The 53,870-nt window shown below is 54.7% G+C and overlaps 1 protein-coding gene across 12 annotated transcripts; it reads right to left on the reverse strand.

Annotated features, from left to right (window-relative positions):
• Window positions 1-440: 440 nt before the first annotated feature.
• Pla2g6 (phospholipase A2 group VI) lies at window positions 441-49,830 on the reverse strand. 12 transcript variants are annotated; one of them, XM_046429419.2, is made up of 19 exons: window positions 49,731-49,785; window positions 40,454-40,499; window positions 40,117-40,370; window positions 23,097-23,312; window positions 22,145-22,328; window positions 20,228-20,415; window positions 17,308-17,404; window positions 16,088-16,270; window positions 12,444-12,552; window positions 11,340-11,504; window positions 10,589-10,705; window positions 9,725-9,803; window positions 8,561-8,724; window positions 6,776-6,926; window positions 3,770-3,906; window positions 3,280-3,434; window positions 1,774-1,941; window positions 1,303-1,376; window positions 441-1,162 (listed from the first exon to the last, which is right to left on the reverse strand). In XM_046429419.2, exons 3-19 carry the CDS (start codon window positions 40,323-40,325, stop codon window positions 1,018-1,020), a joined length of 2,541 nt encoding a protein of 846 aa, XP_046285375.1. In that variant the 5' UTR covers window positions 40,326-40,370; window positions 40,454-40,499; window positions 49,731-49,785; the 3' UTR covers window positions 441-1,017. The 12 variants fall into 12 exon arrangements, with proteins under 12 accessions (XP_046285375.1, XP_046285380.1, XP_046285376.1 ...); XM_046429424.2 differs by lacking the exon at window positions 49,731-49,785 and adding an exon at window positions 49,603-49,691; XM_046429420.2 differs by lacking the exon at window positions 49,731-49,785 and adding an exon at window positions 44,633-44,837.
• Window positions 49,831-53,870: the final 4,040 nt, after the last annotated feature.

Genomic DNA, 53,870 nt, shown 5'->3' on the forward strand with positions numbered 1-53,870 from the left:
GAGGCCAGCTCGCAGGTGAACCATCACTGTCCTCGGACCTTGTCTCTGCTCTGAGCCCCTCAGAGCTGCCCCTCGAGGGGCTGTGGCCGCTGAGGCACATCCTCTACTCCTCCAAAGGCCGTAGGGGAGGCGCAAACCCAGTCTCCAAGACCTGCTGCTCGCCGTCTCACCATCCCCAGGCCCCTGCCTTGCTCCATCTGCAGCGGCTCTCTGCCTTCCCTCACCGTGAGGACGAAGGCCCTGGGGCCTGCCTGGGGAAAGTGGGCCCAGAGCTGCCTCTGGACACCCCGTTGGCCTGTTCAGGGGAGGCCCTGAGGAGAGACTTGGTGTCCCTTACCCAGAGGGCCCAGAAAACAGGGCACAGGAAGAGGCCAGGCCAAGGCTGAGGGAGCGGGGTGGGGACAGGGCACCCACACCACAGGCTCACAACACAGGCGAACTTCAGTCCAAGCCATTTATTTCACAGTTTGGGGGCCCCTGAGCCCCTCACCACTCTCAAGCCACTTCCAAAGGGAAGATGTGAACTCACAGGGTAACCTTTGAAAGCTGGGAGGGCTCTCGGGGTGGGGCCAGAGGGTGGGGTGCCTGGTGTGTGCTGAGGGGCAAAGTCAAATGGGGCACGCGGCTCCTGGAGCCAGGGCTTCCCTGCTGACAGGGTGGGGGGCCCCATTTCTCCAGGACGGTGGGCTGCAGTTGCTGGGGACTGAGAGCCGCGCAGGCCCCTGGGAGGCCGGCTGGAGACACACTGGGCACCCTTAGTGTTAGCGGCTGGGCGCGGGGCCACGGGCCAAGTCGGGTGTCCTTCACAGTCGGGAAGCGGGCCGAGGGACCCTGGGCTTTCTGGGTCTGGAGTGACAAATGGTGGGGAAGGCGGTGGGGAGAGGCCTTCAGAACCAGCCTCAGGCAGGAAGGCGCAGGCTCCGAGCCCCAGTCCCTGGACGATGGAGCCGTGGGGCCCTGGCTCCGCGCCACGTGGTGGGTGGCTTCACCCAGCTTTGCAGAGGGGCCGGGAGGGGCTCAGGGCGAGAGCAGCAGCTGGACGAGCTTCTGGAACTGCTCCCGGTGCTCGTAGATGTAGACCTCGGTCTCCCAGAGCGCGTTGATCAGCACCGCGTCGCTGACCTCGTCCAGCATGATGTCCGTGCCCAGCTGGGGGTTCAGTCTGTACAGACAAGGAGGAGGTGTCACCGGGGGTGCCTGGCCTGGGAGGGGACAAGAGCTGGGACTGGGAGGGCTGTCTCCAGGGGTAGGAAAGCCCAGGCCGCCGGCTGGGGCGGGGTGGGCGGCCCGGCCTGGCCTCACCTGAAGTACTGAATGCCGACCATCTCGCACCAGGCCCGCGCCCGGTCCACAGCCCGCCCATCTGGATCTGTGCACTGGGGAGACAGCCTCGGTGAGAGCCTGAGCCTGGCCCTGGCAGCCCTGGAGCCCCCCAGACGTCCCTGGGCTCTAGCTGCCCATCAGCGAGTCCCTCCCCAGGCCTGTGACTGGCCTTGGTTTCCCATGTGGCTCAGCAGTCTGTTCAGGGTCACTGAGTGGCAGCGTGTGCAGCAGCTGGTGGACAGGCCTCCCTGTCCCGCCCCACAGCTCTTGTCCGTGTGTATTCTGGGCTTCCACACAGGGTTCTGGGGTGACAGGGACCCACAGCTAAAGGACACCTGAAAGAGCTGGCCAAAGAGGACCCACAAAGCCTGTCATTTCGCCCCTCGTGGAGGGGCTGACCTAGCTGGAAACCCCGAGGGAAGTGGGCCTGGGGGAGAGGCCCACACTCACACAGTCCACCACCATCTTGCCCAGCTCCTTGGCCCCAAAAACAGTCTTGGCTAGTTCCCAGGGGTTGCTGGGGCGGAAGACATCCACACAGGTCACAGGCACCTGTGGGGACCTCCCAGTCCCCAAAGAGACGACGATGGAGAGTTTCTTCACCTTGTTGGCCTGACCCTGTAAAGAGCAGGATGAGGGGAGTCAGAGGGGACGCTCACTGGACAGTCAGAGTGAGGCCCTAGGCCAGGGGCTGGGAGCACAGTGCACCTGGGGCTAAGCCACCGGTCCTGGGTGCCCTTGCAGGCAGGGTCTGGCCAGGGCTCAGCTATAGCCCCTCTGCTGGAAGGGCTGGTGTGGGCACCACCGTGGTCTACTGGAAAGCACCCTAGGTCCCTCCACGTCCACTGAGCACGCTCGGCCGGCCACGAACTGCCCCAGACCCAGGCTCCCCAGGGGAGGGCGGGAGGCCCCCTCCCTGTGGACTACAGGTGTCCACACCATTATCCCATAGTCCTCCAGCCCGTCTGTGGCGGGACGGCCACCCCACTTCACAAACGAGGATCCTCTGCGCAGTCTGGGCAGGAGGGAGGCCTTCCTGGGCCACGCAGTGGGATGCAGGGCTGAGGCGTGGACCCGGGGTCCTGCGGGGCCACCTCAAGTTTGCTCAACAACCTCTGTTGCCAATTTGCCAGGTGACAATGGGGTGAACCCTCCTGCTCTGGGCCCAGGCTCCTCATGCTGAATGGTATGTGACTTAGACTGGGTACATCTGAGTCCCCCCACGTCATCTGACTTCTTCAGCAGAAGCCCTGCCTGGTCCGCCCCAGAGGGCAGGTGCTCCCCACCCCAGGGCCGCACTGCCCAGGCTGCCCTTCAGACAACCACGACAGCAGGCGCCTCTGGCCACTCAGGCGCTGTTCCAAGGCCTCACAGGCCACCATGTGACCATCCCCGGTGGGCACCATCTTCACCCAGCTCAGCAGCTGGCGCCAAGCAGGGGCAGAGGCAGCCGAGCCCCCCGCTGCCCCACACTGCCTCCCCGGGGCACCAGGCCTCCCGCCCTGCCCCAGCTCCTCAGGGTGGGGCGGCTACTTGTCCTTCCGACACTATCACTGACTCTGCACCTCTCCATCCCCAAAAGCCTCGGGACAGGTCTTCTCAGGTGCGGAGCAGAGACGAGCCACCTGACAGCCCCACCTGCGCTCCATCAGCACCTGGGAGCCCAGAGGGTGTGACCCGAGGGTGTGCTCCTCAAGCGCAGGCCCACAGCCTGGGCTGGGCAAGTGGCGGGTCCACAGGACTCACGCTGCCGCCACTGACGGCAGACGGAGTTAGCAGATGGCAGGATCCTCACACAGGGCCGCCTGGACCCCAGGGTCCCTCTTACCACAGTGCTGCAGGCCAGAGCCCAGGTGGCCAGGATCAAGCGGGCACCACACAGCCCTCCAGGGCTGAGCAGGAGTGGGCCATCGTGGGCCATCGCCCAGCCTCCCCTGGGCCTGAGATGGCGCTCACCTTGCGGATCAGGTCCTGGTTGTACTCGTGGATCTCAGTCATGGCATCCAGGGTGGGGTTGTTGGCCAGCAGGCCGCCATCCAGGAAGCGACCATTGGGCCGGAAGTAGGTGGGGGCCGCCCCGCTGCTCCGGGCTGCTCGCCACACCAACTGGTCTGGGGACAGGGAGGAGGGTGGCCAAGAGACACAGGGATGGCAGAAGCTTATGCATTCCAGATCTCAGGGCGCGCGTGTATATGCGGGAGGGGGTGCAGAAAGAGGGGACCTGGGACTCTCAGTTACCCCAGGCCCTGGCCTCCTGGGGAAGGCAAGTGCCACCGAGGACCTCCTGGGCCTCCGCTAGCCTGCCAGGGCCTGCCAGCTCCCTGTGCCCGTCCTCAGCCAGGCAAGGCCAGGGCGATGGGGGGCTGCAGGGGTGCGGAGCCCGATGGCAAGCCTGTCACTCCCACTCCCACCCTGCGGCCGCGCGGATCCATGAGACGGCCTTAACCTGAGGGGTGAGTCGGGGGCTTCAGGTTGGCACTGGGGCTGAAGCGAGGCTCCCTGGAGGCCTCCGGAGCCTCGTAGTTCCGGAAGAGGTGGAGTTCGGCTGGCTGCCGGTCAGACAGCGTCCCGGTCAGCATCACCCTGGGGAGAAACACACAGGATGGGCATCCCCCCCCAGCTCTCCCGGCTGGCACTCACTCAGCTGCTGCCAGCTGCCCCCAGCCACCACCCTCCCCGCACAGATGTCCCCTGCACACTGCGGGCGGGCAGATCCACACACCTTGCTGAGGCCACCTGGGGTCAATCCTCAGGCCCAGTGACCTGCTTCTGTGAGTTTGTCCTAAGAATGTGCCACATGGGTGGCAGTGTCCATTATTAAAGCAAAACGTGCCCATCAGTGGGACAGTTCCAGATACTGCAGCTCATCCCCCAGGGGACAGGTGGGGCTGCAGAAGGAGCTGGGAGGCTTCATGTACGAGGGCGGGAGGCCAAGTCGCAGGACTGCATAGAGAAGGCTGGGGCCTCTCTGCAGGGTCAGAGGGCGAATCTGAAAGGCCCCATGGTGGCGCTTGGTAGCAGGGATCTGACTTTGGGGTGGGGATTACTTGGAAGCTGCAGCTCCAGGAAGGCAATGAGAGGAGAACTCACCGTCACCTCTGATGCCTGTCCTTTCCAAGAAACAGATGCCCTTAAGCCTGCTGGCACGGCCCCTCGAAAACTAACAGGTAAGCCAGGCACAGACACGCCTGTCGTCCCAGCGACTTGGGAGGCTGAGGCAGGAGGATAGTAAGTTTGAGGCCAACCTGGGTGACAGCAAGACTCTGCCTCAAAATAAAAATTTGGGGATGGGCTGGGAAGTAGCTCAGTGGCAGCGCACCTCTGGGTTCAATCCCCAGTGCTAAAAACAGAGAAAAAGAAAGGGAACCTGATATGTATCTAGATATCCTGGCTCTTGGATCTGAGACTCGCCCCCTGGAAGATCATCCCAAAGGAACAACCTCAACCAGGATGAGGGCTTCCTGTGACTGGAGCTCACAACAGTGGGACTGACAGGGAAAGCCCAGCAGGAAGGGCAAAGGGCGAGGAAGAGGGGACTGTTTTGCAACCGTTCAAAAGAGGCTCACAAAGGGAGCTCAGAGGAGCCCAGACATCTGTTATGCCATGAAAAAAACATAAAGGCAAGGGAACAAAAAACTGTACAGGAAAAAGATGCTAGTTTTCCATTCCCAGGAATACTGTGGGAAGATTAGGAAGAATCCTGCCAAAGAAAAAAAAACGTAAGTGCTGAAAACCACAGACTTTTTTGGTCCCGGGGATTGAACACAGGGGCCCTCGACGACTGAGCCACATCCCAGCCCTATTTTGTATTTTATTTAGAGACAGGGTCTCACTGAGTGGCTTAGCACCTCACTAAGTTGCTGAGGCTGGTTTTCAACTCAAGATCCTTCTGGAAATGGTGTGGCCAGGGCTCTCCCAGAACAAAGACAAGGGGAGTAACTACGTGTAGGAGGTCAACTCTGTTGCGACTCTACAGAACCCCAGTCAGAAGTGTGCTACCGTACGGGGGAGACAAAGGACTAGCACTACGGGAACAAGCCAGGGACATATAAGACAATGAACCTGCAGCGCTCGGCACTCAGGGCTCAGCCTTTGGATACAAATCTGCTGGGCCAGTGCCCGCACAAATAAATGCTGCTTCACGCTGAAAGCCCCATGTCCTGTCTCTCTGTGGGAGAAGCCTGCAACAAAGGACCACGGAGGAAGCAAACAGCTTTATTATGAAAGGAAATTCTCCCTATGCCTCCAGGCCTAGCTCACACTCTGCCTCCTCCAGGCAGGCCTCCCTGACTACCTCACCTCAGTCCACCTCCTTTCTCTTGCTCCTCCAGTCAGCTGACGGACCCTGTTTAACAGCCTGCTCTGTGGCAGGCACTGTGCTTGAATTGGGCTACAAAGAAAATCAAGGGAGCCATGTCCCTGCCTTCCAGAACTCCCAGCCTTGTGGCAACCTTACTGCAGGGTGGGGTGGGGTGTACACTGTGGACTGCAGAGCTTCTGGAACCTCTGCGGCAGGGCTGCCTTGCCTGGCTGCTGTTTTCCAGCTCGTCTCCCACCAGACCGCCAGTGCTCCCAGCCTCTCACCCCCCAGGTGCACCCTCCCTCTTCCCCCCACACAGAGGCTGCAGGGAAGAGGTCCCAAGTGTGCAGCTAGAGGGAACAGCCCCGGCGGGACATCAGACCAGTGTCAGGCAAGGAAAGGCGAAGGCGTGGCTGCTGCTTAGGCCCTATCCCCCACCAACCCAATGGTCACTGGAGGCTGGGTGAACTGAGGGAGGCTTCTGCAGGTGCAAAGGGCTGAGTCTGGAGGACAGTGGGACCCAGCTCTGTGCAGAAGCCAGAGGCAAATCCCTGCTGTGTGTCTTCTCCTTCCCTAGCCCGGCCTCAAGCTCAAGAAGGGGGTCCAGACCTGCCCGAGTCCCACCTCAGGCACCCTTTCCATCCAGCCCCAAGGGAAGGCCCGGATGCTGGGCTTGGTCCTGCAATGACCCTCTTGGGGTTAGGCCTCTCAAATGCTTCCTGGACACGTGACTCTCCTTTAAGCCCCGGCCTCACTATGAGCTCCAGTCTGAGGGCCTTAAAGCAAAGAGAGCACCGCGGCTGTCCACTTGACACCAGGCTTCTGAACACGGGAGCAAGCGCTATTTGAGTGTGACAAAGTGTCCAGCCACATGTTGTAAAGGCTGGGGCTCCTTTGGCCTGGGCAGCAAGAACTGTGCCTCCGTCCAGCTTAAGGGAGGCCCAGGCTCTTTCCAGACAGCCAGGCCCCTGGCCAGGTGCAGAGGTCAGGCCCCGCCTTTGCCCTGGGCTCTCTAAAGGAGAGCCCAGCCTCCTGCAGGGTCCCTCTGCCCCACAGGCCCAGGGCCCTCCAGGCGACTCCTCCCGAGGCCGCAGGGTCAGAGCTGCAGGCGGAGCAGGGCCCTCTACTAAGGCGCACGGTGGACAGGCTTACTTGGGCTTCTTGACATCGGTCATCTTGGTGTGCTCCCCAAACTCCCGCTTCAGGAACTCTTCCAGGGGCCCGGACTCATAGGGCCGCGAGCCCCGGAACACCTCGTCCTTCATGCGGAAGTACACGCCGCGCATGTAGGCCATGGATTTGCCTAGAAGAGGGAGGGGAGCGGTTGGGGGGACCAGGACTCCACAGAGCATCCCGCACACAGGCCGGCACTGGCAGGAGGCAGGGGAGGGAGGCGGTACATCTTCCATGGAACTGCACCTGAACTTCCGGACCCTTCCTGACATCTTCCCTCCCAAGTGGACCGAAAGCGCCCTCCACAGCCCCAAGGCTCTGGGCCTAGAAGTGTGTTCATAATTTTGCAGTATTTTCTTTAAAGAAAGGCCCTCAAAGTGTCCAAGTGTATAAAGGCCCAATCTGGCGGGGCTGCTCCCCGCAGGAGGTTCTCTAGATAGTGTCTCGGGCCCCTGTCGTAGCTGCGGGGCATCTGTAGACCCAGGCTGTGGGAGGACGGTCCCTGAAGAAGGTGGCCCTTCCCAGAGAGGCTGGGACTTCCACCAACTCTGCTGGCCCAGGTCTCATGAGGCAGCTGGGCTGGTCCTGAGAGGACTCTTCTCTCACAGGAGACCAGAAAGGGGGAGAGAGCTGGGCGGAGCCAGACACCAGACCTGCCTCTGCCCCAACTCACTGGGTGACCTGACCTGGTCCTCAGCTTCCCTGGCTGCCCACCTCATGGCTAGGGTGAGACTCGTCAAGACAAACTTCAACACCCCACAAAACTGCTGAGTGACGGAGTTCCCTGCACCCTGCCAAAGGAGCACCCTCCGGATGGAGCTCTTGGCAGCCTCCTGGGCAGGCAAAGCCCCTGCTCCTGCAGCACCCCGCACCTGCCAGCTTGGCCTCCTCACCTGGCCCAGCAGGTGCCCAGATGCCTGTACCCCCATCGACTGGGTTCCCCGAGATGGGAACTCGGCTCTGCATGCCCAGTGCCTGGCAGAGGCATGGCTCACAGGCCTCGATGGCCCCTACCCTGGGGTAGGGTCCTCCCCTATTGCCTCCAGGGCCTTGGGTCACCAGGATCTAGATTTGGAAAGTGGCCTGGAGGTGCTGACCAGAACCAGGCAAGGGAATGCCAGCCAGGGACGCGGAGGGTGACGCACAGCTGGCGGCAGCTGGGCCCTGACTGAGCCTCACGTGGCTTCAACAGCTCCACAGAGAAGCCACTCGAGTGGCGACGTGGGCTTATATGGTGGCCTGTCTAGTATGCCGAGCACCCTGTCACCTCTGCATGGCTCTGTGGAAGGAGACAGATTCATGGCCCGTGAGGCCTGGGACATAGTGGACATAATGGGCGTGTAGGGGACTGCTTTGGCCTGAGCAATACCAGAGATGAGCTCTGTGACCCTGGGCCACCCTGACACCTGGGACCTTAATTTCCAGGGCCCTCCAGGGCTCTGGCCTTCTGTGACTCCATGGCTCCTCATTCCTGACTGCCCACTCCAGCCACACGTGCAGGGGCGGTGAGGACCAGGGCGCTGCCTTGCAGGGGTGGAGGTGGCAGAGAAAGCTGCAGGACATGGCCTCCTACACTAGCCAAACCCTTGAGCTGAGCCCCCACCCGGCCTTGCTCCGTCCAGCCTGGGGCCGGCCCTACGGCCTGCAGACTCCCTCAGAGCCCACCACCACTTTTTTGCAAGGCTATGCCAATGCACTGGCCCCCGTGAGGACAGATAGGACCCACCCTGCCCGCCTGCCCCCTCTCTCGGGGGCTGTGCTCACTGTGCAGAATGGCCAGGGCCAGGATGCCCCCCGTGCTGGTCCCTGCCACCCAGTCAAAGAGGTCCTTGGTGGCCACGCCCGAGGCCCTCTCGATGGCGATGAGCAGCTGGATGATGACCAGGCCTTTCACGCCCCCTCCATCCAGGCAGAGCAGGTGGTCGTGGCTGCAGTGAGGACAGTGCTGGTCACGAGGGAACTGACTTCTGCATGGTCAGCGCGAGCCCCCAAGCACGGGCACCATGGCGCAGGCGGGGACAAAGCCAACGAGGCCTGCCACGGAGCCTCCCTGCGCAGGGCACACGGGGAAGGCCAGGATGCCGCGGGCCAGGCGCCATCCAGGACACGCACACCAGGGTGCCATGGAAACGGGTGATGTCCAAGGTTCACTGACATCTCAGGCAAGGGTGACAGAGCCACAAGATCTGGCTGCTGGCCTGGAAGCCGAGCTGCATCGGATGATAGGAGTGCTGTCCCTGTGGGCTGGGCAGCGGCTGTGCCAGAGAGCAGCAGAGGACCCAGGTCAGAAGGACCCTGGCGTGAGCCTCCATGCTGCACCTTGAGCAGGTCCCTTCCCCTCTCGCGGGCTCAGGCTCTGCATCTGCAAAGCGAGGTTCCCAATCCTCCCTAGGAAGGCCGCTAGAAGGAGGGGAAGGTCACCCCCAAAGAACAACCCGCCAACGTGTGCTAACAGAGGTGGGGAGTCCCGTGGGCTGGAAACCCACTGCCTGTCGCACGCCTAGACCTTCACTCTAGGCACCAGAGCCGGTCCCTTGGGGCAGGACTGGTCCCTCTGTGCCCTCACCCGGGCCTGGGCACACAGCTCAGGAAGCCACGACCATGCTGAGGAAGGGGACGAGGCAGCAGGTGGACACAGAGGGAAGCTGCTGCTGGGATCTCTCCAGAGGGGCCCCTGAGGCCCTCCCGCTCCTCAGACCACGGCAAGGTCAGGACCACACCGTGTTGGCCCTGGCACCCAGCTGCAGGACTACACTGTCCCCAGGACCCTGCACCACTGTCACTAAGGAGCCAATGAAGGCCCTGAGGACTCAGCCTCTGCCATGACTGCAGGAGCGGAAGAGCTGCCTCCCGGGGGCACAGGGGACAGCCTGGGCTGCAGGGGCACCAGGAGAGCTTCACCACGGTCCCCTGCCATGTTGCACTTACGTCCGCTTCTCATCCCTCATGGAGCTCAGGATAAAAGCCGGCTTCCGGGCCCGGGAGATGTGCATGAGGTCCTGCAGTTCTGCGAGGCATAGGGCAGGATGCGCTGGGGCCAGCAGGTCCCTGACCCTGTGCCCCACAGATCCCCAGAGCCAATCTGGAGCTATGCCCACCCACTGTGCTCCCGCCCACGTCTGAGCCCTGGCCCCAGAGCAGAGCTAAGCCAGGGGCCACAGGCCTGCCAAGGAGATGCCCCACTGCTCTGGGAAGGCTCCCCACCCAGTCCAGCTGCTCCCAGATTCTCCTCAGTGTCTTCCTCCTGAAACCCCAAAGCACGAACTCCCGACGTGCCCTGTTTCTCCATGCGTCAGCTCATGCTGCTGACAGCCACCTTGAGGCATAAGGATCATGCCCAACCTAAGCCAGTGCAGGCCCCAAAGAGGCTCCAGGAGGCTCCGTAACTACCCAAGGTCATTCAGCCAAAGGGCTGTGGAGGAGACTGCTTGGAGCTGAACTACATGAATGAAGGGAGACATCCCAGCAGCCTTTGGACTGCTTTGTGTCCTGGTCCCCAGTCGCCTCCAGGCTCAGGTCCACCCATCCAGTCTTCCTCTGTGCCCAAGCCCCCACCCCATGCTCACCCTCCTAACAAGCAGGACAGCCCCCAGTGGCTCTACCCAGCAGGACCATGCGACTGTGACCCTAAAGGCCACTGCAGGGAGGCCACTGGCAGCAAGGCAGGCAAGCTGCACCCAGGCAGGAGCTAGAAGCAGCCAAGGAAGCAGGAGACTGGGCGGGAGGCGGAAGCAGGCAGCTGGGGACGGGGCAGGGAGGGCGCTTGTCTGGGCTGGGAAGAGGAGACGGAACCAGAGCTATGGCCAGTGAGGGGCTTGGCTGGCTCCACGGCCTCGCTAGGCTCAGGCATTACCCATGTGCTGCCACAGCCCAGGCCCACTGTCCAGCCTGGCGTGGGTGACTGACTGCCTGCAAGATGGAAAGATACAGGGGGGGTGACTGGAGCTCTTGGGCGACACGTTGGGGACAGAGGCGGCCGCAGCTGTGTCCCTCCAGAGCCCAGGCCTGGCCAGCGGATCCTCTGCTCACCATCAATCTAGGTCCCTGAGTGGACTAGGTGACAGAAAGCCCGGAGCAGGGTCTGGTCTCGTCTAAGGCTATCTTTGAGGACACCTAGGGTGCACAGGGGCAAATGCTGGCTGCCTGGCCGCACTCAAAAGCATGTAGGTCACTGAAGGGGCCAGCAGGTGGCAGACCAGGCCTCGCACTGGACAGGTTCAAACAAGAAGGCCAGGGGTGTGCGCCTCTCTCAGCTCTCTGCGGGGACAAGGGAGGCCCTGAGAGTGCCCACTTCATGGGTGCCGTGAGCAATACCCAACCGGAGACCATGTCCATCCTCTCAGGGGCGATGGACTGTGGGACCTCAGCCAGGGGCACTCCAGCTCTCTGGGGCCCCTGGGTTGCCACCTGCTGTCGTTAGCTAAACCTCGCCTCATCCTCCCCTGCTGCCTTCAACGACTTCCACCCTGGGGCCCTGCTTCTTTCCAGTCGGGACTCTGGTCCAAGGGCCTGGGCACGCAGCAGAGGGGTGGGCGTGGCCTACCTAGGTTGTTTAGGCTGATCGGCGGGGGCTGGGCTCTTTCCGGGAAGATGAGGGGGTGAGAGGAAGCCGTGGAACCCTGCTCTGTGGGAACCTCTTGGAGGAGTGAGATGCGGTAGTTGGCCCCCACGGTTCTCAGCAGAGTCAAGAGCGCCTTCCTGGTGGCATCTTGTCATGGTTTGGCAGAGGATAGAGATAGTGTCAACATGCAAATAAGAGGCCCCTCCTTCCACACATGGACCCCTGTCCCATCTACCAGGTGACCCAGATGTGGGTGGGGCCACCCTGACAGGGTGTGCCCCTCTGTCTGTCTTGTCCAAAGCAGTCTCCTGGGGCCAGATAAGGCGCTGGGGCTGGCCATGGCACAAGGCAGGAGGAGGGCAGAGTCACCCTGCCTGATTATTTTGGGGAATCCCTTCTTTCCTCCCACTTCCAAGGGACCAGGGCTCCCACTTCCACAATCAGCAGCTCTCAAAAATGCCACGTGGATGTTCCTTTCAGAGTTTGAAAGGGACAAACCAGCCAGCCAGCCCTCAGTGGATGGGGTGATGGAAAGGATGCCATGGGAAGCAGCACCCCCATCTGCGCACACCCACCCTCGGGTACACACCCACAGAACCCCACGGCTCCCTAAAACCCTCCATCCTCCAAAGGGGGCCCCAGGCTCCTGCGAGGACCTGCCTCTCGGAGCTCTGGAGCAGGGCTCAGCGGGCAGGGCGCAGGGCCGGCACACGCACACTCGCGTCCACAGGGAGGTGCAGGCTCGTGCAGGCATGTGCACACTCGTGCTCGTGCACACTAGAGTGCAGCGCATGCAGGAATCCCACAGCTATTCTGCTGCCACCTGTCCTGTCCCCACCCCCACTGGCAGCCTGAAAACCCTGACATGGGCCAGGGTGCACAGAAGAGGACCCTTGCTCAGCCAGCCCTGGGTGGGCTGCACCCACACTCAGGGCCACTGTCTTGGGGGAAGGAAGTTCCTGGAGTCCCACATGCTCAGGGCCACTCTCAGCAGGCAGCAGCAGGGCCTAGGGCTGGAACTTGCCTCTTCTCAGTCCCTGAACCCAAACCCCGCTGGATTCTGATCCCATAGGTCAGAACACGTACGTCTGCTGATCTTGGAGGCTATGAGAGCAGGAGTCTCCCCAAAGTCATTCGGGACATCCACTTCTGCCCCGAACACAATGAGGGCCTTGATCATCTCCACGTTGTCTTTCTGTTGGGGCAGAAATGCAACAGCTCACGAAACAAAGAGAAAAGGACCCCTTCCTGCCAACTCACTCTGTGGGCCTCTCAGCATGGGTAGAGACACGTGCCCCAGGGGTGTCGGCACTCCAACATCTGTGGCTGAAAATCAGTCCCTTACAAATGGGCTTCAAAGTATCCCCAGATAAAGGCTTAAGAACTCAGGCAGGAACTGGGGGTGACTCACCCAGGCTCCTCCTCCAAGGAAGAAATGTACCTGTGACCCCAACCCAGAAGTCCTGGGGACACTGAAGAGCCAGCTACTGGTGGCTTTCCGGAGCAACAGGAGAGGGTGACTGAGGAACGGGAAAGCCGTCCTCCCCACGGAGTCCAGGGAAACTGAGCACAGCCTCCTGACAGCGGCCTCCAGGGGCAGCTTCCCTCCACAGTGTTGCATTAAACTGGTGGCTGGGCGGAGGGTGGACATGACCCGGCGGCAAAGGACAAACCAATGCACTGGCTGCCTGCAAATTGAGGCAGTGTATCTCTACAGGATTCCCGTTCCATTAGGGTTTATATGGGTGCAGGAAAATATGGGTTTTAATTACTAGTTGACGTATTTCTCTTGGGGTTTCCTTTTATGTGTGGCACTGGTTTGTCACTTATACTAGTGATAAAAACTTTGCCTTCCAAATAAATTTAAGTAATGTTTTAAAACAAGCAAGTTTGAAGAAGTGATCAAGTACATTGAAAAGGTGCTTGATGAAGATGCCCCAAACAGATGGTATGCAAATGACCAGCGCATCGGGAACAAGGCGCGTCCTCAAAGTGAGACCTGCGGGTCCCAGGAATGCAGAGACCCCTTCACAGGGTTTTCAAAGTTAAAGCTATTTTCAGAAAAAATACCAAGACTTCACCTGCCTTTGGCACCTTGTTTACATTTGCACTAACAGTGAGAAAACAGTAGATTAAATTGTTGGTGGCTCAAGAGAGGGTATCAAACTAATAGCCGGCTCATATTTCTTCACTACTACACACTCAAAGTACAAAAGAAGTTTTTGAAAATAAATAAATAAACTCGCTTCACTGAAGAATGCCCTTGAGGGCTGGGGTTGTGGCTCAGCGGCAGAGCACTCACCTAGCAAGTGCGAGGCCCTGGTTCCATCCTCAGCACCACAATATAAATAACTAAAATAAAGGCATTGTGTCTACCTACAACCAAAAAAAAAAAAAAAAATGAATGCCCTTGATAAAGCATTACAAGAAGAATTACATGGCTGCTTCAGTTACCAGCCCAACTAGCTCCTTTTTTTATGGACATAATTTTTTTTTCTTTGTGGTGCTGGGGATTGAACCATGCAAGGCAAGCACTCTTATCAGCTGAGCTGTAGGCCCAGCCCATGGACATGATTTTTATTGGAAAGAATGACTGACAGATAAACCAGGAGCCTTCAGCCTTAGACATTCAGGAGACATTTTCCTCAAAAAATGAATGCAGTCAGCCTGTTGTTTCAAGAAAACCAACTGGCAACTTCTTTTTTCCATAATAAAATTGAAGCTTCCAAGAAAAAATAAGAATTTCGGAAAACCTGAATGTGTCATGATGGGCTGAACATCTTCCCCCAATTTAAAGACTTTTCTGATGAGGCAGGTGGCAAGATTCACAAATGTAGGTTTTTGACACAAGGCTGAGCATCCCCTAATCTGAAAGTATGAAATCCAAAATGCTCTAAGAACTGGAATTTGTACCTCAAAGTTTCATATTTCTGACAATTTCATATTTTCAGATTAGGTATAGCCAAAGGGTAAAGTCTATGCAAATATTCCAAAATTTAAAAAAAAAAAATTGAAATCTGAAACACTTCTGGGCTTAAGGATTTCAGATAAGGGAAGCTCAACCTATACTGTCCAACGAGACAGGTCAACATTTGGAAGCTATGCAAACTCAGTGCACCAATATTTTCCAAGAATGACACAAAATCCTGCATGGGTAAAAAAAAAAACATGCAAAGTACAAGAGATACCAGTGGATATTAAAAAAAAGATTGAAAAGTTCATGGAGATGGTTTCTGATTGCCCATTGCAACTGTGTCAGAAACTGTTACTCGTTGAGTTTGGGTGTAATACTGAACAATATCTACAATTACCCGAAGAGGTACAACTTCACATCTTTTCCAACTATATACCTGTGAGGCCAGACTTTCTTCATACTCTTCAACTAAACAGCATACTGTTTAGAGAATAGGTATAGTAGAAGACATGAGAACCCCTGTGTTTTCTGTGAAGGCAGGCATTAAAAAGATTCACAAAATGTATAATGATATCAACCTTTCGCATTCATCAACTATTTTTTGTTTTGGAAAATAGAGTTGGTTCTCCATGAAAATGTCATTGATGTTATTTGGCATGTGCTTGGTTCATTACTGTTTTCTTTTTTGGGGTGCTGGGGATCTGGGAATCTAACCCAAGGCCTTATGCACACTAGGCAAGTGCTTTACCCCAACCCCTGACCCATTTTTAAATGAATTAATAAATATTTTGAAAATGTCTTAAACTTCTGAAGTAGCAAATATAGATAGAGGAAATTCATATAAATGAAAGTCTCTGGGATCATTAATATTTTTTAAGAGAATAAAGGGATCAAACAGGCCACAGCCTTCGAGAACTGCTTAACTAGATCACTCCAAGGGCCCAGTCAAGAGCTAAAAATGTCCAGTCTTATTTATAGTTTTAGTCTCTTGGGCAACAATGTCTCTGCCACAGTTCTGACCTTTGGTACAAAACAGGATATCTTTGAATTTGTCCTGACTCTACTTCTTTTAGAGTCCCAGGGGTCTTTCCTGTTCTGAGACTCCCTAGACAGATGAACTTTCATAAAGACCCCACGGCACGTGCGCGCACACACACCAATGTGTGCCTGTAACGCATCTTCCACTCTCTGAGGAACAACATTCCTGATGGAGTCTGAGGAGGCTCGGGGCTTTAGGGCAGGAATTACCCCCCACCCTCTCCATCTGAATAAACCCCACCCCACCCCCCACCATGGCTACTGCTGTCCCAGGGCTTGCGGTCCCCCCTAGGGAGATGAGGAATCCACAGGACAGTCTGAAGGGCAGCAGCACCCTTCCCTGGGTGGCCGCCCCCTGCCAGATACTTCCTATATCCTGCAGACACTGCGCACAGAGCCACCTCCTGCCTGCCATTTAATCATTGTGATGACTTTCCTGGCTGGGCAATGACACCCCATTTTCCAGAGGCTGACAACGGATGAGACTTGCCCCAGACCACAGCTGCTGGCAGCCGGGGTGGGATTCTCCTTCCTGCCACGTGAGTGCTGGGACACAGGAGGACAAGCTCCTGGAGAAAGAGGAAGGACGTGTCATTTGGGGCTGAGGGGGGTCACGGAAGGCTTCCTGAGGGAGGAGGCAGCGTCTGAACTGAGCCTTAGAGGGAGAAAAAGACCGTGAGCAGCGGAGGGAAGGGGGGCTGAGGGCTGTGAGCCCCGCTCTGAGGTCTCCTGCAGGCCCACCCGGGCAGCCAGGCAGTGGGGCGCGGGGCAGGCTCACCGACATGGCCAGGTGCAGTGGGGTGTTGCCGTTTTCGCCGCGGGCGCCCGCGTTGGCCCCGTAGGTCAGCAGCACCATGACGCAGTCGAAGCGGTTGCGCATCACTGCCACGTGCAGGGCCGTGTTCCCCGAGGCGCTGGTGCTGTCCACGTCGCAGCCCCGTTTGAGCAGCATACGGGCCATCTGGGGGCGCAGGCCAGGAGGAGTCAGGGGGGAACTTGGGGAGCAGCCGTTGTCCACGGCAACTGGGCACTGTGCTCCCTCCCCGAGAGGCCCTCGGGAATTGAGGCCTCTGGAAAGCTCCAGCAACGCAAGAGTCCAGAGGCAGGTCCCGGTTACGGGGTGGCCCTAGGCCCTGGCTCCTACACCACAGCACCCCAGGAACAAGGGACAAAGAGCCAGATGTGCTGTTTCTAGGGCTTCCGGTCCCTTCCTGGAGCGAATCCCCATCCCTCCCTGCCAAGGCTCCTCTGGGCGCTGTTCCTGAGCTGCTGCCCTCCCTGGGGCCCTGCCAAGGCATCACCCTCACTGGGCCTTGGCAGCCACATCCTTGCTCCCTGCAGTCCAGAAGCAGAGGGGCCAAGGGGACGAACCTGGACTTTGGCACCAGACACACTCTATTCTGTAGATTTGGGACTGCAAGTCCCTACTGCATAGGGTGTGGTGACAGTAAGGAACCATACATGAAAGGGCCTGACTGGTGTGACACTCCGGGTACACAGACGTCCCCAGAGGCTGGCACCTCCTCCTCCTGGCCTGGCAGGCCTAGAGTAGGCCGGGTCGTGGGCATGCATGGACTATAAATGGCACTTCCTGGTGATGAGACCAGAGGCCCCATCCCAGCTCAGCTGGGATCACAGTTGGGATGCCCAGCCAGGCACTCAGGGCCAGCTGAGCAAGCACTGTGACCACCAGCACACCACCTCCTATTTGCGAGGCACTTTACAATTCATGCAGAATGTTCTCAGGCACTACCAACCCACACCTGCAGATACGCCAGAAGACCCTGCTTCATGGAAAAGAAACCAAGGCACAGAGGGGACGCTGCCTCCAGCCAGTGAGCAGCAGAGCAAAGACAGGACTTCGCCTCTCCTTGGGCTTATCTCCCACGGGCTCACTATGAGACCAGCCCCCAAGGGCCACCTTCAAGATCCTCTGGAGCCTCCTGTCTGCAGGTGCTGACAAACACAGGGCTCTGTCCTGCCCTGGCCCCCACTCACCTCAGCATTCTTGGCCCAGTGGAGGGGGCTGGCCCCATAGCGAGGGTCCTTGCTGTGGATCTGGTTGCTGTCCATGCTGATGATCATCTCAGCGCACCTGCGGGGAGAGGGCCACGCAGAAGTGAGGAGAGGCAGGCAGCTGGGTGCTGGGTTGGCCGTGACTCGGGGCTTTGCCTACTGATGAGGGATAGTTTCCCCTGCATATAAAGTCGCAATGAAGCCAACCCACTGGCCTTGGCAACGATTTCTTCGCACTCTAAAAACTCAGGACGCAAAGGCAAAAATAAATCAAGGCAACTATGTTAAAGGAAAAGCTGCAGCTCAGCAAAGGAAACAAGTAACAAAACAAAAAGTAACACGTGGGGGGCGGGGTTGCAAACCACATATCAAGTAAGAGGCTGAGACCCAAGTTTATTGAGAACTCTTGCAACTCAATAGCCAGAAAACAACCGATAAATTGTAATGGAATTTCCTTCCTTTTCTGGCTAAAAAAATAATAATTAATTTAAAAAAATCCTAAACAATTGAATCACATATTTTAAATAGATGAATTATACGGCATGCAAATCACATCTCAATGAAGCTGTTGAAAAAAAAGAGGGGGCTGGCTGGGGCTCAGTGGCAGAGCGCTCACCTAGCCCGTGCGAGGCCCTGGGTTCGAATCTCAGCACCACATAAAAATAAAATAAAGATGTTGTGTCCACCGAAAACTAAAAAATAAATTTTAAAAAATTCTCTCTCTTTCTTTAAAAATAAAATAAAATAAAGGTATTGTGTCCAACTACAACTCAAAAAAAAAAAGAATCCAGTTGTAGGGACAGCCTGCCTGAGTTTAACGCCCTTTGCACGAGCGCCTGGCCTTGGGCAAGCTACTTAACCTAAGACTTTGGTCCCTCATCTATAAGATGGGATAAGATACAGCAGCTCACTGGGTTGCTAGGAAATGCACCCAAAGGCGGGGCAGCAGGGGCTGCCATTCGTACCTGTGACCGCCATGACGGTGGTGTTGGTGCCCCCAGAGTGGAACAAGAGCCTCATCTCCCGACAGCCCTCATGCCAGGGCCAGGAGCCCAGCTCTGGGCTGTGCAGCTGAGCCCACTTCCTCCCCTGGGCTCTCGGGCCTCCGGCTCCAGGGGGCCTCTCGTGGCCAGGCTCGAGCTCCACTCCCCCTGAGCCTTCCCTGAACCCCGCTGCCTGGACACCCTCCTGAGCTCGGAGGGTAACCCGCGTGCCCTCCGTCTCTGCCCTCTCACTACCTGGCCTCACATTTCCCTTCCTCCAGGATGGGGACCTCAACACCTGAGTGCAGGCACACGCCCAGCTCTGGTCAAGGTCACTGAATTGACAGACACAGCAAAGGGGCTGCTAGGCTGAGCCAGGACAGGGGCTCTCAGAACAACTGACACGCAGGACACACGCACTTCTTAGAGAACATGGCCGGCTCCATGTGGAAGCTGTCACCCTGCTGGGTTTAACACAGCACAAGACATTCCCTTGGTCCTCTGTGCAAGGATCCTCCTAGTGTGCTCAGATGCCAGGCCCATACAGGATGGCCCGGGGGGCAGAGGGGAGATGGCTGAGGGGCAGAAGAGGGAGGCATGGGGCAGTGACCAGACTCCTGCACAAAGAAGCCTGGGGTGGTTAGAGGCCAGCAAGAGCTAGGTATGTGTCAGCCCCCTGGGTACAGAAAAGCATCACCTGTCACTTGGTGTCCTTTCAGGTCACAACCCGCAACTAGGCCACCTGACCACTGGGGGTGTTGGTATTTTCTGTAACCATTTGGTCAAGTCTTTCTGACAAGTTCCAGTCCATTTTGGCTGTGCTAGGGAAAATCAAGAAAGCAGGGTTTAGGCTGGGTATGGTGGGGCACGCCTGGAATCCCAGCAACTGGGGAAACTGAGGCAGGAAGATCACAAGTTTGAGCCCAGCCTCAGCCATTTAGCAACACCCTGTCTCAAATTTTTTAAAAATTTAAAAAGAGTCAGGGATGTAGCTCAGTGATAAAGCACATCTGGGTTCGATTTCTAGTATCAAAAAAAAAGGAGGCAGGTTCATCCCAGCTGAGACAAGACCTCACGAGGGACAATGGTGTCCCGTGGGGCCAGGGAAGTAGGCGCAAGCCGCAGGGAAGGAAAGCCTCCTCGTCTGCACACACGGCCCTCCAGCAGGTTGCACTGCCAGGTTCTGGGTGACTTGGGGTCTCCTGTCCTGCAGCTGCTTGGTTCAGGGCTCATTTTGTTCATTTCTGGAAGGCCACAGGGTCAATGGGGCAATGAAGTCATTCACCCATTCATTCAATCTAGATACCATTCCTGCTAAATGCTACTTTGTGACATTTCGCCTCTTTGATTCCACTCCCCACTCATACTGGTAGAAGAACTTTTCAGAGGCTGAGTTTCCCAAGTCTGGGAGAAGGGGACAGATAAGACAGTGTCTAGAGCTCCCAGGACATGGGCTCAGCACTGCCACCATCCAGGAGGGAGCAACGCATCTGGCCAGACAGGACCCTGGCCAAACTGGCCAAACATCCCTGGGCTTTGAGCCAGGCTCAGAAGCCACCAAGCACTGCAGCCAGGAAGGAGGAGACCCCTCCAAGTCTCAGCTTGCACCGAACTGCAGAAGGTGGAGCTGCGAGTGGAGCAGGGTGAGAAGGGAGGACCTCAGGAAAGACCGAGACTGCAGGACCTTCTCCATGTTGGCAGAGGGAGGTTCACGGTCAGAAATTAAGGTGTGTACAGAAAAATTCTGAAAGTTCCATTCCTTGCATAGGTGAGCTTGTGGAGCAAGTTCACAGCCACCACCCCGTTGTCTGGAAGCCCCTGGCGTGCAGCTGACATGCATCTGATGAGGCTCAGGGACCTGGGCCTCTGCTCTGAGGTCTGTGGAAGATCCTGCTCCCTGGGGCGGAGGGTGGTCTTACCCCTTCTGGGAGAACTTCATGGCCGTGTGGATGGGGTAGCCCCCGGGCCCCACGATGTTGCACCGGGCGTTACACAGCAGCAGCACGCGCACCATCTCCTGCTTCCCCATCTGGCAGGCCAGGTGCAGCGGGGTCAGCCCTTGGTTGTTCACCTGGTTCAGGCCAGCAGAGGCGTTCTTCCCTAGGAGCTGACAGCAGGACATCAGGGACAGGCTGGAGCCTGACAAAGAGAAGCCCCCTGCATGCTCCCCGGACACCCACCGGGGCCACCTCTCTGGGGAACTGAAGGGGAAGGGATTTGATGCCCTGAGGATGCCACTAAGAAAATAAAGAAGACCAACAGGGCAAGGGGGCTGTGGGAAAAGCAGTGGCGCACCAGGTGGCCAGGGCGACCGGGGAGGGGCGGCCACTGGGCTCACAGCAGAGTCCCTCAATCAAGAAGCTTAGAAGGTGGTGGCATCTAGGGACGGGCCCTGAGGTTCTAGGTAGAAGCCTTTCTTGCTATCCATTTTATTCTCCTGTTCAGCTTCAATGTTTTTTCTACGTGCAGATGTTATACTTTCAAGAAAAGGACAGTTGTTCCTTGATATTAGTTCCAGGACACATGTCCCCATTCCAAAGTCCCTGGTTGTCTATGTCCTTATATGAATGTTAACACACACCCTCCCACGTTCTCTGTTGCATTGTATTTATTTATTTATTTTGAGGCTGCCCTTGAACTCTGATCCTCCTGCCTCGGCCTCCCAGGTAGTGAGGTTAGAGGTGTGCCACCATGCCCGCCTCCTACGCACTTCAAATCATCTCTGATAACCTGCAGGACCGGATGCAATGTAAATTCTATATGAAAAATTCTCATACTATGTTGTTTAGGGAATAACCACAAGAAAAAAAGTCTGTCCATGTTCAGTACAGAAGCAATGTTTTAAAAACATTTCGATTCTCAGTTGGTGGAGTCGGTGGATGTAAAATCCTCAGATATGGAGACCACTGTCCTGGTACAGTCGAGAGGGGTTTGTTTCTCACTGTTGCTGCATGCTATCTCCTTGAGGTTAATTATGGCCACTGGACACCCATGTGACATCAGGATCACCTCATGGTGACCCTGGGCCTACAGGCCGGCTGGTGACACAACAGGGCTGACATCAAGGTTGGAGGCCAGGGCCACCTGCCTCTTGCTTTGTGGCCCTTAGTGGGGCCTGAACCTCAGTTTCTTTGGAGAGAGTAAGAAGTGGACAATGCCCCAGCCAGGGGCCTCCTGAGGGTGGACCAGAGCACAGCATTCAGGACAAGGCCAGCCCGTCAGCAGTTGATCAAGAATAGTGACCAGAGAGTGTGTTCCTGGCCTCGAGGTAGTGCCCGCAGCACAGTCTCAGGGAACACTAAGCACAAGGTACAGTTCACAATTTCCAGAAGAATCCGATGCCAAGGCAGAGACAAGGACATACCCTTCAGAAGGGGCTGCTCTTTCTAGATGATTAAAACATTATGTGATATTCTCCTGTTTTCTTTCAACCTAATACAGTAGCTTTTAAATAACAATTAAAAAATAAAAAAGCCTTCTAAGTAATCAAAAAATTAACACAAGCACCTCTGACACACACACCTACCAGAGCCAGGAGTCTGGTTTGTTTTTTTGAGTTCCTGGAGCCAGAGCCCCCAAGCAAGGTCTGACCTGGAGGCACCAGCCCAAAGGGCAGGCTCACAGAGGGCAGGCTCACGGCGGTGTAACTGGCCGGAGATGGATGTGGATGTGGTTTAGTTGGCTGGGTTGGGGGATTTTCCCAGGCTGTCACAGCAGAGGCCAACCTTGTCTCCTGACAAGTGTCACGTGACACACGAGCCCAGGGCCTCTGAGAGAACTGCAGTACGGTACATGGAGGTGTGGTCAGAACCACTACCTGCCCTGCCCCTGCTCACCTGCAGCACCTGGGAGTTGCCACCCTGCACAGCATAATGGAAGGCAGTCTCTCCCTTGTTGTCGGTGACGTCCATCTGGGCATGGCAGTACTGCACCAGCTCCACCAGGATCTCGCCATCCCCCTTTCGGCAGGCCAGGTGCAGGGGGGTGCAGCCCTCCTCGTTCTCCGTGCTGTTGGCACAGCTGCAGGGAGACAGGGGAGTGATCAGACAGGGGCCAAGAAGCCCAGGCACAGAACGGGACGCGGGCTGGGGAGTCAGGACATGCTGGTGTCTGTGCTAGCAGTCCCACCCCACTCAAGCAGGCCGGTTCAGACTCAGGGCTGAGTCGCCACTTATCGTGTTTCTGATGATTTGTATCAGGGTTTAGTTCACTTTCACATCTGAGTGAGAGAGGTGACCCAGGGCCACACCAGCATGAGGTGGGCAACGGGGTGACATGGAAAAGGGCACAGGACACAGAAATCCTGCTAACCTTGACCAATGCACTTAACCTCTCTGGGCTTAAATGTCATGTACAGAACCTGCTGCACCTGCCCAGGAAACTGATCTGTTGTGACATCAGACACCTTGACGTCCAGGATCCTGCATGTAAACATGAGTACAGTGGGGCCTAAGCTGCAGGCCCAGGGGCTGAACCAAGTGGTCCTGGGGGGAGAACCAGAGGAGGCGTGGCTACCTCTGGGCACTGGCCAGTTGGCATCCTGTACAAGAGCTGGCAGCGTCCTCTCCATGGGTCTCACTGCTGGCCCAGTGGACACACCACAAAGGCATCCAGCTGCCAAAAGGGCACCAGACCTTTGAAGGAGACACCAGGTGGGAGCCCCCACTCAGCCCTCTCCAGCTGAGGACTGGGCATGCTCTATTGCTCCTGACCTGAGTCGGCCTTCCTGAGTCCTGACCCAGGGCCAGGCGGCTCCTTTTTAGTTCAAAGTAACCCAGCCCCGCGCACCTGATGATGCGGCTGTGATGGAAGCACTCGCGGATCCCCAGCTCCACGGCCAAGTGCGCCACGGACCAGCTGGGGTGGTTGCGGATGAGGTCGGTCAGGTGCTGGAGGGCCTCGAGGTGCAGGACCTGCAGGGAGCTCTCGTAGAAGGGCGGCAGCTGCGATGAGAACTGCTGGAAGTGCACCACCGCGTCGGCCTCCGACTCCAGCTGGAAGAGTCTGCGGCAGGACAGCAGGTGACCGGACAGAGCCAGGCAGGCCCCTGAGCCCTGTGCAGTCGCAGCCATGGTGTCCCCATGCAGGCCACCAGAGCCAGCCTCATTCCCGCCCACACCCCTGAAAGAAGCCTGGCTTGGACTTGGAGTGCAAAACCACCCCCCCACACTGGCTTTTATATTTGATTTAACCAAAGCTCTGTCACAGCCCCTTTCTAATTTGATCGTCACATCTCAGGCCTTAGTCTCCAATATCTGGCCCCTTGTACATGGTAAGAATTTAACGTAAACATCCAGCAATAGAAGAGCATATAAATTGGGATACATCCGTGGGATGGACACGAACACGGAGGGCTGGGGCCGGGGCTGGGGCTGGGGCTGAGCGGTAGAGCGCTCGCCTGGGTTCCATCCTCAGCACCACGGAAATAAAATACAGATACTGTGTCCACCTAAAACTAAAAATAAACAGTTTTAAAAAAGGACATGGAAATATTTATTTTGTAAAAAAGCAGAATAAAAATCATAAATGTTAGGGGGCTGGGGATGTGGCTCAAGCGGTAGCGCGCTCCCCTGGCATGCGTGCGGCCCGGGTTCAATCCTCAGCACCACATACAAACAAAGATGTTGTGTCCCCCGAATACTAAAAAATAAATATTAAATTCTCTCTCTCTCTCTCTCTCTCTCTCTCTCTAAACAATCTTCTTTAAAAAAAATCATAAATGTTACAATGTGACTACAACTCTGTAAAAAAAGACTAGAAGGAAATATGTCAAAATCTGCATGATATTATAATAAATAACTTAAATGTTCTTATTCATTTCTGTAGTTTCTAGATTTTCTATAGTGAGCATATGTTTTTATAATCAGAAAACAATTTTTTGTTATTTTTAAGAAACTGGGTTTGAATTCAAGTTCTGTTATTAAATTGTTGTGTGGCTTTGAGAAAACCCTTTCCCTCCCTGAGCCCCATTTGAAACAAAGACTAATTGTATCTGTCCCTCCTCCTCACAGGAAGCCGTAAGGACAGATGAGAAAGCAATACGACCACACTAAAGCCATGATAACCCATGTCAGTGATGGCCACTTGAAATTATTTTTTTTTTCTTTTTTGGTTCCAGGGATCGAACCCAGGGTAACCACCGAATCATATCCCCAGCCCTTTTAAGTTTATTTTTTACTTAGAGACAGGGTCTCCCTGACTTGCTTTGGACCTTGCTAAATTACTGAGGCTGGCTTTGAATTTGTGATCCTCCTGCTTCAGCCTCCCAAGCCAACGGGGTTACACCACCGAGCCCAGCAGCTACTTGAAATTGTGATCAGGGTTTCAACATACCAGAAGGTTCTGCCTCACCCACACAAGCCCAGCAGCCAGCTGGTCTAGAGGAGGCAGGGCCCAGTGTGGGCTCAACAGAGGGCAGGCCCTACACAGCGGGATCACTTACAGCCACCTCCTGAGCCTGTGGCCTGTGCCAGACCCCGTTCTAAAGGGAGAGGAATGAAGAGACCGTGGGTGACGCCCTGCCCTCCCAGAGCCTGTGTTCTTAGAGATCAGCAAGAAGAGGAAGATTTTAAAAGCCACAATGAAGACAGAACTGGGCGGACTGTCGGGAAATAATTGCTACGGGAACAACAACCGGCACAAAGTGGGAAGGACAAGGAGGCCCCCCAACACGCCCCCCCACACACACACACACACCGCCCCTCGGCTAGTGGGTTCCATCTCACCACTCACCAACCCAACCACGGGGAGCGCAGCTGCTGGGCAGACGGAGCAGCCAGGAATCGGTCACTGGGTCCGGCACCAGGGCTGTGGAGTGGCCCCGACAGGAGCCTTCAGTGCAGTGGTGGGACCACAGCCTGTCGGGAGTGGGCTTGAGGAATGGGGAAGTAAGGAATTGTGGGTGGCAGGTGCAGATGACGTTCCCAGGAGGCTGCTGCCAAGGAGCACACGCAGAAGAGGAGCGATGGGTAAGGGCACAGGCCTTTGAGTGACCAAGGGGACGGCAGGAAGGACCGCCCAGTCCACCATGGCAGATGATGAAGGAGACACAGACGCCCACGGCGCCCAGCCCAGGGGCAGGACAGGAGATCACAAGATGCTCGCTGCCTCTTAAGACCGTGATGAGCTACCCGACTGGGAAGGGGTGGCAGAGGCCAGCCCTGCCTGAGTCCGGAGTCAAGGGATGGATGCTGTTTGAGAGGACAGAAGATAAACCGCATGCTGACAGCCTCCTGGGACTCAGGCCAGGGGTCTGCCGGGGCACAGCCCGGGGCGCACCTCTCACTTTGGGTGGGATCCAGAAGGATCACAGTCCAGGAAGGAGGCTGAGGCACACAGGGCCAGGTCCTCCCAGGAACACAGCATGGCCTCAGACCACTCGGTTCCAGAAACTGGAGTGAGACTGACCGACTGAAACTGTCCCCGGGTACCCAGGAGAAGCCAAATAACTCTGCTCCCAGTGGAGAATCATCAACTAGGCTTCAGTTGACTCCCACCAGTTCATTTGCAAATACAATGTTCAGCACATCCTCAAACTCACAGGACAGGTGGGCTCAGACAGGAAAGAAGGCAACAGGGACAGGTCTGTAAGGGGGCTGTAAATACTGAAGTTCTCTGATGAAGACTTTAAAATAATTATGGTAACACTCAAGAAGATAGGAAATTGAGAATTTTTACAAAGAACTTGAAACTTTGAAGAAAGAATCAAATAGAATCCTAAAATACAATTGCCAAATCAGGAGCTCAGCAGACAGGCATATTAGCAGAACAGCCAGTGACGAGACAGAACTAGCGAATGGTGTGGGGGCAACACGAATGACCACGCCCTCCAGTCCTGATGCCCCAGCCTCTGGCCAGCCACTGCATTCGTGGTGGCCTGGTCACAGACAGCTCAGATGGCAAGGAGGTCTTCTTTGGGGGGCGTGCCCCTAGGGCTGAGTTACACTCACCTGTTCCCTTGAGTCCTGCCCCTTCTGCCCTTTTGTGGACAGAACTTTCTAAGAACAAGAGTCTCCCCCAGAAAAAGCCCCCTTTGGACCGTGCTCCCTCTCTCTCTCTCGTCAGCCTCTTGTCACCTTCTCTTGCTCTCCCTTTTTGGGAGCCAGAGGCCGAGGGCCGGGCAAGTGGCCCTGAAGCTCATGTAAAGGTAAATTGTGTCTGTGTTTTATTTTGTGTCCCTGTAAATTCACACGAGTGATCTTAGTTCAGCTGCCTGCGCTGGTCGGGGGCAGCAGGTGGCGCGGGGACCAGGGACGCTGGGTGGGTTTCCAGGTAGCCCTGGGGGAGCGCGCTTCAGAAATGCTGTGACGCGCGATGTGGGTTGGGAAGAAGCAGCCGACTAGAGCCAGGGACGTCAAAGAACTCGACGGGCAGAAAAAGGTTTACCCGATGACCCTGGACACTCTAATTAAGTGGAGAGGGACACGGTCGGGGCCCAGCTGGCTCAGTTCCTGAAAACAGAGAGTGACGTTCTGTGAGGAAGAGTCACCAGATCTTCGTGCTTGGGAGTGGCTCAGTGGAAAGTGTCTAGGGCACCTCTCGGTCGAGCTGACTCCGGGTACAGGGAGAATGGTCCAGTCTGGACTGCCCTGGGGTGTCTGGGGACGGAGGGAGGGCTCCGGTGCCCGGGACACCTGGGGAAGGGGCAGGGCTCCAGAAAGCAACGAGAAGTCTGGGGCAGGAGAAGCCCAGGCGGCCCGGGCGGTTTGGCCTTTGCTTGGGGTCAATTCTCGCCCATCCAAGCAGATGGCAGATGGCAGCCTCGGGGAGGCCCGAGACCAGACCTTCAGTCGCCGCTGGACCAGACAGAGCAGTGACTTCGAAGGTGCCAACCGGAGGCGGGGGGAGGGGCGCGGCTAGCAGGAAAGCAGCCCGGTGGGCTCCGTGAGGCAGTTCAAGATGAAGGGGAGGAAAATGGATGGGAGACACTGACGAAGCTGAGCCACAGTCCGAGGACCCCAGCCAGAGGGTGAGGACGACCCAGAGGAGGCCCGGGGTCCATTACGTCTGGCTGGCCCCGCGCCCGCCATCCGGGTCCGGCCACTCTCCTCTGGAGAACGAGGTCCCATAACCACTCTGGGCTAGAGGTAGCCTCGCTTGCGCCCCTCCAATGTGGCCTTAGGACAGCGCTGGCAATGGGGAGAAAGATCAGGGAAGTAAGCAGAATACAACATGGAGAGGAAACGGGAACCTGCGGGACGGCAGGCGAGACGTCAAGCACACAATGAGCAGCTCCCCCTTCAACATGGGTGAGTCCAAATCAGAACAGAAAATGCAGCAGACAGGCCTCACTTGAACAACGGACGCCTATGCTTTCCAAAACTGTTTTTTAAAATTATTCCACTGATTCACTGTATCCTATAAGCCCTTCTCCCTACAAAAAGCAAACAAAAGCACGAAAACTTAGCATCTTGTAGAGGTTTTAAAGCATGGCCCCAAAGTCTTGACACTCCTCTTGCTGAGCAGTGGGAAGCTGTATCTTTTTACCCTTTATTCCTGCTCTGTAACTGCTTTACCAAGAGAATGTGGCAGTCATGATGCTGTCCCAGTTTCCAGACTGAGGTCATAAGAGACTGGAGGCTTCTACTTCTCTTGGGCCCCCGCCATCATACCAGGGGAAGCCCAAGCAAGGTGTAGAGAGGACCCTTGGCCCCAGGTGAACTCCCACCAACTTACTAGCCAGGAGAGACATCTTCAAGGCCGATCCTGCAATCAAGCCACCCCAGCTGACGGCACACAGACTAGAATTAAGCACTTCCCACTGAGCTCTGCTCAAACTGCAGAGCTTGAGGCAAAATAAATAATCATGGTGTTAAGCCACCACGTTTTGAGGTAGTCTGTGAAATAACAACAACTGATAATAACACACAGTTTGACATGAGAGCAATAATGATACCTTGCCTAACACAGCAGCTGAAAGAAAACAAAATGTAAGGAGAAAATAAGGGAAATAGTGAGGAAAGAGGTTCTTTTCAAAGGGCAACCATCAGAATGACAGCTGGCTTCTTGTACCGGAGGCCAGAGATAACAGAATAACATCCCGTCCCTAAAGAGCTAAGAGAATATATGCCCATCAGAGTCCTGCACTCTGCAAGGAAGCAAGCGAACCCCTTCAGGGTAAACTGGAAGGGCTGGGGTGCAGCTCAGTGGTGGAGCACTTGCTTGGAATATGAGGCCCCGGTTCCACCCCCAGCAAGGCACGCACGCACACACACGCGCACACACACACACACACACACACACACACCCAAAACCCCACAGACCTTGTCATTAGTAGACCTACACTAAAGGAAATATGAAAGATTTTTTTTTAATTAGTTGGACACAACACCTTTATTCATTTATTTTTATGTGGTGCTGAGGATTGAACCCAGAGCCTTGCACATGCTAGGCAAGCGCTTTACCGCTGAGCCACAACCCCAGCCCATGAAAGATTTTTCTTCACGTAGAAGGAACATGATCCCAGGTGGATGATCAAAGGAGCCAGAGAGAATGAAACACCGTGACATGGCAGATGTGTGAGTGAATCTACGTAGAACATTGGTGGCACAATGTCTTGCTGGGTTTAAAATAAAATGCACAATTTAAAAACAACACATGGCATATCAAAAGACCCTTTTGCTTTTCTGGAAGACGCTATCATACCATACAGTTCAGTGAGCTGTAACCTCTAGGGTCCTGTTGAGAACTGTGGAAGGTTCCTGATTTCATGCTACTTGTATATGAACATGTCAGCCTGACACAGTCTCACAGATATTGGGAGAAGACACAAAATTCCTGGGCCAAAGACAAAAGGCTGTTTACTACTCACAGCAATAGCCAAGGTTTCAACATTTGTGCCAATGTCCAGGGATCCCAATTCCCTCAGAGAACATAAAGAGGGCAGATGTCACTTGCTTATGTTGTATCACAAGAGGGAAACCCCAACTCAGAATTGGACTCTTTCATAATTGACAATAAACAACCAGTCTATCCTTTGCTACCGGGGAAGAACTTTTTGTACTAAAAAGAAAGCAAAGCTGCCCTCTGCTCTCGGAAACCCCAGTTCTATCTTCCAAGACTCTCTGCTATACACACAGCCTCGAAAAGACAGCTTGGAACAAAGTCAATGTCTCTGCTACAAAGATGCACAGAAAGCAACATGATGGACTATGGGGAACTGGGGAACCGTTTCCAAGAGTTACAATTTAAAAATAACTACAGAGAGTACTTTCCAAGCCAACAAAGAGGGGAAATAGAATAATAAGAAAACAATCACTAACTGCAAAGGCATCATGCTAAGTGAAAAATGCCAGGCTCAGAAGCCCACGTGCTACAGGATCAAACGCAAAACCACAGTGACAGAAAGCAGGTCCTGGGGCGAGTGCAGGGGATCTATTTATGGCAAAGGAGCATAGAGGAAATCTGGGGACTCACAGAAGTATTCCCTATCTTGATTGTGGTGGTGGTTACATGAACATGTGCCTTTATCAAAACCCATCAAATGGTACACTTAAAATTGGTCAATTTTATTTTTGTAAATTGCATCTCAATAGAGTCAACTAAAACAAAAAACACACACAGCAAAAGAAAACAAGAGCCAGCACAGAGGCTGAGGCAGGAGGATCACAAGTTCAAAGCCAGCCTCAGCAACCTAGCAAGGCCCCAAGCAACTCAGCAAGACCCTGCCTCTAAATAAAATATTAAAAAGGCAGGGGATATGGCTCAGGGGCTAAGCATCCCTGGGTTTAATCCCAGGTACCAAAAAAAGAAAAAGAAAAAGAAAAAAAGAAGGAAACAAAATAGGTAGAACAGAAAAGAAAGCAAAGAGTAAGATGGTAGATTGCAACCCCAATATGTCAGGATTACATTAAGTAGAAATAAACTAAATACACCAAATAGAGAGTAAGGAGTAACAGGCAGCACACCTTTGGCAAGACTAGAAGTATAAGGAAATCTATAAACACAAACCAGGGGAAAGCCAGGGACCACCATGACGTCAGGCCCAGAGTGCTCCCCGTCACAGAGCAGTCACACTTCCCCAGGAAAGCACGACGATGGTAAATCAATGTGTACCTAATAAGAAAACTCCCAAATAAAGCCAAAGGAGAGAGAATGAAGAGAATAGCCAAATCCACCACCTCAGCGAGATACTTACCCATCCTCTGTTACTCACAATCAAAACAAGTAGACAAAAGCAAACAGCAACCCTCTGGATGTAGAAGAGTTAGTGAGCTTGACCTAACGGGCTTGCCGTCTTTGTCCCCGTGGACTGCTCTGACCAAACAGAGACTGAATTGGTTAAAACAACAAAAATTATTACTCGCACGTTCGGAGGCAGGAAGTCCAAGACAAGGTGCCTGTGGACAGGGTGTCTAACGTGGGCCTGCTCCTCAGAGTGGCACCTCCTGTGTGTCCCTATTGTGGAAGCAGCTCCTTCAGGCCTCTTCGATAACGGCACTGATTCCATTCATGAGCCTCACCACCTCCCAAAGGCCCCTCCCTAAACACAATCACACCAGGGACCCAGGGTTAACACACGAGTGGGGCATGAACTCTTGGACTACAGAACATAAAACAGCTTTCCCACCAATCACAGGAGGCACATTCTTTTCAATCACACACAAATAAGCATTATCAGTGCTGGGCTTATGAGGGCCAGAAAGCAAATCTGAACACATTTCAAAGACTTGAAAATATTTAGACCATGTTCTCTGGTCACAATGCAATTAAGCTAGAAATCAACAGAAAAAGATAACTACAAACCGTGCCATGTTTAAATATTAAGAAGACACACGTAAGTTATCTAAGTTTCAAAGAATAGGTCACAGTGAAGTTTAGGGAATATCTTATTCAATGATTATGCAAACATTATCTATCAAACTTGAGGAATGAACTTGTGCTCCTGGCCATGACCCAGTAGCTGGTATCAGACCAGCCTCGGCTTAGCAAGTGCGAAGGCAGGAGGGAATGCATACAGCTGTCTGAAGACCAAAGAGAAACCGAGGCAGGCAGGATGCATAGGGCCAAGACTTAAAAGAAAGAAGCCCACAGAGATAAGCGCCTCGTGTTTACGTTCTCACTCCAGCCCCCTGGGACCTGTGGGAGAGTCACAAACACCAAGTCTAAGCTGCGGCCTGCTGCTCCTGGCACTCTCCCCAGGACGGGCAACGCTGTGCTCGGAGTTCCCGGTGGCCAGAACTTGAGGGAATCAGAGAATGAGCCCTAAATTCTGCACACGATGTTCCCTGCTAAACCAGAGCACGGTTTAGAAACCAGAAACAGCAACAAGGAGGAGAGAGTGGAGAAGAAGCTCTGGCAGCTGTTTAGTAGTGGGGAAACAGGAGAGTTCAGGCCACCAAGGGAGAAGGCAAACAGACCCTGGAAAAACACTGTCAGCCGAGAGTCTTCAGAGCCGCTGTCCTCCAGAGTAAAGGTCACGACTTAGGAGTGGGAATCCAAAAGACAGGCCGGCCTCGACAAACCCGAACCTTAATGTAACTCAGTGAAATCCTCTGAAGGAAGATACCACCATCCCCGGCCACCATCATTCCACAGACCACATGCAGCATGAAGAAGAAAATTACCAGGCATGCTCACTCACTCACTCACTCACTCACTCACTCACAGAAATGAGTGACCAGAGACCGACAAGGGAAAAAGAACCAGGAGGAGAAGCCAGTGCAGTGGCACACGCCTGTGATCCCAGAGACTGGGGAGGCTGAGGCAGGAGGATCGCGAGTTCAAAGCCAGTGTCAGCAAAAGCAAGGTGCTAAGCAACTCAGTGAGACCCTGTCTCTAAGTAAAACACAAAAAAATAGGGCTGGGGGTGTGGCTCAGTGGTCAAGTTCTCCTGAGTTCAATCCCCGATACCAAATGGAAGAAAAAAAAAAAGGACATATAGAAAATAGTATAAAGATTTAATATATGCGCAATTAGAATCCCAAAAGGAGAGGAGAGAAGCAATAAAAATATTGACTGATCATATTCCAAAACTGGAAAGACGCCAAGATACAGGCTAAGAAGCTCCATAAACTGGGTACAGCGGCACATGCCTCTAATCCCAGAGGTTCAGGAGGCTGAGACAGGAGGCTCACAGTTTGAGGCCAGCCCCAGCAACTTAGTGAGACCCTATCTCTAAAACAAAAAGGGCTGGGATATAACTCAGTGACAGAGCATCTCTGGGCTTAATCCCCCGTACCATAAAACAAACAAAGGAAATAAAATCAAATGAGTGTTACGTGCTGAAGCGGAAGCTGACGCGGCCTATGTCCCAAACAGAATACTGCTGCGTGTGTGCCTAACAGATGCACACATCCTTCATGCACCCAAACAACCTAAATCTCTAACAGCAGAATGAGTAAATAAAACTGTGATATACAATTACGTGCCACTTGACGACCGAGCTGTGTCTGAGAAATGCAACTGGCAAACATCACAGTAGACTTATAGAGACCAGGATGACTATGCTGTCACTAGGTACTGACCTCACGGGACACCACTGTGCACCACTGTATGGTGGAATCCTACCACCATGGACGTGACTCACGTGGCCTCATACAACTCACACACATCTCCCCTACAAAGCGTGGAGCAAAGAGGCCAAACAAAGAGCTGTTAACATCCCAGTCCGGCTATGGTAACCTTTCTTTGGAGGCAGGGAAGGGGCACTTCAGGGCTGCGACAATGTTCTGTTTCTTGACATGAGTGGTGGCCACAGAGGTATCTAATAGATCACTGAGCCATAGATACTTTTCCATATTGTGTTATTTTTTTTCTTGTGTGTGTGAGGTGCTGGGGATGGAACCCAGGGCCTTGTGTGTGCCTCGCAAGCGCTCAAACACGGAGCCACAAAAAATTTAGAGAGGCAGAGGGAGGAGAAGACTAGACAGTTAAACCTAGGCAGGGCCTGGCGGGAAAGTGGCATCAAGGAAGACCTTTAAAGAAAAGGAGCACATTTGCATAGTAAAGGGCAAGGCCTTCGCTGGAGGCTGCCAGACCCCACAGACCAGGAACTTAAACCACAGTTCTGGAGGCTGGGAGTCTACGGTGCCACTGACGGGTCCTGCTGAGGGCCCTCTTTCTAAGTGCAGAATGCGGCCTTCTTGCTGTGTCCTCACGTGGCAGAGACAGCGCATCTCTCTTGTGTCTCTTCTTATGAGGACACTGATGGCATTCATGGGGGCTCCACCCTCATGACCTGATCACCTCCCAAGGCCCCCTCCAAATGCCATCAGGCTGGGGATTGGGGCAGCCACATATGAGTTCTGTGGGACACAGACATTCAGTCCCTGGCAGGAAATACCTAACAGTGAAGGGAGAGGGCTGCGTGGGAACTGAGGAGATGACGTCATGAAGTGGCTGGGGGACCGTGGCCGGAGTGGATGGACGGAGCACCTCTGGGCCACAGGGAGGCGGGACACAGGTACAGAGGCAGCTCAGGGTCCTCCTCATATGGGAGAGAGTGAGGTCACCAAGGCCATCCGCTCACATTGTGGGGTGCAGGATGGAAGGAAGGGAGAGGAAAAGGCAGGGCTTGGGGAGCGGGACGGGGTGAAGAGAAACGCACAGAGGCTTCGAACCTGGCAGGGCACATGCGCTCACCCCAGTGAGGTCAGGTGGCAGGACGGCGCAGGACGTCTCCCGGGCTGGGGAGAACCGCAGTCGGCAGCGCCCAGAGAGCAGAGAGTGGGAGGAAGGTCCGTGGGGCGTGAGCAGGGCAAGGGTGGGAACACGAGAGGATGGGGCAGTGGGGAAAGGTCACCTATGGTCCCAGGGGAGGGAAGATGCAGCAGAAGACGACACGGAATGAGCTGGGCAGCCAGGAGGCAGAGCCAGAAACAGCATTTGTAGAAGAGCGGCTGTTACTGGTCATCACAAGGCCGGAGGAGACCATGCGGACAGGGAGGGGACAGGAGCCAGAGGCGACACCCCGTCAGAGCTCACGTCTTTGAGGATGCGAGTGCACCCCAGGGTCAGGGACACCTGCCACAGGATGGAGAGCGGGTGGCATCACAGGAGGACATGAGGGTCAAGGAGAGGTGGGCAGGGTCCTGCCCCACCCATGGGAGAGATGGGGAGACAGCAAACACTCCAAGGGGCTGAGGGGAGCCAGTGGTCAGCCCGAGGAGGTAGAAAGACAAGGAGGGGGAGGCTGGAGCTCCAGAGCCTGCGTCCCCTTCCTCCCCTGGAATGGGCCCCCGGATGAAAGCCACCCAGGCCTGTTCCGAGGAGTCGCCCTGGGACAGGGGTCTGTGGATGAGTCTCAGGTGTCTGCAAACCTCTTGAGCTTGCAGGTATTGTTGGTAGATGTGCATCTGGGGGCAGAGAGGGTCCCTTGGGACTCAAGGGCGTCTCAGGCCAGAGCTGAACCAGAGCCATCAGGCCAGCACCGCCTTTCTTCCCTGAGGGCCTCCTGGTGCCCTGTCCTTCTGTCCCTCTGAGTCTTAACCCATGATGGGCCATCCCTGCTGGGCCTTCTGCTCACGCTACCTGCTGCGGTCTCCAGCCCTCGCAGGCCCTCCCCAGCCGCCCCAGTGCAGCCTGCTCCCGCCCTCCTGCCAGAGGCTTTTGGCCCGGTGCTCAGCAAACATTCCCATGCACCTGGTGCACACCGGCCCCACAGGGCATGAGGAGTAGGAGGGACTGGGCTCCCAGGGGAATGGCAGATGGGGGGACACATAGCACCTGAAGGCAAGAGGGTAGCCAGCAAGTAAGGGGACAGAAGAGGGTGGCCACCAAGTAAGGGGACAGCGTGAGGGGACAGAAGAGCAGCGAGGAGGGCTGGGCTTGTGGCTCAGAGGTAAAGGGCTCGCCTCGCACGTGGGAGGCACTGGGTTTGACCAGCACCACGTAAAAATAAAATAAAGGTATTGAGTCCACCTGCAACTAAAAAATAAACATTAAAAAAAAAAAAAAAAGAGCAGTGAAGAGGGGTCGCGCGAAGGACTCGGGAAGAACACTCTTAGCCGCGGAAAAGCAGGCCACAGGGGCTGGCCCGGGAGTGAGGCCTGCTGGGAACGTGAGCGCTTCACACGGTCCCACTGTGACACCCGTCCCACTGGATGCTGGGGCCACGTCCACCTGGCTCCGGCCTGCGTGACCTGCGGGAGGAGACCCGCCATTTTCAGCTCTGCTGCTGCAGGTGGGCTGTGGCCGGACAAGGGGGTGAAGGAGCAGAGTCCAGGGCACATGGCCGGACGCGGGCCACCTGCCAGCATGACGCTTCAACAACCAGTTCTATGGCAACGTCCTGTCCAGAGGGCCCGAAAGTGAGCCCTCTAGGGAGGCCGAGATCACATACCCCACTGGGATCATCCTCCCGGGACTCCTGGGGTGAACGGCCTGCACCTGCCGAGTCCACGAGGGCTGCCGGTCCACCAACCCCAGGTGCTGCAGCAATGATTGATTTCTACAGGAGCAGAAGTACCCGAGCTACCCTACCATGACAAGTGACCTCCAGGAGCTCACGCCTGAAGAGCCAAGGTGGCACCACAGGTCAAGCAGGGCCCAGGTTGGGCCCAGGTGAGCAGAGCTGCCCCCCTCCCGGCCCCCGCTGCACACCCTGCAAACGGGCCCCGGGATAAGAGGCGGCTGCAGAGCTGGAAGGCTGCTGCGGAGGGCTCAGCTACTGGCCCGCTGTGACCCGGGCAAGGTGCTCAGGCTGCTTCCACGTCTGTAAGAGGGTCAGTAGTAAGAGCCTCCCAGGGCCATGTGACCACAAAATGAGCAAACACTTAGACCGCAGCAAGCTCACAGCGGCCACAACAAACCAGGTATTTGGTGATGGTGTCACCATCTCTCCCCGCAAGAAGGGGCAATGTGGGACTCACAGGCCTTAGGGAGTGTGACCTGAGGAGTGAGACTCAGGTCCCGACTCCATCCCCATCCCAGGGCGGCTCCTGACAGCTAAAAGCAGCAACAGCAGGACAGGACACCTCCACATGAGGCCAACACAGACCTCCACGTGACTTCAACACTGAAGATACTTTGGGGAGGGCCCAAAGCCCTCCAGAGAAATTGAGGAGACATCTAGGAGGCAGAACCCCACTCCTTGGAAGGACAGCGGGTAGAGCAGGCCTTCCCTGCAAACTGCAAGGTGTTCAGGGGGTCAGGAGGGTACCAGTGACACGTCCCCCAGCATGTCCCCAAGGGTTCATATGCTTGACACCTCTCTGACGTGGGGGTATTAAGTGGTGCTCGAGTCTTTGGAGTGGCAGGTAATTAGTCAGTCACTGGAGTCACCACCCTTAGAAGGGCTTAATGCTGGCCTTGCAGTTATTCTCCCGAGTGCGTAGTTATAAAAAGAACAAGACAGGCCACTCTGTGGCTTCCTGTCTCACCATGTGATCTCTCCCATGCACTCCTACCATGATGCCACCCGTCATCTCATGACACAACCAAAGGGCCCTCATACAGGTCACGACAGGGCTGCCCAATCTTAGTGCCCAAAACGGTGGCTACATAAGCCTCTGTGTGCACAGTAGCCAGCTGGGTATTCTATTATAGCAACAGAGCCCGGACTGATACACCACTCGACAAGCCCCCCAGGGCTCGGCACAGTGTGTACCCTGACCCTTTCCTCCAAGTCCCCACGGTAGCCCCACTGCCAGGTCACACTCTTGGCCTTGGCATTACCATGTCTGCGATTCTTCATATCCTGAACTTCTGCAGCCCATCTGCAGCCTCCACCCACTGCTTCCTGCTTCTTGGTCCACCCCCTACTCCCTGAATCCAACCGCTGTCCACCCTCTGGAAGAGGGGACAGCACATGGTGTCCTTGGGAAGTACAGTTAGAGGTGAATAAGTACATCACTGTCCCCCATCCACAAATCTGCTGGGTGCTGGGGATACCAGGAACACGAGACAGTCCCCCCAGGGCAGGGACGGTGCCTACACAGTAGAAGCACCTGCTCTAGCCTGAAGGCCATGGGAGGGCAAGCAAAGGGAGGGCACGGTGAGAACTAGGGCAAAGGTCAGCAGCACAAGGTGGCAGAGCTGAGAGCGACCAGCAGAAGCCTGCTCACAGGGCCTCGCAGCCAGGCTGGGCCTCCGATATGCAACCAAACAAGAAGCCACGAGGGTTAAGCAGACGAGGGGCACAACAGACTGCCCTCCCCAAAGATCACTCGGCAGGCTGGCAGGGGACAGAGGGACAGCAAGACCACAGCAACAGTGACAGGCTGGAAGGCTGGGTGCAGCTGGGGTCCGCCTATGCCATGACGGTGGCCCGGAGGAGCTGGCAGCAAAGTGGAAGCCGGGCTTTAGGTTTGCACGCGGCTGTCTGGGCCCAGGCTACACCTCTCGGCCTCCCAGCAGTGAGCTGTGCCGGACACTCAGTTCAAACAGAAGGTATGTGTGCAACTTCCAAGAACTGTCCCTAAAGAGAGACTGGCCAGGCACGGAGGCGCACACCTGTAATCCCAGCTACTTGGAAGGCTGAGGCAGGAGGATCGCAAGTTTTGAGATCTGCCTGGGCATCTTATTTTGAGATCTCATTTCAAATAAAAAATAAAAAGGACTGGAGTGTAGCTCAGTGGTAAAGACCCCTGGGTTCAATTCCCAGTACAAATAAAGAATTAGATAAAAAAAGAGAGAATATCCTTCTGCCTTTCTGCTGGCTGGAAAAGTAGACGTGACGGGTGGATCTGGTACAGCCAGATGGGACCATAGGTGACAGAGAATAAACGGAGGCCTCACTTAGTCGAAAGAGGACAGGAGCCCACCGCTTGTCCGGCATGGATGCCACTTGGAGGAGACCACAGCTCTACCCTGGTTGGCCCCCATCACGCTGGGCTTCCTGTCACTCATCAGAACCCAGGTGTAACTGCCAGCGGAGCAGGAGCACATCAATCCCACCCAGGAACAGCCTGTCCGAGCCCAGTAATGACCTGGATCTGGGGTGAAGGAGCCCCGAGAACCAAGGGCCAAGCAGGGTTTCTGGATCACACAACCACAGAACAGGGTGGGGCTGCCATTGGCTGAGATGGAGCGACTCCAGAGCCAAGCGAGGCACGCCTGGAGGTAAGAGGGGAGACTGAGCACTCAGCTTGAAACTGGCCGATGCTCCTTAGTCCATCTAAAACATGAAGTGACACGGAGGCACGGAGAGAGGACTGGCTTAGGAAAGGAAGACACAGACTCTGCCTCCTCACTGCGGCCTGCGCCACCCCGGGTGCGTCACTTCCCACCAGCCTCAGTTTCCCCACCCATACGAGGGGATGCCGCCTTCCTGGCCTACCTCAGTAGGTAACAAGGGAACCCATTCTGGAAACTATCAAGGAGACCTGATGAAGAGCAGGGGTCTGGGGGTGGCTCAGTGGGAGAGCACATGCCTAGAAGCGGGGGCCCTGGGTTCCATCCCCAGCACTGAAAGAAGAAACAAAAAAAGAAGAAGTACACACGATTTATCAGTGTGGCCAATACGCTGCCGATGAGGGCTTTGATCCCCCTGGGAAGGAGGAGTGCTGAGGACAGAGCTCAGGGTCACCGGGGCAAGTCTGCACTCCTGGGGAAGAGTCCTCACAACCCAAAGAACTTGCACATGGAGACGGTGGGGTCCCCAGGGCAGGTCCCAGTGGTCCCCTGCGGAGCGGACGCGCTGCCCTGCTCTCCTGTGTCTTCCCAGCACCCACAGCTGCAGGGGCAAGCTGCACTGTCCTTGGCCTTGATCACGGCCAGCAAGAAGGTGCCACCCCAGCCGTGTGCACTCGGCATCTGGACGGCACTGCTGCCAGCATCTGGAACAGCACCTACTGTGGAGACCTCCACCCCAGCTTCCCTGTGGAGCCAGGTCTGAATTTTCACCTGACTGGGCAGAGCCATGATACTGGCCTTGTTCTCCCGGCAGCTGGCCCCTGGCCCCTGGCCCCCAGCTGGCCACTCTCTGAGGCTCCTGATGCCTCGCCTCCTCAACCAGAATGGACCCAGATGTCCCTGGGCCTCACTTCTCACCAGAGCCTGGGAGTCAGACAAGGGCCCTGCCTGCGGCTCGGCCCCGTGCACCTCCCAGGTCTAGAACCGCCTGTGTGCAGGACAAACTCCCCCGGTCCTTCCAGAGCAGCTCGGGGGCTCTAGCCGGCCCACCAGGAAGTAGTCACTTCCTTCCCCCCACTCCCTAGGCTCAACCCGACAGGAAGTGCCTGGCTCCCGAGGGTGTCCTGGTGCCTGTGCCAGGAGGCCCTGCTCTGCACATTCCCTAAAGACACGTTTGTCACCCCCCGTTCCGTGGGGCCTGGCCTCAGCCCAGACTCCGCAGGTACTCAGTGCGTGCCGAAGGGATGGGTGCAGACAGTCAGAGGGACAAACAGGCAGAAAGGAGATATCAGCACGAGCCCACCTCCACAATGGCCCCTGCAGTCAGAGGCCTGGCTCATGCCATCCCTGCAGCTGGTCCCCCAGCTGGCCCCATGACCTCAGCCTTGGGCTGACTTCCTGTCCTGCCCTCCCAGCTGGGGGGTCGTCCCAACATGCCTGAGAAGGGACATCTCTGGACATCCCTTACAGGCTCCTGATCAAATCCTGGCCAGCCCCTACAAGGATGGTCATGCCTATAAAGGCCCAGGGGTAAAGGTCACGCTGATGGACCTCACCTGCCTCTCCCACCCCACCCCTTCCCTTGATCGGCAGGGGTCAGGCCTCCGGACAGGAAATGCCCAGGCTTCCTCCCAGTGCCCAGAGTGTGCAAAGAGGGAAGCCTCCCTCCTCCCCAGATCCAGTATCCCCTTCCCCTCTGCTCCCTCAGCTGGAGACCCAAATAAGTGGCTTCCCCGCATGCAGAGCACCAAGAAAGGAGAGGTGTGGGTGGGTGGCCCTGCCCATCATCACCCACCGGAAGCCACTATGCGAGTTCCTTGGGTTGACCAGGATGCAGTCCCAGGTGCGACTGGGAGCGTTCTGGAAAAGGACCAGCTGCCCTTCTTCCCGAACCCGGTTACTTGAGGCGTAGTCCGCCACTGCCACCTCCTTCACCCGGAATGGGTTAGAGAACAGGTTGGTGACGCTAGTGAGGGTATTGACCAAGCGGCCGAAGAACTGCATCTTCTGTGGGGCAGGTGGGGAGGCCCTGCCGCCTGCCTCCTCAGTCTGGAAGAGAACAGGGTCTCCAGTCAGCTGGGCTCCGTCTCCCATGCCCACCTCACCAACGCAGCTGGATCCTGCACAGGCACCTGTGGCCCCCACCAGGCTGTCCCTTGAGTCTGGGCCTGCAGGGACCTGAAAAGGAGGGGGGAGAGAGAAAAAAACAGCACTGAGCAGGAAGTCAGAGGTCTAACAGGAAGCCCTGCAGCCCCCAGGGCCCAGCTGGAGACCCAGATGCACAGAGACCTTAACCTCCCGCTCCCTGACCCAGTGTCCCTGACAGACTCGATTTCCTCATCGGTGGTCAAATGGGACAGCAGGCGGGAGCACATGCTGTCGGCAGGAAGGCCCTGAGCGAGCAAGGGCTTCTCACTCCACAAATTATAGAAATAATTTTTTGGCAAAGAGCTCAGCATTTCAATTCCAGAAGCAAACTCAGATCCCTTCCCCAATAGACACCACAGGGAATCAGGCCTCACCACTCTGCCTTGGGGGAAGGGGCCATGGGCATGCGAGCGTCCATCGCATTCCTTTGCTTCCTACTGGCACTGGCTTCCCAAAGAGCTCTGGGGAAGGGGGCCAGAAATGAGCCCCTTGTTCGAGTTTTCAATTTCCACAGTTTCAGTGACTGTAGTCCAAACATATCATGTGGAAAATTCCAGAATTAAATTATTTCTAAGTTATAACTTGCATGCTGTTGTCCGTAGCAAGATGAAATTTCATGCCATCCAGCTAGGTCCCAACCAGAGGGTAAATTCATTGCTTTGTCCAGCATATACATTACCCACCCAGTAAGTCACTTAGTAGCCATCTCAGTTGCCAGATCAGTGGCCACTGTACTGCACTGCTTGTGTTCAAGTGATCCTGTATTGCTTAATGATGGCCTTAAGGTACATGAGTAGTAATACTGGAAATTTGGAAATGCCAAAGAGAAGCCCTGAAATGCTGGATATATTGTTTTTAGTATTATCCTTGGTTTCAGGCATCTACTGGGGTTCTTGGAATGAATCCCCTGTTGAATAAGGGAAGACTACTGTAATTGCATTAGAGATGTTTACCGACCACTTACTGTGCAGTAATTCCTGAGTTAAATACTTTATGTGATTGCTTCATTTATTTATTACAAAACCATACAAGGCAGATACACTAAAAAACACAGTGCAGGTCTAGAACCTGGCTGAGTTCAAGTTCTGGACTTACCACTTAGCTCCATGACCTTAGGTAGGTTACTTAACCTCTGTCTCAGTTTCCTCATCTGTCTCACAGAAACCTTAATAACAGCGCCTAGCAATAGCACACAGCAGATAGTAAATATTCAATGAACACTAGCTACCTTTTTACAGATAAGGAAACTAAGGCTCAGGGCACCCTGAATGCAGGACTCTGAAAACACCGAAGCTTTGCAATGTCTTTCCCTCTAGGATTAGTAGCAGGGTGCAGTGTGGGAAGGCAGCCTCAGTTTTCTCCTTTCAAATGGGGACAAGCCTCACCTCCCTCACAGTGTGAGGACTGAAGGAGAATGTGAGAACACTCAGACCTGCCACGTTTCCTTCTCTCTCCCATACTTGGGGGCTTTAAGGACAGAGAAGCTGGAGAGATTGTGTCCCTCTCCACAGCCAGGGAAGACATAGGAATTGGTCCCAGGAACCCCCCACCCAAAATATAACCAAAATGGGTCCCGGCACGCACGTCGCCATGCCTCGACACCCATGTACAATGGTGAACGTGGCTCCATTCACTCAGGCAGTACCACGTGGCCACTAAAAGCTGTGACTACAAAGTGTGGCCACAGGAGAAACTTGGTGACACGAGTCCACACCGCTGCCTGTGCTGCTCCCATGAGCCACAGGGGACTGGTAGCCTCTGCCGCCCGTGGCCCCCCCCTCAGGCTCTCCAGCCGCACACCCTGTCCACTCCAAACCTCATGCATTTGGGAGAGTAAAGCCCCGAGCACTCCCCGGCCGCCTGCCTGGCTGTGGCCATCTGGACAGGGTCCACCCTCTCCTTTTCTGTGTGGAAAGGCCTGCTGCTGTTCAAGTCCAAGCTCAGCTCTCACACGCTCTTGAATCGCTCTGCGCACGCCTCTCCAGCTGCCAGGTCTCCCCCTTGCTTGATGCTGCCCCTCGTTTTAAAGTCACCTCAGGGCTGGGGGTACAGCTCAGTGACGGCACATGCTCAGCACGTGGGAGGCCCTGGGTCCCATCTCCACCACCACAAAAGTCAAAAAACTCTCCACTCCTCTGCCCCAGTGTGTCCTAAGTGTCCCCGCCAGACGACAAGCTTCAAACCAGTCACCCCCCCACACGACCCAGCCCCTCCCTGTGCTCGGCACTGTCCCCTCCGCATTCTCCCCATTTCCCCCGCAGGACCACCCGACCGAACAGTTACGTCCTCATCCTCATTTCACATGGGATTCAGCCACAGAAAGGTTAAGTGATGTGCCTGAGGTCACACAGCTAGAGGCAGAGGACAGAGGACTGGAGCCCCTGCTGGCTCCAGAGCCCAAGCTCTTCTCACTTCTACGCTCACCCCTAGCTCACCCCTAGCTCACGGCAAGTTTGTCAGATCAGAATTTAACTGAGAAGAAAATAATACCAAGACAGAAAACACCAGAATACCAACACAGAGGACGGCGCTGGGCTTACGGCGGTCTTCTGCTTTCCCGGGTTTTCCCAATGGCATGCGAATGATTATACGTTTCTAAAGAAAGCAGGAGTGGGCCGAGCTCCGGGGGGCCAGTGGGGTCAGGGTGGCTTAGAACAGGGCAGACAGGCGTCCCGGCAGCAGGCCCAGGCACGCGGGGGACCCCCAGGAGGGGAGGGCATCAGGAGCACTGGCAGCCAGGGCCACTGGGGCCAAGGCAGAAGCTGACCAGCGGGCTCCAGCTGCCTCAGAAACGACCCCCAGCCCAGAGGAGGCCCTGCCTCGGTGTCCCAGCCCAGGCCCCAGCGCCAGGGCTGGCGGGGCGCCCCCACAGGCTGACGGCAGTGCGGCCACAAAAAGGATGGCCTGGCTCCCACCCAGCCTCCTGGGGTTGGCGTGAGGATGAAGTGACGCAGTGGAGGGAAGGGTCCAGGACACTGGCCACTGTGCACAGAAGCGGCAGCCATCGCCATCACTAGGTGGAGAAAGGAAATGGAAACCACCGGCCACATCCTGGCACCGTCCTGGCCAGGAGGGCGGCCAGTGGGGGGAAGGCAGGCACGTGCCTCCCCGTTCCTGTCCTCTTCCTCTGTCCCCCACTTAGAGCCCAGGGGAGGGGGGGGAGCGGGTAGCCACCGGGGACCTGGGGCCTGTACTGGAGCCTGACCCTGCACAGCCTCCTCTTCACTTCCTCCCGCTTCTCCAGCCTCCACCCTTCATCTTCCCGGGTGTAAACATCTGCTTTAACCCATAACAACGGTCCCTCCTGCCGCCCACCTGGGCTGGCTCCCTGCGCACCACTGGCCCACCACGATGCGCGACCCGCGACGCGCTCCCGGGACGCGCCCAGCAGAAAAACAAAACCCAGGACCAGTGATGGCAGTGACGGCCACTCCAGGCTCTTCCCAGGGGCCAGTCTGTCTCCCCGGGTTGAGGCCAGATATTAGTGGCCTTTCTCCTGCTCTGCTCACCAGTCCCTTGTCCCAGGCCCAGCGCACCCGCCCGGTTTGTTCAGGGAAAACTAACGGCATCTGCAGAGGCCGAGGCTCTCTGGCTTCCCCCTGAGAGAAGAGGCCAGAGAGGCCTCGAGCGGTCAGTGTCCAAAGAGCAACTAGAGTGGGACATGCCGACTCCCACCCAAAAGGAAACACTGACAAAAGCCAGGCGCAGCGGTGCACACCCGGACTCTGGGGACTCGGGCGCTGAGGCAGGAGGATCACAGGTTTGGGACCAGCCTGGGCACCTCAGCGAGGCCCTGGGTTCAAAATCCCCAGAAGTGCCACAGAATGACATAAAGGGAAGGATCCCTTCTTGTCCTTCAAGGCTCGCTCAGGAGCCCTCCCAGCCTCCCCTCAGCAGCCCAGTCACAGCACACAGCCCAGGGGGCACTTACCAAGGGACAATGACGGTGCACCTGTGGGCTTCTTGATTTGTGCCTCACAGTGGGGGTCTAATGACTGTCACAAGAACGAATGGCTGAAACCTAAAGAACCTGGCAAGCCCACCAGCTGGGCACCCAGGAGGTCCTCGGAGGGGATAATGGAGACCACCCCTCAGCCCACAGCACTGCCGGCTCTTCACTGAGAGGAGCTCAGCCCCCCACCCAGAGAACCCTCCTTCAGCACCTCTGAGCTTTAGGAGGGGCACCCAGTGCCAGGCAGGTCCCTCTCTGAGCCCTGGTCTGGAAAGTTCAGCTTCACAGACGCTGGTCAGGGTGCCTACAGCTGAGCTCATTCCTACTCCAAGCAGGGAAACTCTCCAGGCCCCAGGCTTCCGCAAGAGTGGGACAGCTGCCCAGGAGGTGACAGGAGCCCAGAGGCACCCAGCCAGGAGCAGGCCTCACAAGACAGGCCACGTGGGGGTTCTAGGAGCATACAGAACTGCCTAAGGTGAAAATCAGGCCACCAGAGTCCTGGCCACTTACAGCAGGATGTCCCATGATTGGAACAACTGCTGGTTGGTCCTGGCAGCAGGACAGTGACACCCCCCGAACCACCAACACCTCCTGCCACCCCATCATGACAAAGCCAATGGAGGACACAAGGTCTGATCAGAGCACCAGCTTGCAGTCACCCCCGGGCTTCCTTCCGGCAGCTCTCACACCTGACCACCCACACAGGAGCACGTCCCCACTCACGGGACCCCATCCTCTAACAGGTGGCCACATTTTTATGGAGAGCAAAGGGATCCCACATCTCTTAGTGGACTCTGAGCTCACGAAGAAACCTGGAAGCTGCAGTGTCCACAGGAAAGCAGCCCAGAGACAGGAAGTGGGGGTTCTGCCTGCGGCTGGGTCCTGAACTGCAGGAGGCAAAAGGCCCGTCACAGGGCAGGTGTGCAGTTCACAGGGAAGGCTAGCTGAGGTCAAAGGTCACATCTACCTGCCACCACCCCTGCACCTCCAAGGCTGCACCCACCAAAAGGTCCCTCCAGCCCTTCACCCTAGCTCCAGCTCCAACCTCTTTGCTAAGTGAGTGAGGAAGGGAAAGGGCTCAGTCCTGTCACCTTCCACCCCAGCAGCACTGCCACCTTCATCCACTGAGCGCCAGACACCTCATGAGATGAATCACCATCTTAATCCTCAGGACACCCCAAGAGAAGGCAGGTCTCCCCGTGTCTCACGAGGCACTGAGGCTCAAGCAGACCAGGTAACTGCCGGGATCTGAACCCAATTTGCTGGAATCCAGAGCAGCAGCACTTAGTGCCCAAACCACCTTCAGGAAGAAGCTGGCCGGAAATGCTGGATGAGGCTTGATTTTGCCTCCAGGACTCCCAAAGCCAAGGTCCTCACCTAAAACGCGATCACAGGAGCCAGGTTAAAGTGCCCCTTGAAAAGGGAAAAGGCGCCGGGCACGGTGGCACAGCCTGTAATCCCAGGGGCTGGGGAGGCTGAGGCAGGAGGATCACAAGGTCAAAGCCATCCCCAGCAACTTAGTGAGGGCCTGTATCTAAATAAAAATAAAAAGGGCTGGGTTCAAAAAGCACCGTGGGTTCAATCCCCAGTACCAATAAACAAACAAATAAATAAAAGGGAAAAGGTGTCTCTCTCATTCACTCTGCTTGGCCAGAGCACAGCTAGAGCCAACTGTCCAGAGGACTGCAGGAGACCCGGAGAGAGTGACACAGGAAAAATCTGAGAGCCCCTGAAGCTGGTGCAGGTGGCCCATTTTGTGATTCACTCCACAAATATTTATGAGGACCTGCTATGGCAGACACTGTTCTAACTACTGAGGGAACAATAATGAACAGAGAAGAGAAGATCCCCGCCCTACTGGAACTTATATTTCAAAGAGGCCTGCAAATAATAAAGAAGACAAATAAGAGGTGTGTGTGTGTGTGTGTGTGCGCGCACGCTAATTAGGTGCTGAGGAGAAAAATAAACCTGAGAAATTAGAAAGGAAAGGTTGAGGTGGAGACTGGAATTTTAGATATGGTGTCCAGGGAAGCCCTCACTAAGAACTTGACCTTGGATAAATTCCTGGAAGATGAGAGGACAAAGTCATATGGGAACCAGGTGAAGAGCTTTCTTCTAGGCAGAAGTGCAAAGGGCCTGGGGCTGCAGCATGCCTGGTGAGTTCCAGGAACAGCAAGGAAACAAACGGGAAGAATAGGGACTAGGCCTGTGTAGGGAGTGAAGTCACAGCAGAGCTTGGAGAAAATGAGTGACATTTTAACAGATTACTCTGGCTGGATATGGGGTAGCAAAAAAGAGAGACCCCAAGGATAATCTCACAGCTTTGATCTGGCAACTGAAAGAGTAATGCTGCCAATTCCAAAGGCGGGAAAGAGAATGGGAGGGAAGGTTTTGCTCCAGAATGGGGCGGGGGAGGGGATGAATACAGTTCGACTCTGAATACTTCAACTGTGAAATGCCTAAGTTTGAGATGGCGAGTGAGCATCAAGAACTGTGAGTCTTGGGCTGGGGATGTGGCTCAAGCGGTAGCGCGCTCTCCTGGCATGCGTGCGGCCCGGGTTCGATCCTCAGCACCACATACAAAACAAAGATGTTGTGTCCACCGAAAACTAAAAAATAAATATTAAAAATTCTCTCAAAAAAAAAAAAAAAAAAAAAAAAAAAAAAAAAAAAAAAAAGAACTGTGAGTCTATCATCCAGAGAAATGATCTCCCCAGACTAGGAGAGGAATGTCGGGCTGGGGATGCAGTTCAGAGGCAAAGATTTGCATGCACACACTAGGTTGCATCCTCAGCCCTGCAAAGAAGTAAAAAAATAAAAACTGCAGGGCTATTACAGTACAGATGGTACTTTTGAAGCTATGAGACTGGATGAGATCACTTGAAAATGAGGCGACAAAAAAGAGAAGTGGCACTTAAGATACAGTGAAGCTGGGAACACTCCCTTCACCATGGCCCTCCCCCACCCACTGCCCTGCACACATGCCCAGAGCAGGTGAGCACACATGTGTGCACACGGTTTTAAATTCCCCCTTTATCCATTTTTTGGTGATGTCATTCTGTTGAGTGAAAAGTAAAGTCATTTAATATATAAGTAACCATCCAAGGGAGAGAAAACCTCCCATACACCGAGACAACAGGAGCAACCCGTACACAGCAGGACAGTCTGTGTACACAGGCTCTGGTGCCCCACTGGACAGTACAGGTGCTCCCTGATTTTTGATGGGGTTTTGCTTCAATAAGCCCATCATAACTTGAAAATATCACAAATCAAAAATGCATTTTAGGGGTTGAGGTTGTGAACCAGTGGTAGAGCGCTTGCCTAGTATGTGTGAGGCACTGGACTCGATTCTCATCATCACATATAAATAAAATAAAGGTCCACTGACAATTAAAACAAATATTTTTTAAAAAATGCATTTTTAGGAGCCAGGCATTGTGGCACATGCCTGTAATCCCAGCAGCTTGGGAAGCTAAGGCAGGAGGATCACAAGTTCAAAACCAGCCTCAGCAATTTAGCAAGGCCCTAAGCAACTTAGTGAGACCCTGTCTCAAAACAAAATGTTTAAAAAAAAAAAAAATAGGGCTGGAAATGTGGCTCAGAGGCTGAGTGCCCCGAGTTCAATCCCCAGTACCGCCCCTAAAATAGATAAATAAATAGGCTAGGAATGTGGCTCAGTGGTCAAGCATCCTGAGTTCAATCCCTGGTATGATGTCATCAGACATCATAACTTAGCAACACAGCACACTGGGGAGCGCCCACCATTTCCCCTCGTGATCCTCTAGCTGACTGGATACAGTTCACCACCACTGTTCAGCATTGAGAGGACAAAGCCACATGTCCCTAGCCCAAGAAAATACTCAAATTCAAAATTCAAAGTACGGCTTCTACTGAAAGCATTATTGCCTTTGTATCATCATTCAGTACAAAAAAATCAAGTCAAACCATTGAGAACTGGGGATCATGCGCACTGTATTCAGATCCCAGCTCCAACCTAATTGGTATGACCTCAGGCAACTCCTTCACCCTCTTTTCCTCTACCTGCTAAATGGGAATAACACTGGCTACATGGAGCATATCCTAAAACACTGGAGTCAAATTAGTATTTGTTCAATGAATAAATGAAATGGTAAAGATATATAAAAAGCCTGATTCAATAAACACTGCCAAATGACAAAGGAAAGACATGCACTCATCTTTCTCTTATCATTTCACCTCTTTCCATTCCTGTTCCATTCTGTCCTGCCTTTGATACAACAGCAATGGCCACACAGGTTACAATGCTGTGCCTTCTACATTTTCTCAAATATTGAACCATATGGCAGCTTCACATGGAACTACAGTCCCTTGCCACAGATGAGAAAACTGAGACTTGAACAGAAAATAGCCTCCAAACTTCAGGAACATTTTAAGGCACAGACAATAACAAAAACACTGCACTCAGCCCAAGGGTGGAGTTTCAGTGTTGTCAAACCAAACCTGCCTAACATCCTGTTGGGCTGGTAAAAGGGCAGGTGAGGGGAAGACCCAGAAGCTCAGAGGAAGGGATGGTATTTGTTTGGGGTCATGTGGGTAGCCCATTAAGAAAATGGGCACAGATCCCAAAGCCCTGTGCCCTCCCTGTCCCAAACCACACCCTGACCCAAACCACACCCTGACCAGTCACATGGTCACCCAGTTCACAAGCTCCCTGTCACCAGCTTCCAGGTCATCTGTGGGAGCTGGAGGTGGACACGGGATTGGAGATTAGGTTGTGGGCAAGCAGGGAGCAGAGGAAATCTAGAGGCACATGAGACAGAAAAAGCGGGGAGAGGGAATTAGAAATTGAAAAAGAAGAAAACACAAAAGAAACAATGCAGGAGACAAAGCCAGTGGGAGAGAACCAGGAGCACTTCGAGGGCACGGGAAGGAGGCTGAGGACCACTCAAGGGTCCCAGGGTGGAAGACGGAGGCTGCGAGGGTTGGGAAGGGAAGATTCTGGAAGTTAGGGTACTGAGGGAAGCACAAGAAGGTGACTGGGACACTGAAGAGGGGTCCAGGGACGAGGCCGGGTCCCTAAAAGAGAACAGTTGGAAATGAGCCAAGAGCGGCCATGGGATGGGAGTTGGGGACGTCGGGGGGATCAAAGGACAGAAACCAGAGACACTCAGACGGTCGCACAAGGATCAGTGGAAGACGTGCCTCAGAATCGGAGACACCAGGATGGTCCAAAGCAGGGTCCGGATGGAGACATCGGAGCCCCGAGTGCGGAGATTAGGGGAGGCCCCGGGGCCCCGCCCCCGCCCCCGCCCCGCTGCGGCGTCACTCACCTCGGCTTACTCAGCACTCTGCCGCCTCCTACTTCCGCAAACAAACGCGCGCCGCACCACGTGACGGCCCGACCTCGGCTCTCCGCCAATCATCAGAGCCCAGGCCCCGGGTCGCCGCTGAAGCTCCGCCCCCGCCCTGCGAGCCCCGCGCACCAGGACGGGCGGGGGCGGGGCTCCGCCATCTTGAATAACTGCCCAATAGAAGGGGCTCTGGTAGCCGAGGGAGGACGTGCTCTCGGCAGGAGCCAATTCTCCGCTGCGGGGCGCGGCCATGTCTGTGCCGGGCGGAAGGTCCCTGGGAGGGCTAGTTGAAAGACATGTTGAAGAGGGGCAGCCGCCCTGTCCCTTTCCTCCCTGCGCCCCCTGAAACATCCGGGGAGCCCTGTGGACTTACTGGTGGTGACTGCTCATACAGATCACAGTCAAGCCAGCGAAGGCACAGGGCGTGACAGGGAGGAACCTGCTTTGATTTTTGCCGGGTACTCCCAAACTAGGATTGCCAGATGTAGCAAATAATAAAATAGGGGACCTCCAATTAAATTTGAATTTCAGGTAACCCATAAATGAATTTTTAGTGTAGATAACGATAATGCGGTGTAAGTACAGTGTAGTGCTATAATCTTATTTGTTGTCTGACAACCCTACTCCATGCAGATCTTATTACTTGGACAGATGATCTCAGTGAACCTGAGAGGTGGGTGCAGGAATACCCCACCGCGGTGTGTGTTGTGACCAGAAAGAACTTAGCCCTTCTGCCTGCGCGTAGGGGGACTTCAATGATGGCAGTTGTTAGGATTAACGATGCCAATGATGAGGTTGTGTGCGTCTGACTAAGCAGGCTTTCTGGGTCCAGCCCACCAGACTTGGTTGGGCTTTTTCTTTACCTGATGATTCCCCAACCAGCCTGAGCCTAAGCAACTCCATTTTAAAACTCCAGTTTGAAACCTGCAGTCTCACCAGGCACACCCACGGAGCCCTCCAGTGTGGCGCTCAGGCACTAACTTCTCCCCACCTGGCAAACTCAGAGTGAAGCACTGGCAGGCTGTCCTCACCCAATAAGAGGGAAAGGCGAAAAGATCAGGATGGGGACCACCAGACCAGATGTTTTAACCCGAAGGTAAATAATGTCACTGAGAGACCCAGTGGCAACTGATAAGGATTAAAAGTGGGGTCAAAAGCCCCAAAATGTGGTATAAATAATTGGAGCAAATGAACAGACATTCAGCCAGCCGACACTGGTGCCCTCACGCTGACAGCCTGACGAGGACCTGGACCGACATCCCAGCACTTTTTGTCATTGGCCTGATTCTCTGCTTTTTCCTCACCACTCTCAAACTCTACACCCACATCTTGACCCTGGTACCCTGATGAGAGTCACAACTTCTCCCTAAGACTCTCTCCTCAGCCAGCCGTCAGCTGCACCCCAGGAGAAGCCTGCCTTGGCTCCTGATCTGATCACCACGGTCTGAGTGAGTGGGCGCCAGCTGGACTTAGAGCTCAAGGCTTGAGACTTTAGATCTGACACTTGAGCTTAGCACGCAGAGGGAATGTCTGTCATGAGCCTGTCATGAGTAAATGTGTTTGCAGTGCTTAGAATTATCTAGAATTGTTTGCTGTGGATTGGTTATGTCTAGGGAAGTGCCCAGCATTAAGGATTGTCATTTTCTTGATTAAGAACCTATAGAGTGAAATTGTATTGAGTGATTTGAATGACTGGGGCAAAAGTGTGTGGACATTCTTTATTTCTCCCCCTGGACTGCATAAGTCGCACCTTTTGCCCACCATATGCCAGACTACCTCTGTCCATGTGAGTAGTGTAGCTGCTGGTGTTCTCCTCTTCCATCCGAAGATAAGTGCCCAGACTCAGGTAGTGAATGCAAGTGGTTCCACAGGCTTAGGTAAGATTCTATGCAAGTTAATAAAGCTAATTATAGTAACTAATATTTGTATAGAGCTTTATCAGTTATAAAGTGACTTCATCTTCGTCTTCTATGGGTTGTAGTAACTCTTTCCCCCATTTTGCAGATGGGAAGAAGAGTTTCAGCTTGGATCTGAAAGAAAGAGATGAATTCTTGGTGAAAATATGTTGCCCTCCACACCCCAAACAAGTGAAGTTAGGGTGATGGTAATGAGCGAACTTACAAAAGGCCAGGACTACGCACCCACGACCATGCAGTCTGACCCAAGAAAATCCGTAGGGTTAACAGGATGAGTCCCATTCTTCAGCAAACACCCACCCTGTGTTTAGAGTGGCCTGAGAGGCAAGTCTGGCAACACAGACACACAGCTGAATCTGAAATGCAGAGCAGACCAAGGAAGTGTAGGTCAGGAAGTCTTTGTTTCTTTGGAAACAAAGACAAATTTGAAAAAAAAAAATCTCAGTGCCTGATGTAGTTAAGTGTCCCTTCCCCAGTTATTTCTGGTGGAAACTGATAGATGAGTGGGAAATCAAGAGATGGAGTATAGGGGATTACTAGGTAGCATCGAATGAGCAGACAATGTCAAGGGAAGAGCAGGTAAATCCAAGGATGTGTGCTCTGTTGAATTTCTGCTGGGCTTTGCATTGGAGATGTCAACAGTGCAAGTCCGCGATCTCCTGACGGGCTGCGCCAGGCCCTGCAGACATCAGAGAGCAAGGTCTCTGCCCTCTGGGAGTCCAGAGGCTCAGACTAGACCAAGCCCACTCCCTCAAGGAAGTAACTAACATGCTAACAGTGCAGGCTTACACCTCTTACCCTTTTGATCCTCACAAAACCCCTGAGAAGTAATAACATTATCTCCACTTTTTAGATGGAGACACCAAGGTTCTGTGAGAGGAAACGGTCCCCAGAAGAGCATGTCAGTGAGAGGCAGAACCAGAGTCAGAACCTGTCTTGTCTTTTCTGTACTCACCACAAGTCAGGCCAAGTTCCTGGTGCAGACAAAACTGCAGTGAATAAAATCACAAACCCTTGCCCTCAGGTGCTCGCTCACAGCCCAGCAGGGAAAGAGGAACAATAAACAAGAACAGTGAAATCTGGAGTGTGTTTTGCTAAAGTCTTTGGCTGAGGCATCCAGAAGTCAGAGAAGTAAGCATCTTTCTTTTAAAATGCCTCAAGGTGGAACCCAGCATGGTGACACACGCCTGTAATCCCAGCAGTTTGGGAGGCTGCAAACAGGAGAATCGCGAGTTCAAAACCAGCCTCAGGAACTGTGAGGTACTAAGCAACTCAGTGAGCCCCTGTCTCTAAATAAAATACAAAATAGGGCTGGGGGTGCGGCTCAGTGGTTGAGTGCCCCTGGGTTCAATCTCCGGTATCTCGCCAAAAATAAATTAATTAATTTAATTAAATGCCACAAGGTGGATTCCGGGATTGTGTGTTCGAGTGTCACGGCCCCAGTCCTTCCATCATCTGCAAATTTGTACAATTAAAAAGTTGGGGGAAATACATAGTGTGCTAGGGAATGGTAAATGCTACTGAGTAAGAGCAGAATGGAGAGTTGTAATTTTTGATCTTTGGGGGTTTTGATTGTTTTGATTTGGGGGATGGATCTCAGGGGCTTGTGCATGCTAGGCAAGTGCTGTACAACGGAGACACCCCGGTCCCTGCAGTTTTCAATGGAATGGCCAGGAAAGGCCCCACTGAGAAAGGAGATACTTAAATAAAGACCTGATGGAGCTGAGGGGAGTGAGCCAGGTGGATAATCTGGAGAAGTATGCTCCAGAATGCAAGTACAAAGGCCCTGGGGTAGGAGTTGGCCTCGCTTGTTTCAAGAAAAGCAGAGGAGCTTGTTGTGACAGTTCCCAAGGAACTGTCATGGTTTGGATCTAGAATGTCCCCCAAAGGTTTGGGTGCGGAAGGCTTGGCCCTCAGTGCAGCAGTGTCCAGAGTGGGGCTTTGGGGAAGTGTTTGGATCATCAATGGATTACTTGATGTATTCACAGTGAATGGACTATTGGAGGGGGTAGAAACAGTAGATGGTTAAAGACAGCCCTTGCTCCTTTCCCTCTCCCTCTCTCTTTCTCAGTCCGCCTGTCCCTCCTCCCTGCCCCATTCCTGGCCTCCACAGGTAAGCAGCTTTGTGACACCACCTACTCCCTACCAGGGTGTTCTGCCTCATCACAGATGACCAAACTCCAGAATCAACACAGCCGGGTGA

The sequence above is a fragment of the Marmota monax genome, unplaced genomic scaffold (assembly GCF_021218885.2).
Source record: "Marmota monax isolate L192 unplaced genomic scaffold, Marmota_monax_Labrador192_F-V1.1 WCK01_AAM20220418_F8-fsc00051, whole genome shotgun sequence".
NCBI classification, from domain to species: domain Eukaryota; kingdom Metazoa; phylum Chordata; class Mammalia; order Rodentia; family Sciuridae; genus Marmota; species Marmota monax.

Excerpts from the sequence above, each read along its gene's own strand:
- Pla2g6 (XM_046429414.2), bottom strand. The coding sequence starts at position 40,415 with ATGGGAGACGGAGCCCAGCTGACTGGAGACCCTGTTCTCTTCCAGACT. Across the intron at positions 12,553-16,087 it reads CACTGCACCTGGCCATGTCG|AAAGACAACGTGGAGATGAT; the intron begins GTGAGCCTGCCC and ends CTGCCCCAACAG. Across the intron at positions 1,163-1,302 it reads GTCGGCATTCAGTACTTCAG|ACTGAACCCCCAGCTGGGCA; the intron begins GTGAGGCCAGGC and ends TTGTCTGTACAG.